Source organism: Myotis myotis, unplaced genomic scaffold, assembly GCF_014108235.1.
Source record: "Myotis myotis isolate mMyoMyo1 unplaced genomic scaffold, mMyoMyo1.p scaffold_m19_p_4, whole genome shotgun sequence".
Lineage (NCBI taxonomy): Eukaryota > Metazoa > Chordata > Mammalia > Chiroptera > Vespertilionidae > Myotis > Myotis myotis.
This window is the reverse complement of record NW_023416346.1, coordinates 119,310,608-119,371,555: the sequence shown is the minus strand read 5'-3', so window position 1 is coordinate 119,371,555 and position 60,948 is coordinate 119,310,608. Positions and strand designations below refer to the sequence as shown.

General features: G+C 39.0%; 1 long non-coding RNA gene across 1 annotated transcript; it reads left to right on the top strand.

Annotated features, from left to right (window-relative positions):
• The first annotated feature begins 14,926 nt into the window (after positions 1 to 14,926).
• LOC118653948 lies at positions 14,927 to 30,708 on the top strand. The gene is made up of 3 exons (XR_004966931.1): positions 14,927 to 14,978; positions 15,275 to 15,370; positions 30,649 to 30,708. It is a non-coding gene; the product is annotated as an uncharacterized LOC118653948 (long non-coding RNA).
• The last annotated feature ends 30,240 nt before the right edge of the window (positions 30,709 to 60,948 follow it).

The following is a 60,948-nucleotide window of genomic DNA, read 5'->3' as shown; positions in this document are numbered from 1 at the left end:
ACCGGAATTTTAGCTCGCAACTCAAAGCAAAAAATCGGCCGAGATACGGCTCGTATCTCGAAAAACTCGTTAGTCGGGACACTCGTAAGTCAAGGCCCCACGGTACTACTGAGCAGGCATTTTTGTTTGTTTACATAACCCATCAATGCACTAGATTACAGCTTGTGTGGACTAAGAAGCTTTATCCTGACAAATGTCCTCATGAGATTGCCACACTGTCTGCTCTCCTTTTAGGTTAAGATGTTTTGTTGTTTGTTTGTTTGGTTGGTCTTCTGTAAAAGGCAGTGCCTTTGAGATAGCTTCAAAACTTAAGTGATTATCAATCATCAGTGTTTTAGGGTGTGAGCACTTTGGGAAATCTGGTGGGGAAAGAGGCCCCAAGAATGGAAGATAAAGATGAAATTCAATATGACTTTACAGTTTTGCCCAAGAGGAGACCCTTAATCAGCGGTTCTCAACCTGTGGGTCGCGACCCCTTTGGGGATCGAATGACCCTTTCATAGGGGTCACTTAAGACCATCGGAAAACACATATATAATTACATATTGTTTTTGTGATTAATCACTATGCTTTAATGATGTTCAATTTGTAACAATGAAAATACATCCTGCATATTAGATATCCACATTATGATTCATAACAGTAGCAAAATTACAGTTATGAAGTAGCAACGAAAATAATTTTATGGTTGGGGGTCACCACAACATGAGGAACTGTATTAAAGGGTCACGGCATTAGGAAGGTTGAGAACCACTGCCCTTAATGGACCCAATCCAGCCCTGTTAGCCTTAGCCTCGTCCTTTTATAGAATTAAAGTTAAGAGAGTGGTTAAGATATTTAATGAGATAAATTGGATGGATGTGAGGGAGATTGGTGGAGAAAACATCATAGCTAGAAGGATCCTGAAAAAAAGCAGAGGTTTGTTAATGCCACAACTAGAGCACGAAGCTGTAGGAACACTTGCAGTTTTATTTCCTGTTCTCTTCCTTTGAAAGGGAATCGTATATTTAATGGGATAGACTTCAGTAGTATACAGAAAAAAGGAAACGGCTGCTTCTTATAACCTCCTACCAAACCCCTGTGATTATAATTTGGTTTCATAATTATATTAAATCAGGTTGTAATCCCTTAAAAACTCAGCACCCTTTACCTACTAATAGTGCAATCAGTCTAAATGCCATTTATAGTTAGTCTAGAGCAGAAAACAATATTTAAAACCAATTTTCAGTCTCAATTCATGAAAAAAAACCCCTCATCACTCTATCTTATTTATAATAAACTCATTCAAGTAGATCCAGGCACAATATAAACAAGTGATGGAAAATCCCTAGGAGGTTTTGGCTCATACATTCTGAGCAGACATGCTCGGGAAAACACAGACATTCTCAAAAAACTGCAGTCTGCTGAAAATGCCAGGAGATTCCAGGAGACTGCACTCTTCATTAGGAGTTGGCATCTTTCATTGCTTTTGCATAGGGAATGGGTCAACACTTTTTAGCTGATAGTATGTCCAACTCTTTTTTTTCTGATCCTGTTTTAAATGGACAAGGTCTTGGGACATAAGAGAAGATACATGCATGGGACCAAGGAATGTGGATCCTGCAAAGTGACCCAAATCATGACCCATGGGAACTCATTCTTGGTGAGTTGAAAAGGCAGGCTAAACTGTTGCCATGTAAGTCAGGCTGTATGTGAATGGCAGCTCGGTGTGATAGAGTGGAGTGGTGGAGAGGCTTTGGAGCCAAATGGACCTGTCTGAATTTGGTTCTTCTATTACAAGCTGTGTGACCTTAGGCAAATTACTTAACCATTCTGAGCTTCCTCTAAAATGAATAAAAACATAGCTTTCTGCAAAAATTGCCAAGATATTTAGCTCAAATATTACTAAGCACCTGGGACACATTATTATTTCTCCTTTCTTCTGTCTTTCTTTCCCTCCTCCCATCTTTCCCTCCCTTTCTTCCTCCCAATCCTTTTCCCCCTCTATTTCTTTCATTCAACAAATATGTGGTGAGCCACTGGACCAGATGCTGTCCATATTCCCTTGGATCCCTTCACGATTTTTTTTTTTTTGCACATGTCTCCCAGCATCCACAATCTGTATCTATTGGTCAAAGGGTTGTTTTCAAGCTCCAGTACCCACTTTGCTGAAGAACCAAAGAGCCCGGTAATTTACATCCCCTTGTGGGTATCCATTAACCAATAATTGATAGGTGGGAAGAAAGAAACGGTCCAGTTATCATGTCCCCTAACAGGGACAACTCTGAGGTGTGACCTAGACAATATCCAGAGCTCCCTTGTGGGATGGAGCCAAAGTTAACAGTCATCCTTGGGAATTAATGTCCTATCCTGGCTTGGTCTCCTCATCTTCCTAGTCTCATTTCCCAAGTCCCTACTAATTTCCTGGGAGTAGTTCCTAATAAACCATCATCACATGAATTCTTTTTTTAAAAAAAAATATATTTTATTGATTTTTTACAGAGAGGAAGGGAGAGAGACAGAGAGTTAGAAACATTGATGAGAGAGAAACATCGATCAGCTGCCTCCTGTGCATCTCCCACCGGGGATGTGCCCACAACCCAGGTACATGCCCTTGACCGGAATCGAACCCGGGACCCTTCAGTCCGCAGGCCGACGCTCTATCTATCCACTGAGCCAAACCAGTTTTGGTGTCACATGAATTCTTATCTCATGGTTTGCCTTTGGAAAACCAGCCCAAATCATGCACTTTCCACGTAGCCTACACAGTTCTGGCTTTTAGGAATGCAGCCTTGAACAGTGGTCAGACGTAGTCTTACTCTCGTGTTTTATTAACTGGCAATACTGTAACAAGAGCCTATGTTAATCAGGTCACACTGCATTTTAGACATTCTGCACAATTCTACCCTTCTTCTGTGGGGGGAAAGAGTATAGGCTTCAGGGTTAGAACTTCTAAATCTGTGTCCTGATTTGTTCATGTATTAGCAGTAGCTGCATTTGACTTACTGAACTTCACATTTTCCATTTACAATGAATTTACTATTGCCTTCCCTGCCAGACTCACAGAGTTGCTGATAAGCTGACTAAAGTAGAATATTTAAAAGCCTCTATGGCACATTACCCAAAACTTAGTTATTACCTGCAGATATTATCTGAACGATCAACAAGCAGGGACTTTGAATAATGTAGGTACGTCATGTAATTTCATAGAATATGTTACATATTTTATAAGGCACTGCTTTAAAAATTAACTTTAATGTTTTATCCTTACTGAATTGAACAAGTGTGATTTGGTAGGGTCAGTACAACATCATAAGCTTGGTGTACTTACAATGAAGAGCAGGCTGATGCATAAAGCAGGCAATGCTACAGGTGACAGCAAAATGTAAATACACCTCTTAGAGTTCTATTAAGTGTAATGTGTTGACAAAGAACAGAGTAATGAGGCAAGTGTTTAGAAGCCTTATCCCCGACATGCCCCTCCCCGCCCCCCGAAAACATTAACAGCTGCCACATGTAACTCCATCTTCTGTTGAAGGATTGCTAATCCTCTGGCCTCCTCTGATGCTACAGAAAGATTCCCTATGATGTCCTCCATCTTGGTCTTAGAGAGCCATGTTCCACACTTTTGTAGGAATCCCTGTAGGAAAGTATTGCTTCTGGAAGCCTCAGCTCTGAGATGCTTGATTCAAGTTTTCCAGAGTTCATTATGTCCACAGAAAATTTTGGTGGTAAAATTCAAAGTGGGCTAACCTAAAAGAGGACATTCCCTGAAGGCTTACAGGGGTGTGTTTAAGACCCTAAGGCAGCGGTTCTCAACCTGTGGATCGTGACCCCTTTGGTGGTTGAACGACCCTTTCACAGGGGTCGCCTAAGACCATCCTGCGTATCAGATATTTACATGAAGATTCATAACAGTAGCAGCATTACAGTTATGAAGTAGCAACGAAAATAATTTTATGGCTGGGTCACAACATGAGGAACTGTATTTAAAGGGCCAGAAGGTTGAGAACCACTGCCCTAAGGGCAAGACATGCATTCATACCTCACTAGGGATTGGAAACAGATCTTGGAAATTCAATATAAGTTAAGGCATACCCCTCCTTATCAGTTCTCTCCTGGGGACTACATAGTCTTTTATATCTGCTAATGTGTTATTAGCTTCATATTTTTCTTGTTCTTAGGGCATATTTTGCTGCTATATTTATATGTGGCATGTCATCAACGCCTCTAAATGGTGATGGCCTTCAGTTAAATTTACAAAATAACTGCCTTAGGACAATCAGTTGTCCTGACCTTTCTATGTCCCAATACTAACTGGGAAAGATTTTTTTTCTGCTAACCTAGACTCTGAATTGGTTTTCCTGAGTCAAGTGTCTACTTTTGGTCCAATCATCTGGGGTCCGTGTGTGGTGAGAACATAGCTCTGACATGGCTTCAGAGTCCTAGCTCTTAGGAGGAGGGTTGTCAAAGAAGTAAAGATCAGGGTGGGCACATGTTCTAAAACATTTTCTCCAGTAATTCAGATGTATTCCTAGGATGGCTTGCTGCATTCCTATCACCCACATCTAGTTAGCTCTCAGGAAAAAAAAATCAGCATGAACCAAGCAGCCAAAGACAACTCTGACAGAACCATCTGGACTCCATGAAATTTGACATCAATCTGGCTTGTCTTAAATCCATCCTTCTTTTGAAACCTACAGTCTTTTGACAGTTTGTTCCCAAGCAAGAAGGATATTTATATAGAAAAGGGTACTAGTTAGGCCTCTTAGTAATATAAAATCTGTGACTATTCTGGCATATTTTTTCAAAGGGAATAAAATGATTCCATTAGCTTCTTGGAAAGGGTAATTTCCCCGTGAATTCTGGTAGAGCATCCATTTCAGGGAAGAGTAAACAAGCGCACATTGCTGTCAAGTATTTCATCAGCACTGAAATTGGACTTCATTAAAGCTAAGATGGGGCTTTAATTTTTACAATCTGATTCATGTTTAATGGCCAAAGTAAAATGAGATGAAAAAGAGAACAGAAGGAGAGGGAGAGGGAAAGATTCTGCTTTTGTGTCCAACAGATCTTTCTAGTTTGTGTTTCCTCATAAAGTCCCAGAGGGAGGGCACTGTTTCTTTCAAGTGTGGGGTAATTGCTAGAAGCTGCAGGAAGTTACTCTTATCTAGCAGAATACTTCCTCTTAAAAAGATGAATCCAATCTGAGAAGATACCCAAGTTCTTTTTTTTAATCCCCCCCTTCTTATTGAATTGTATTGGGGTGACACTGACAAAATTAAAATTATACAGGTGTCAGATGCACAATTCCACAACACATCATATGTACACTGTATTGTGTGTTCACTACTATAAGTCGTCTCTCTTCTATCACCATTTATCTCCCCTGTGAATGCAATTTAAATTGGAGTTTTATTTCACATTAACAGACTTTAATCCATTACTTTTTTAAAGTTAAAAATATACGTTTTAAACATTGCATGTGCACAATTGCTTTAAAAATTCCATTACCATTCCATGAAAATGAAGATTTTAATAAGCTAAACAGGTACTTAATTTTTTAAAAGTTTTTTAGATTTAAAATTCTATTTAAGGATGAAAATCTGGTATATTGGGTTTTCTTTGGAACACCTCTGAATCACCTAGGGTAGGTTATGCACTCCTGGGATACAGTCTCTTTCTTTTTCTCATTGACTCTTATTTTATTTATTTATTTATTTTAAAAGATATTTTTATTGATTTCAGAGAGGAAGGGAGAGGGTGAAGGGGAGAGAGAGAGAGAGAGAGAGAGAGAGAGAGACTGATTGATTTGTTGTTCCACTTATTTATGCATTCATTGATTGCTTCTTGTATGTGCCCTGACCGGGGATCGAATCCACAATCTTGGCATATCCAGAGGATGCTCTAACCAAGCTACCCAGTCAGGGCTGTAATTGTGTCCTTTAAAAAAAATCTTTATTGCTCAGAGTATTACAGTTGTCCCTCTTTTCCCTCTATTGCCCCCTCCACCTGGTTCCTGCCCCACCCCAGGCCACACAGTGCTGGAGCTCAGAGTAAGAGGGACTGTGTAGATTTGTGCACCAGCCCTTTACGAGGAACTACCTGGAACTCCAGCAGCCTCTGAGTCACTCAGACACATCGCTGCTGGTTTTCATAACCCGTAGTTACAGGGACTTCTCTTCCCAGCACTGCAGCCCTGTGCTGGGGGTCTGGTGTGGGGCTAGGACCCCTTGATTCTCATGAGAGGCCTCCACAGTGGAGATATCCCTCGTGATTAGAAAACAAAAACACAAGTGGTTGGACCAGTCTGCTCTGCACCTCCACCCCTCCTACCAGTCTTAATGTGCTTTCTTGTTTACTTCTCTAGTTATAAGACTTCTGTTCAGCCAGATTTCAGGTGGTTCTGAATAATGGTTGTTCTGTATTTTAGTTGTAATTTTGATGTGTTTGTAGGAGGTAGCGAGTACTGGCATTTACCTTTGCCGCCATCTTGGTTCTCCAATCCCAAGATCTTTTGTTTTCACGAAAAGCTATAGATGTGGAACCCAGCAGATTTGGTCATTATAAAGAGCTTGAACCTTTTCAGATGGGCAAGACCACTGAATCAGACAACCACATAGCTCAGTTTAAGAGTGAACAATCTTTTTTCCTTGAAATTTATATATAACAAGCCTTAAAGTACAATATCTCTCATCTCAGACAATGCTTAAACATGGTAGAGGTGCTCCTTTGTGGCTTCAAAGGAAATGTTAAGCTCCTAGGCATGGGGATTCTTGATCTTACTCTAATGGGGCAAACCTGTGGAGAACAGAGATGCACACACGACTTTGTAAAACCGAGGTCATACCTGGGCTTTTTCAGCTATTGTTTGCGTGGATGGAAGTTGTCCTGCTTGTCAACAAACTTTGAGTAGCGGGCTAGATCTTTTCCATTTGCCATCTCAGGTCTACTTCTGCTCTTTTCCAAGGAGGGTAACTTTTATGGATTGTCTCAATGGGCCCCCTTGTGCTTTGGCTTCTAGTTGTTTTTGCCCAATGTGAGGCACCTGTAAGAGCAGATTGGGCAGGAAGAAAAGACCAGGAACTTTTTTTCACCTCACCTCCCACCCAGCCCAGTAATTGTGGATTGGCTTCCTCTGCCGAAGGCTGCAACTCCTGTTAGTTGGTCTGTGCCTTGCCTTTTCAGTTAAAAAATAATTTTATTGATTGTTTTAGAGAGGAAGGGAATGGGAAGGAGAGAGAGAAACATCAATGTGAGAGTGAAACATCTATCGGCTGCCTCCTTCATGCCTTCTACCAGGGATTGTGCCCATAACCCAGGCATGTGCCCTGATGAGAAATCTAATGGGCAACCTTTCATTGCATGGGGCAATGTCCAGTGAACTGAGCCATGCTGGGCCAGGACGCCTTTTCAGGTTTGAGTGTGATAATACCTCTCTGCTGTGCTATCCTCAGAGTACTGGATTATCCATTGTTGGATTCCCTTAAATAGTCCTTTGTTAAACTCACCCCCAGTTGAGTGTTTCTCTTTCCTTCCAGGATCCTGAATGATACAAATAGGGAGAGCCCTCACATTCTCTTGAGTTTCTTTCCCTAGATTTATTTCCTGCTCTATAACCTGCTTCAATGGTTAGACACACACAAAAATAAAAGGTCAACCAATTTTCAGGGATCCTGGAAAGATGCTCTGCAAAAAATATCCTCTATCCCCACTTCTTTCGTAATTTATTAGGATATGATATCTTTTTTAAATTTTCTTAAACCTGGTACCTAATGTTTTCCTTGAAAAATTGATATTTTGCTAAGAGAGTATGGGCAATTGAGTTAGACCCTTCTTTATTTTCTAAGGATATGATATCTCTCATTCTTTTTTTTTAAAAAATATATTTTATTGATTTTTTACAGAGAGGAAGGGAGAGAGATAGAGAGTTAGAAACACCGATGAGAGAGAAACATCGATCAGCTGACTCCTGCACATCTCCTACTGGGGATGTGTCCGCAATCCAGGTACATGCCCTTGACCGGAATCGAACCTGGGACCTTTCAGTCCGCAGGCCGACGCTCTATCCACTGAGCCAAACCGGTTTCGGCTCTCATTCTATTTAGATATAAAGTTTTATTGAAAAGATGCCTGAAAAAGGCATCACATTTAGTAGTTTAAGAATAATTAAGAGAGTTAGAGTTAGGTTATAGATATTGAGAACACAAATATTGTCTCTGGTTTGAATGAGTTCATTGTGTAGGACAATAATTGACAATTCTTTCTTGAGAGTATGTTTTGCTAGAGGAATAAGAAGGCTCTGGGCTTTTGATGACAGACAAGCTTAGGGTAAGATGAACAGTGGAAGGGAGGCAGCTTATAGCTCCAAAGACAGATAAGCCAATTATTTTTCTTTTTCTCCCTCCTTTCATCTAGCATTTTTGGATTATTTTTCAAACTTGAAGGAACCTTTATCATAATTAATTCTAGATTCCTCCTTAACAGATTGAAAAATTAAAGGCTTCAGAAATTAAGTAGTTTACCCAAGACATATAACTGGACCCTTGACCTCTAGCTTTTCAAAAGGCCTTCATGAAATTTCATAGCACAACTATTGCATGATTGGACTGTGGTAGGAGTTGGAATTGCCTGTGAAGGAAGGATCAATAATTTCTCATGTTAAAGAGGGAACTGAGTTAGAAAGAAAGGCACACACGGGTTAGTCTCTGGGAGAGTCAGGGTAAAGAGAGGCTTGCATGTGATTTATTTATGATAAATGATGAGGAGAAAGACAAAGCACTCATGTTTAATATCGTGAACAATATGCACTACGTCTTTTTGGAATTGGAAAAACTTGAACACAGGACTATGAGAACTTACTTGGTAGTTTCTCCAGAGCAGTCTTGCTGGCATGGAAGTGACAGAACTGTTATTCCAGATCCTTGCCAGGTAGCCCAGCTGTGTAGATATATACAAATTGAATTTTGGTATCTGGCTCTATTTAACCACATAGATATGGTCCTCATCAATTAAATATCTTCATAGCAAGCTCTCATGTTCAGTTATTCTTTCACTTGTTTATCTAACCTCAGTATTCATATAATTGGGGAAGGCTTTGGAGATAAAGGTGAGAAGCCAACAGCCTTGAGATGGGACTCCAGTGAAAGTCAAAAGCATGCAAAAGGAGCATTCCTAGATTGAGGCAACCCTACAGTGGATGGACAGAAGTCTGAGAGACAGGCCAGATGAGATAATGGCTTGGATTAAGGCCACAATGTTAAGAGAAGGATGAGGCATGACTTCCAGGTGGTGTGTTTATTACTCTTAATTTTGTTTAGAGAAGCTTCCTGTCCAAGAGAGGTGAACTTTGGGCGAAGAAGCCCTATATTACAGTTAGTATCTTGCAGTGTTGAGATCACAACAATACAATTGATGGATTTATGCCACACATGTGTGTAGATATACATGTATCTATGTCATTGCTTTAGAGTTTTGCCAGATAATGACAAGATATAGCGTTCATATGAAATTGTTTCAGTTATAGAACTGATAGGGGCATGAAAACTGATATCTGAGCTTTCTCCCATGCTTTTGGAGGCTACTTTTGTCAAGACAAAGCAATGAAACCTCACTCTCTATACCCCAGCACCCCAGAAAATACATTGGGAAGGAGTTAGTATGGAGGATGACCTAGAGAAAGATCAGGTATCTGGGCATTGATTTGACTCAGATGTTTTTCGAGGGCATCCATTCTGCAACTTATCAAAGGTTTATGAATCAAGGTACCTACTAGCAGGCAGGACTTCTGGTATTTCTATGATATCTATAGAAAACTATTAATACTTTCAGGCTGTCAGCTAACCCAGCCCTTAGCCTACTCCCACAGGGACCCCATGGGAGACTGACATACACATCCTCCTCCAACCCTGGTCTCCCAAACTTGAGAGATTCTGCTCAAAGACCAACAACACATAACCATTTTGTGCATTCGCGTGTCTCCTTAAGTGGGTTCTTAATTTCCATAGTCCTTGAATTGTGACAAGCTTTCAAAGGAAGAGATCCCCAAACCAATTGCTTCAGCACACTGACATTTTAAAGGAGTGCTTAGTTGCAGCCATTAGTTCCCTAGCAGGGAACTGGCAGGCAGCCATCTCACCCAGCCCCACATTCACAGCAAGTGTAGGTTGTCAGGGTGGAGACTGAGGAAACATTCTTCTCTGTAGTGGCTGGGATTGCTCTGTGCATTGTAAAGCCTAATAGAACCTGTGAAATGGATGATGAGTGGGTCTGAAATACTTGTCTTTAAAATGTCTTGAGAAACAGATGCTAATGAAGGCATTTACTTCTCTGAGTCATTTCACAGTCATTGCCATAATTTTCTTCTCTGCCATTACCATTTCATGGCTGTTCTAAGTTCCCATCTTTGGTCAAGTGATTCCATGGTTTCCTGCTACTTGCTGAAAACATAATTCTGGAGGCAGTGTTCCTTTCCCCTGACTAGATGTATCCTTTCCATTGAGCTGGATTTTTCTAACTCAGTGGTTCTCAATCTTCTGGCTCTTTAAATACAGTTCCTCATGTTGTGACCCAACCATAAAATTATTTTCGCTGCTACTTCATAACTGTAATGTTGCTACTGTTATGAATCGTAATGTAAATATCTGATATGCAGGATGGTCTTAGGCGACCCCTGTGAAAGGGTCGTTTGACCACTAAAGGGGTCGAGGCCCACAGGTTGAGAACCGCTGTTTTAACTTTTCTTTGTGCCCATTTGTCACCCCATCTCTGTTGACTCTGCCTTCTAAATTAATCCCTCTGTCCATGTGACAGTCTCTCATTGCTAACTCCTCTCCCTCATCTGTTTGAATTTCTTAGTGTCAGTCATTGCTTAGGGAACATAGGAAATGGAAATGGCTTCTTATATCTATGTCATTCCCTCTGAATACAAGGTTATTCTACCAAGGGGGCCTTTTGAGAAGCGGCTTTGGCCTATTTAATACACACAGTATTCACAGACATGTATAAAGTTTGTCCCCAATATTTAATCTTTGAAATTACTCTTTGCATTCAATTCTAGCCATTGACCTGGAGATTTGTTGGACCATTTAAAATGAGGACAGCTCATCCTTGGAATGTGGTCTTTCAAATGCTCAGAGTTGCTATTCCTGTTCAGTTGATTCAGTTTCTTACATTGAATTCTCAGCAGGAGCTGAAGTTGCCTTCCCAAACCTTCTTATGACTCATTGCATCCTCGGGGAAGTCACCACTGTGACATTCCCAAAGAGTGGGGCCCTGGAAAATGCAAAGTCACACAGCAGCCATTCCCCGCACCCTACCCTTCCACGTTACCAGATCTATTTTTTGGTTGTTGTTGAAAAGTCCCACTGCAACATGGAGCCCAACTCTTGTTCTCATCTTCTGCAAAGGAGGATGAGGAATGGGGAGATATGGGTTATAGTTTCCACATTGCCGCAGAGCAACTGGGCGAGCTTGAGCAAGTGGCTTCTCTATCCCTCAGTATCCTCATCTATGAAGTGAAGTGTTTGGATGAGCAATAAAATTCTATACAATTTGGAATCATTCCCCTCCTAAGTTTCTGTGTAGAATTTATTTTCCTAGTTATAACAGTATTTCAACTTTGGTCCTCATTTTATTATTGGGCACTCTTTTTCTTATTATCTTAATTTTCTTACTTTTTTTGATGTGATATCTTCCCTTTTAAACTTTTAAAACATTTCTATTTTTTATCTAAAATGTATTAATTTCATTTTGAATACAATAACATTCAAATTATTTTTAGTGTTGGTGAAAATTTTTCAAATTTTCTTCTGTTTTATTAGGAAATTTTTATTGCAGTGTAACATACATGTAGAAATATACACAACTAATTATCATAGAGCTCAATGAATTGGCACCAAGGTTACCCCATATAATCAGAACCTAGATCAAGAAACAATTTAACAAGCTTCTCAGAAACTTCCTTTATTCCTTATTCAATTCACTCAACCTTCTGTCCTACGTGGGTAACCACTATGCAGATTTCTAACACTATGTATTTGTGTCACCTGTATTAAAACTTTAAATAAATAGAATCAAACCATATGTACTGTTTGTGATCTGGCTTCTTTCATTCAATTATGGGATTCATGTATTTTGTGTAGAGAGAAGTGTAATTTGTTTATTCTCATTGCTGTACATCAGTTTAACTATTCAAATGATTTCCTTAGACTAGCATAGGAATTTCAGCCCTGTGTTCTTATACTAGGGGCCCAGTGCACGAATTCATGCACCTTGAAAGGAACTGTGGGCCGTGAGGCTGCAGTAGGCACAGGGGTGGGTCTCGGCACATCCTCTGCACCCGCACCCATCCACGGCCCCCAGTCCGTCTGCTGGCAGCCCCGCTTCTGCCACCGCTCCCAAACGCTGATTGTGCTGGCCCCACTCGCACCTGCTAATGGTGTGGAGCAATTGGGGCCAGTGCCAGCAGCGGGTGCAAGTGGCTGCTGCTGCCCCAATTGCCCCTCAGGAATAGGGGGAGGTAGAGAAGCCCTGAGAGGCCATTAGAGCTGGCAGCTGCCGCTCATACCCACTGACGGCGCCAAGTGATTGGGGCTGGCGCCGGGCGCTGGCAGTGGGTGCGAGTGGGGCCAGCACCAGCAGCAGATGCTAGTGCCAGGTGGGACTGTGGCATGCGGGAGCAAAGAATTTTCAGTAACTACCAGAGGCTCGCCCCGATGACAGCGACTGGTGCCCTGCCTTGGTCTGGCATCCCCACTCACCTGCTCCACCATCCCACTGTGACCAACGCCCACCATGTTCTGCACATGCCCCGTGGTGGTCAGCGCACATCATAGCAACCGGTTGTTCTGCCATTTGGTCTATTTGCATATTAGCCTTTTATTATATAGGGTAAATGCTGATAATCTGTCTCTATGGAGAAAGAGTATATATGCTAGAATTTATAACATTGGAGTGGTATCAGATTTTCTTTTTTCCACCTGTGCCCATGGCAACCATTGAAAATGTTGGAGAACTTGGTGCTTAAAAGGGACTAACAGACTGTTTTCTGATTATTTCAAAGGATCCCAGAATCTCTTCATAAATTAAGGCAAAGTAGAATCCAACAACCATTATTCCATTTCACTGAACAAGAACCTAATAACATATAAGCTCCTGTGCATATTATGTTGTCAATGTTGTTTAGAAAATAGACAGATTTGGAAGCACATAATCAACAGATAGCAATCAATAAATCAAGTAGCTCCTGGAGCTCCAGGGCTGGGACAGGAATACAATGAGAAGGAAATAATTGGTTCCTCTGGGAGTCAAAGGGCCAATAAGCAAAGAACCAGCTTAGGCTCAATGCATAACTCAAGGCATTCTGAATTCCCATCTGAAGTTGTCTACCATTGGCCTTTGAAAGAAAAGATAGTTGGTTAATACTTTTAGGGAAAGAGGTTTCAATATGATAAATACTTCCTATTTGTTAATATTATATATCCTAGTGAGAGATTAGATGCTATTTGGAGATGGTCAATAAAAATACTCATTTGGCGCCCTAGCTGGTTTGGCTCGGCGGATAGAGCGTTGGTCTGTGGACTGAAGGGTCCCAGGTTTGATTCTGGTCAAGGGCATGTACCTTGGTTGTGGGCACATCCCCAGAAGGAGGTGTACAGGAGGCAGCTGATCGATGTTTCTCTCTCATCAATGTTTCTAACTTTCTATCCCTCTCCCTTCCTCTCTGTAAAAAATCAATAAAATATACTAAAAATACTCATTTTTGGAATTACTCATGTGAAAAGAAAAATTTGAAATCCCTAAGTAGAGATATAATTATACCAATTTCTACCAATCCCTATTGTTAAACAAAAATGTTACCTTCCATGGCTGAAAATATATTTTAAAGAAAGATTTATTGAGCCCCAAATGCTAGTCAACCACTATGTTGTACACGTGAAACTAATACAAAATAATATTAAAAGTAAACTAGAATTGAAAAATAAAAAATAAATAAATTAAAGAAAAAATAAATGCTAGCCAAAAAGAAGTGGTTTGGGGCATGAAGTCTAAACCACTAATAGCATGGCTATGTAGAGAAGACATACATGTTCATCGTTCCAGAGTTTGCAACCATTTTTATTTATTATTAAAAAATATTTTATTATTAAAAAATATTTTGTTAAGCTGATGATATATTTTTATCCATTGATTTTTAGAGAGAGAGTAGAAGGGAGGGAGGGAGAGAGAGAAGGAAAGAGAAGGTGAGAGAGAGACACATTGATTGTCTTCTGCATGTGCCCTGATCGATCAGGGCTGGGACCGAAGCTGCAACCCAGTACGTGCCCTTGACCGAGAATCAATCCCAAGACCTTTTGGGGCCCAGGCCAGTGCTCTAACCATCTAGCATACTGGCCATGGCTACAAGCCTTTTGAAACATATAGTGGTGGTGGTGGGGGGAGTAAGATGTAAGCCATTTGAAAGAATTTACATATCAATAGACAAAGGTATGGGAGAAGCTGTAGCAGGGCCAGCTCTGGGATAGGCGCAGAGTCTCTAAAGAGAAATGTCCGGCCTGTGGATTGGATGTGGCAGCAGTCCAGAAATCTCTATTGTAAATAAGAAGTGGAGACTCCTGGAGATCAAGGATGTCTGGCTAGGATAATTGCAGAAATAGCTACCTGAAAATTAACCTGAATTTCCAACAGACACACAAGGAATGTGAGCAGTCTTTTTTGTTGGCTGGCCCTCAGCCATTAACAGGCTGAGTTCTGTTTCTTTATCTCACTCTCTGGCCACTGTAATTTAATTTAGAACATCTCGGAATTTTTTTTTGACAAAGTGAGACCCTAGAATTTTTTTAGTACTTTTTTACCTTTAATACTTTTGTACTTTTGGACAATTAGTTGTTACATTTTTCCTTTAGGATTTTCATCTCTCTCCAAAGTGAATCAACAAGACAGATGCCTTCCCTTTAGATAAAAGAGCCTGGATATTTTCTTCTTCTTTCTTGGTTATGGTAAAAAAAGTTTTCTTTTTGCTCATTTCATTCTACCCATCAGGATTTCGGATGGAGACAGCATACTTATCCGATGTGGAATAAGTGGATAACCAGAATCCTTTTAAAATGTCATATGCTTAAAAGAAATGTCAGCAGTTCCATGTCCTTCAGGGTTCATCTGTCTAGCACTTGAGGCAGTCATTTAATGAATCAGTGGAGGCTAATGTGCGTTGGCGCTGTCTATGTCATAGATAAGTTAATGCTGCAGGCTTAGAGGGGATTTCAACAAGCTGATCTTAATTTCTTTTAACAAGTGAATGCTGGAAACATGACTATGGCGTTGGTATTCTACAGTGGGACACTACCTGGAGCTGTGACAAAGGATATAAAGAGAATGATTGATTTACTGGGTAAGTACAAAAGTGGGACAGAGAAGGCAATACTAGGATTTTGAAAGTCAGTGTTTGGTTCAGTTTAAGGACTAAGTTTCAATCAAATCCTGTGCTTGTGATTATTACAAATAGTCACCTATTTCCCCCCTTTTCTATTTCTTAACATGCATTTATTCTTTCATTTTATTTATAATTTTTGAGATTTTTTTGGTAATAGGCATTTTCTACTACTATACTTATTACTGTTACTATTACTAACAAATGCATATTGAATACTTAGCACATGTCAGGTACTGCTATTTTTTAATCTTTATCATTGAAAGTATTATAGATGTCCCCCTTTTGCCCCAATTGACCCCCCTCAGGTCTTCACCACACTATATTCTGTGTCCATGGATTATGCATATAACTTCTTTGGTTATCTCTTCCCACCCACCTCTGCCTTCCCTCTGAGATTTGTCGCTCTGTTCGATGCTTCTATGTCTCTGGATCTATTTTGTTCATCAGTTAGTTTTGTTCATTAGATTCCACATATGAGTGAGATCATGTGATACTTGTCTTTCTCTGACTGGCTTATTTCGCTTAGCATTATACTCTCCAGGTCCCTCCATGCTGTCTCAAAGGGTAAGAGATCCTTATATTTATAGCTGCATAGTATTCCATGGTGTAAAACTTTTTTTTTTTTAATATATTCCATTGATTTTTTACAGAGAGGAAGGGAGAGAAATAGAGAGTTAGAAACATCGATGAGAGAGAAACATCGATCAGCTGCCTCCTGCACACCCCCCACTAGGGATGTGCCCGCAACTAAGGTACATGCCCTTGACCGGAATCGAACCTGGGACCCTTCAGTCCGCAGGCCAACGCTCTATCCACTGAGCCAAACCGGTCAGGGGGTGTAAAACTTTTTTATCCACTCATCTACTGATGGGCACTTGGGGCTGTTTCCAGATCTTAGCTGTTGGAAATTGTGTTGCTATGAACATAGGGATGCATTTATTCTTTCTGATTGGTGTTTTGGGTTTCTTAGGATATATTCCTAGAAGTGGGATCACTGGGTCAAATGCCAGTTCCATATTAATTTTTTGAGGAAACTCCATACTATTTCCCACAGTGGCTGCACCAGTCTGCATTCCCACCAGCAGTGTACTAGGGTTCCCTTTTCTCCACATCCTCCCAGCACTTGTCATTTGTTGATGGCAGCCATTCTCACAAGTGTGAGGTGGTACCTCATTGTCATTTTAATTCGCATGTCTCTAATGATCAGTGACTGTTGAGTATTTTTTCATATGTCTCTTGGCCTTCTATATGTCCACTCTGGCCCATGGGCCAAAACCAGCAGTCACCTGTTTTTGTTCAGCATGTAAGCAAATAATATTTGTTATATTTCAAATAGTTGAGAAAAATTGGGAAGGAATATGTCATGATGTGAAAATTTTATGAAAATAAAATTTTGTCTATGAATGAGAGAGAGAGAGAGAGAGAGAGAGAGAGAGAGAGAGAGAGAGAGAGAGAAGAGGTTGGAAAGATTGTTGAAAGTAGTGTTTGAATTCCAGCCTAAGGTATATAGACATTATTCAGGTAAATAAGAGTGGTTATGAAGGAACATCTAGCAAGATATCAGAGTAAATATTGAGGAGAATAGTAATACTCAGATGTGATTCATTTACTCTTAGGAACTCAGGTATGAAAGAGACTTTAATGTTCAAAATACTCATTTAATGTTAGAATTGTGACTCTCCTTTCATTTTTCCTGAATTCTATAAGTTCTCCAATTAGTCGATGGTTTTTAAAATATTTCAGTATATGAATATGTATGCATTTTCTTTGCATATAGGTATTTTGTTTAGGCTAGATGATGAAAACTAGTTTGAGAACTAATTTTACACTAATTGTAAGCAATGAGGTACAACTGTCTTGCCAACATTGGTGCCATCTTTCTGACTGCAGATGATTCTAGATTACAAAACAGACTCATATTTTAAAAAGAATGGAATTTGTTTCTCTTCTGAAAAACTCAATACAAGAAAATCAACTATCAAAATAAATCATTGGATTATTATCATTTAAAAATAATTTCTTTAGCTGTGCAGAAGCTTTTTAGTTTGATGTAGTCCCATTCATTTGTTTTTATTTCCCTTGCCTTTGGTATCAAGTTCACAAAAACCTCTCTGAGACCAAAGTTAATAAATTTAGTGCCTATATTTTATTAGTTTCAGGTATTCACAAGTATTTTTTTTTTTTAGTTTTGTTTTTTTTTTAACATTTTATTGATTTCAGAGAGGAAGGGAGAGGGAGAGAGATAGAAACGTCAATGATGAGAATCATTGATCTGCTGCCTCCTGTACGCCCCACCCTGGGGATCAAAGCTTCATGTGCCCTGACTGGGACCCAAACCCTGACCTCTTGGTTCATGAGTCGATGCTCAACCAGGAATCAAACTTTGACCTTCTGGTTCATAAATTGACGCTCAACCACTGAACAATGTACAGGATCAGATTTTTTCATATCTATAGTATCAACAAGATTTACATATGTTTAGCATAACTTGCTTCTTCCTGAACCAAGTATATAAATATGCTTTAGAACAATTTTTAGCTGGATTTTTAAAAAAGTGGTTTGGGTTAATTCTTGGCTAATCAAAATGTTATATGGTATATTGAAAAGGTGAAGTAATTTGTAGTTAGAAGATCTATTTATCATTTCCTGGTTGTGTAATCTTTGATAAGTAACTGAGTCAGTCTCTCTAAGCCTTCGTTTTGTCATTTGTGAAATTGGGATAATAGTTACATCTGGCTTGCTTTCCTGAGTAGTTCTGAGGATCAAATAAAGAACATATGAACTCTTTAAAAATGTACAAAGTCTAGTTATTATTAACCAGGAATGTAAATTATGTGGTAGATCTCATTCCAGAAACATTTTATTTAACTGGTGTTTGATTCCACTCATCTTCTTGTCTCTGCTTTCTGGTAAAATTTTCCCATGTCATCATATCTCTGAACAAACCTAACCCTTAGATTTGGAATCGTATATAATTTCTTATTCACACAAAATTTATATTTCCATATGCTGTATTCTACTCTGCTCCTACATATCTTATGGTTGTAGTCAGAGAGTTAGTTCTTTCATGCTGTATCTAAATTTATATGAGTATGTGAGGAAAAGATAGTTATAAAAGAAAATGAGAGAGGGAAAACCTCTACATGGATAAGAAAATAGAAACAGTAGATGCATGCTACACTAAGCATTTTTTTTTTTTCTGGAAGGTAATATATGCTTGTATATGTCAGGCACTAGATTAGTTACAAGTAAGGTGTTAGATTTAGCTTGAGTGGATTTCTAAATTTTCTTCTATTTAGATCTTGGGGCTTGAGAAGATGCTATCATCTTAAAGGCTACATTAGAGTTTATTTGTTTAAGCTAGTAATTGAGATTGTCCAAGGTCTGTGAGTTGTTAAAACACCATGCTGGTAAGGCCAATGATAGAATTAAAATTCTCTGAGGCTTTATTTTATACTAGAGGCCCAGTGCACAAAATTCATGCACTGGAGGGGGTGGGGGCGCATCCCTCAGCCGAACCTGCACCCTCTTGCAGTCCAGGACCCCTCGCTCCTTACCGCTCAGCTCACTGCTCCTTAGCCCGGCATCTGGCTGAGTGGTGCTCCCCCTGTGGGAGCACACTGACCACCAGAGGACAGCTCTTGCATTAAGCGTCTGCCCCCTGGTGGTCAGTGCTCATCATAGCAACCGGTCGTTCTGCTGTAATGGTCACTTAGGCTTTTATTATATAGATATCATCACAGACTTTGGTCATTCTTGGGAAGCTGGCTTGAAAGTTAGTTTCATTGCTAGGAAGAGAAGCTAAAATATGGCAAAAAGGGGAAAAATGTATGTAGCCTACTTGAGGCTGTATTATAACCTAACTAGGATGGTTCAAGACTCTTATTTTTGTATGTAAAGGACAGTTAAAATAGAACAAGAAGAAATCTTCAAGAAAGCCAGTGTAGTAGCTTGAGCCTGGGAGAGGAAACTGACAAGAAAACACGTCAGTTGTCTCAAATAAGTTTTGGCCCATAGGCAAAGCTGAAAGGTGTAGAGGAAGAAACCCAGAAAGAATTGTACTGTAGACCTAGAACATTCTCATTTTTCAAATAAGGGGATTAAGAAAAGTTAAATGATTTACCAGCACCTGGTGCCATTGGTGATACCTTTCCAATTTTAGTTGATAACTTTTCTATAGAAGGTTAGAATTGGTTTCCTTTGTTATTCTCACTCATGGTTTGCATTAATGTAGTCTATCTCCATTTTGGTGTCTCCAGGATAACTTCTTAAAATCCAAGGCAACTATAGTTTATTTCTTTCCCATGTGTTTATTGGAGGCCTTCTTTATGCTAGGTCCTGTGCTAGCCACAAGTGGCATAACAGCGGACATAACATTGTAATACAAAATAGTGCAGTGATGACCAATCATCACAGACAGACCATTTTTCACTGAGAGTTTATTCAATTTGTGTAAACTCAATGGAAACAAATTTTGGGAATACAAGATGACCCAATCATCTGCAATGTACCATTTCTCCAATTCAAATCATCCAAAGAGAAAAAGCATATTCTGCTCAGTGATGGAGAAGGTCCATTGTTTCCCTTTTTAATTCTTACTGAGGTTTCCTAAGAGGGCAAAAGAGATATTCAATTTTATGAATTTATGTGCTTGAGGTTTAGATGCAAAATGAATTCATTTTCTGTAACACTTCCCTAGATATTTGGTTGGTTCAAGCTTAGGTTTCAAGTAGATTTATCTAAGAACCTAAAAACATAATGAAACTGTCCTATTCATGGCCATGCCACCTGACTTCCTGGCAAAGGTAGAACAAAATGATACAAACATTTTCCACCCCCAAAGACAATGAACAGAAGTAGAATCTGATCTCCACAAGTGTGTATTATAATTTCTACTGAAACCTATTTTCCCCTATAGTCACCACCACCCATTCTTTCAGAGATAATCATAGCAAGACTACTTTTTTTGCAAAATAAGTCTAGTCTCAATAACCTTAGCCTGGTTATTGACATAAGTGAAGCAAGAATAGTGATTGATCACATAGGCTAGTTTTCATAAAGAATCTCACATTGAACTTTTAAAAGCCACTCAAGGCCAGGAAGCTAAGCCGAGGATTCACCATCAGAGTTTTCCTGAAATACACACAGATTTGGGTAAATTCCTCTCTTTTCAGGATCCCCCAAATATCCTGAGGTTCCTCTGCCTGTCAGGAAGTGAACTTCCTTACTTCTCTGGATAGGCTGTTGGGAACCCTGTCAGTCCAGCACCACATGGTTTTTCTGAGGGGCTTAATTGGCTCCATAAAGTAAACTTTAGTTCTGTAAAGCTGCCTGGTCATATCTGAGTCTATGCATATACTAGTAATTCTCAAATATGAAATTCCAGTCAAAGCCTTGATAATTTAACCAATGTTTCCAATGATGTTCTGTTACCATTCTTATTGAATTTATGCAAATAGTCATAAGTATGTATTTTGCCAGGTGGGACTTGTAAAGCATATAATTGCCTAGCTACTATGCTGTACACCTGAAACTAATACAAAATAATATTGAATTTAAAAAGTAATTGAAACATTTAAAAAATAATATTGCCATGAAAATAAGAGTACTTATTAACAGTTTCCAAATCCTGACAGGATCAGGTAGGGAGAAAAAGTAATTGCTTTATCTTTGTTCACAGAATTATAATTTACCATGTTGCTATAAGTCATAGATAGCTCAAGAGAAAAGACTGCCTCAAATCCAGAAAAACAAAATATTAACCAACATGCTTTAAAGAAAAAGGCACAAAATTTTTATAATTATACTTATCAGTTCATTCAGTCACATGTCATTAATACTTGTCAGAATCCTTTCCATGAATGTCTCTGAAGATGAAGCACTTTTGCAAAAGCATCAGAGTAAAATAATAACTATCTGGAAGGACATAAGGCTTTCCTATGGCCTGGTTAAAGATCCAATGAGAGATCATGATTGACAGGAAATTTGGTTATTTCTGTGACATAATTTTTTGTGGTTATAATAAAATTTGCTACTTTTGTCTTTGACCTTCCTAGTAGATTTTATTTTCTTATTTTTCAGTTACAGTTGACATACAATATTTTATTAGTTTTAGGTGTACAGCACAGTGATTAGACATTTATATACCTTATGAAGTGATCATCCCAATAAGTCTAGTACACATATGACATATACATAGTTATTACAGTATTAGTGACTGTATATCCTATTCTGTACTTTACAGCCCCATGACTATTTTATCTGGACATTTATACTTCTTAATCCATTTCACCTTTTTCACCTTTCCCACCAACCCTGCTCCTATCTGGTGACTGTCTATTTGTTCTCTATATCTATGTTTGTTCATTTATTTTGTTCTTTAGATTCCACATATAAGTGAAAACATATGGTATTGGTCTTTCTCTCTCTGACATTTCACTTAGCATAATGCCCTTTAGGCCCATTCATGCTGTCACAAATGACAAGATTACATTCTTTTTTATGGCTGAGTCATTTTCCATTTATATATTTACCACATCTTTTTTATCCATTCACCTATCAATGGACACTCGTTGCTGCAACATTCCAGATCAAGTCTGGTTGCTGCTTATGCCAGACTTCGGACCACCTAATGGGAGCTACAGTGCAAGTTGAGAGCAGTCAACATTTGTGCTTGAGGCCACTCAGCAAGAGCCACAAGGCATTCTGAGGCTCGCTGCTACTTGTTTAGGGTTTGTGGAACTTGATGAGATTTTACAAAGGTCCACAGCATAAGCCCAGGCAGGCCACTGTGTGGAGGAGACACTGGAAGGGGCTCAGGCAGTGCTAGCAAGTCAGTGTCTCAATCACCAGGGCTAGGTGAATGGTGTTCGCCAGGTTAATGAAAAGCGCATATTTGGCACCTACCAGAGCTGACCAGCTGGGTGGAGGAGGGCTCAACAAAGGAACAATGGTACCTGCCAGCACTTCAAGCTATACCTAAGGAATTAGTTCACGAAAATATTTTCTCCTTGTAATCTGATTTTGGAAAGAAAGGGAGAAGGTGATTTTTACCTTCCTCCCTTGACTGGGTTACATAGAGAGAAATTCAGGAGAGCTGATTTAGGTAAGAAATCTTACCCTTCACCAGCTTCTGCCAGTTTTCAAGGATCCCATTTGCAGGAGATGAAGGGAACATGGTGTCTCAGTAAGTCACCAAACTGTGGGGGAGAAAACATAATTTTCCCTCTACTGTTCTAGGTTCCTGACTGGGCCTCCCATGTAATAAAAATATTAAGAGAATAAAAAAGAACTTTCTTGACATGTATACCTCCTGTATTCATGGGAGAGATGCAGGAAAACTGAGTAACTCTGCATTTTTACATACAACTATAAAAGCACATTTCCTTATTCTTTGCATATAAATTTAATGGCTGCACAATCCTTCGTCTTGTAGGTGTACCATAATTTAAGATATTCCTTTTATTATTGGATATATATGGTGTGGTTTAAAATTGTTTTTAGTGAAACTGTATAAATATCTTTTTTCACAAGTAATTTTTGGTCAGCAAAAGACAGATGATAGTTTGAGGACACATGAATGTTAAATAAATTTCTAGTGGCTATAATCATACTGCTACCCATTGCACCATCTCCATTCAACTGATTAGTGTTAACTTACTGAATTGATATTGAGGAATAGAAAAAAAGAAATAAAATTGAGTCACTATAGTCAAGCTGCTAAATTACTAAAATCAAGTAGGTTAAGTTATGAGGAAATAATTCTTTTCTAGATTTAACTAGCCTGGTAACTAAAACTTTTTAAAAATTTTTCCCTTTATTGATTAAGATATTACAAATATGACCTTATCCCCCCAATGTCCCCTCATCCCCCCAATCCTGCCCTTACCCTCACCCCCTGTTATCCACATCCATCGCTTATGCTTATATTCATGCATACAAGTCCTTTGGTTGATCTCTCCCCCTCACCCCCTAGCCCTGCAGCAAATCCTTGGATATACACCAAACCTCCAGATAGACTAAGGAAAGAATGTTAGAGTATCCAGACCACCAGTGATTTAGAACAACACCATCTCAGACCAATCCAGAGGTTAAGAATACAGAACTGATTCTTCTCAAGGAGGTACTTTTTACTCTAAGAAACCTCAGCTTTTCTCTACTTTGAACACTGTAGGTATTGCCTAATTGTTTTATAGTTTGCGAACCCTAAGACCCTTGAATAAATTTGTATTACCTTTTTTTTCTAGCCAAAGCCTCCTGAATCATTTATGCTTAGTTGTCAATATATAAGACATACATAAAGCTACAACCAAGTTATAATAAAACTAGAATATTAGATCAAATATTTATTGAGTTTTCATTTGTCTTCTGGGTAATTTTACAGCTTTGTCTCCTATCTTTGAAGGTCATTTTGGCTCAAAGGCAAAGAACTGCCAACATTGGTGAATGCCTAGCAATGTCTTTATTCATGACGCTGCTTCCTGACTGACATCCTTTGCTTTCTCATTTTCATGTGTAAGATGTTATTTTTTAAGATGACATTAAAAAAATAATTCTAAAAGCTGCCTGCTCAGTTTGACAGACTGGAAATTTGTGGTTATCATGGGGCCCTAAAAATAGAATCAAGTGTCATATTTTCTACTTGAATTATTGTTTTTACTACGTCTAAGCTTAGTTATGAATTTTTATGAGGATGATCAAAAGCTGAGGTGCTCAGTAAGGACCTAAAAACAGCTTCTTAAGTATTTGCAGCTCTGGTAAGCTCAATTTCATTTTCTCTGATTGACCAATTTGACATAAAATAAATGAGATTTGTCTTGGAGACATTGCTCTTCTTTACATATGTCTTTCTTTTCCCTGTAGCCATATAGCTCTTTGAAAACCATCTGGGAAAGGAACTTAAAACAGAAGAACTTCCACTGAGCTTTTAATTGAAACCTTTAACATGGTTTTAATCCAATTCATTGTTAACATAATTAGATTTTGGGAGAAAACCCCTGTCTTTCCAGTTAAAATACACTCATGTCCAAAAATCCAAAAAAAAAAAAAATTAATCTCAGAGTCCATGGAAAAAAACCGACAACAATACACTTAGCCAATTTGATGACCTCATGGTTAAGTAGGCAAGAGACCACCTTCAGAATTTGTTGGGGTGAACAAAAGTGAGGGGGGAATAAAAAATAACAGGGAAGATAAAATTTGTCAGTCAAGTTTATTTATTATAAATATAATACTATATGCTTATATTTAAGAATACTGTAGGATGCTTATATTTAAGAATACTGTAGGCATTTTTGTTGTACTACATAACTATAAAAAAAATCCTGCTATAAAGCACTTAGACATGTTGAAAAGGGGGGAGGCAATATCTTTACAAAATGGATAGTTGAGTTTGTAACAAATGAGAGGAAATCCTCAAGAGGAAAAAATCCAAAAGAAAACTGAAAATAAGAATTTAAGTACCTGAACTGAGTTTGAAGGTGCCTGGATGAAGATGAGATGGATGCTGGTCTTAGTAACCTAGAAAATTAGGTTTTAGTGCCTTCTTGGGGATAGGAGACAAGGAGGTAGGCTTTTATGTCATCGCAGTTGAGTAAAATACACATACATAAAGTTGGGACTCTCAAAGGACTACATCCTAAGTTAAAGGGTGGGGAAAAGGGAGACACAAAATAAGCTTGCTTTCCTGGCCTGGGTAGGAAAATATCTCCCATGGTATCTTGTAAATTTTATGGGCATCACCAAATTCTCCTTCATAGTGGTTGTTCTATATTGCGTTTACACCACCAATATATCAGAATTAGTTTTAAATTTCATGTTACTCCACTAATAAAGGAGCCACTAAACTATAAAATCCTTCTACAGTTACAGCAACTGAGAGGATATGGAGGTAGCTATGAAAAAAAGGACCCCGATTTGTGATTATAGTCAAGATTCAGAGACCTAAATATACAGTTCTGCAGCACCTCCTTAAATGGGCTTATTAATTTCATGGAATGGAAGATTTAAAATTTTTCAGATGGAAACATTACCCAGATTGAGTTACATATTCAATACCTATTAAAATTCCAACTGCCATATTTTTTTTTTCAGAAATTGGGAAGCTGATCCTAAAATTTATGGTGAAATATAAGAGACCTAGATAAGCTAAAAAAGAATCTTCAAAGAAAGTAATATTGGAAGACTCCCAATTTCAAATCTTACTACAAACCTAAGACAAAGACAATACAGTTCTGTCAAAAGGATAGACATAAATAAATACAACCCAAAAATAAAACCATACATCTAGGGTCAATTTTTTTTAAACGTCACCTAAGGATATGCTTTTCATTGGTTTTCGAGAGAGGAAGGGGGGCAGAGAGAGAGAGAAACATTGATCAGTTGCCTCCCATATGTGCCTCAAGCGGGGATTGAACCTGCCACATTTTGGTGTATGGAGTGATGCTCCAACCAACTGAGCCACATTGGCCAGGGCAGAGGGTTGACTTTTGACAAGGGCAACAACACCATTCAGTGGGGGGAAAGAATAGTCTTTTCAGCAAATGGTGATGGAATAACTGGATGTCTACAGGCAAAATAATGAAGTTAGATAACCTACTTCATACCATATAAAAATTAACTCAGCTAGATCACAGATTTAAATATAAGAACTAAAACTTCAAAAATATTTATAAGAAAACACAATTTTCATGACCTTAGATTAGGCAACCATTTCTTAGATATGACATCCAAACTCAAGAAGAAAAATAGTCAATTTTAACTTCATTGATATTAAAAGCTTTTGTTCTTCAAAGGAGATGATCAAGAAAGTGAAAAGGCATCAAAAACAATAAAATACTTAGGAATAAATTTAACCAACGAGGTAAAAGATCTATATTCTGAAGTAAGACATGGATTTAAAAATGTAAAAGATATCTTCTCTTGATGGATAAAAATTAGTATTGTTAAAATGTGTATACTATTCAAAGCATCTATAGATTCAATGTAAGTCTTACCAAAATTCCAATGGCATATTTTACAGAAATAGAAAAAAATACTAAGATTTGTATGGAATCACAAAAGATCCTGAATGGCCAAAGTAATCCTGAGAAAGAACAAAGCTGGAGGCATCACACATTTCAAACTATATTACTCATCTGTAGTAATCAAAACAGAATGGTATTAGCATAAAAAAGACACATAGATCCAAGGAACAGAATTGAGAGCACAGAAATCTATGCTTACATGGTCAACTAATATTTGACAAGGGAGCCAAGAACTGGATATGCACATACAAAATAATGAAACTGGACTTCTGTCTTAGACCACTCACAAAAATGAACTCAAAATGGATTAAATAAGGTGTGAAACCACAAAAATAGGGAAAAAAGCTCCTTGATATTTGTCTTGACAATCACGTATTAGATATAACACATAAAGCACAAGCAACAAAATAAAGAAGTAGGCCTACATCAAACTAAAAAGCTTCTGCACATTAAAAGAAAGAATTACAATGAGAAGTCAACCTATGGAATGGGAGAAAATAATTTGCAAACCTTCTGTCTGATAAAGGGTGAATATTAAAAATATATATAAAAAAACATACAACTCAGCAGATAAACTAAATAATCCAGTTAAAATGGGCAAAGGACCTGAATAGACATTTTTTTTTTTTTTTTGCAAAGAAGACAGTCAAATGCTCAATAATACATGAAAAGTTGTTTAACATCTCTAATCATCAGGGAAATGCAAATCAGAACCACAATAAGCTCTGAGGTCACATCCTTTAGAATGGCTATTATAAAAAAGGGGAAAACAAATGCTGGTGAGGATGTGGAGAGGAGGGAGCCCTCGTGCACTGTTGGTGGGATTGTAAATTGGTACAGCCACTATGGAACTGTAAGATGGTTACTCAAAAAAATAAAAATAGAATTATCATATTATCCAGCAATTCTACTTCTGGGTGTATATCCAAAGGCAGCAAAATCACTATGATGAAGAGATATCTGCACTCCCATGCTCATTGTAGCATTATTTACAGTAGCCAAGGTATGGAAACAATCTAAGTGTCCATCAACAGATGAGTGGATAAAGAAAATGGATGAAAATAGTCAAAGAGTACAAACTTCCAGTTATAACATAAATGAGTTCTGATATATAATGTACAGTATGATGACTATACTTAACAATACTGTGCTTTAGACTTAAGAGTTGCTAAGAGTAAATTTAAAAAGTTTTTTTGTCACAAAAATGGGAACTATGTGAGGTGACAGATGTGTTAACTGACTTTATTGTGGTGCTCATTTTGAAATGTATACATGTATCAAATCATCACATTGTACACCTTACACTTACACAATGTTATATGTCAAATATATCTCCATAAAACTGGAAGAAAAGAAAGCAAAAGACAACCCATAGAGTGAGAGAAAATATTTGCAAGAAATTTGTCGGCTAAGGGTCCAGGATTAAGAATATATAAAAACTCTTATAAATCAACAATAAAAAGTTAAATAACCCAATTAAAAAATAACAGAGGACTCAAATAGACCTTTTCACCCCCTAAATGACATACTGATGGCAAATAAGTACATAAAAAGATGCTCAACATCATTAGTCATTAGGGAAACACAAATCCCAACTACAATGGGATGCCACTTCACAACCATGAGGATTGCTATAATAATAACGAAAAAACACCAGACCATACCTGTGTTGGTGAGGATTTGGAGAAATTTGAACTCTCATACATTGTTGGTGGGACTGGGGGCCGCGGAACCAGCCATGCATGTCTGGACACTTGACCTACAAAATAGCAAAATAATAAACTTGTGTTGTTAATCCACTACATTTGATATGGTTGTAATAGAAAATGACCCAGAAATCGCACTTCTAGGAATATATCCCAAGACACCAAAAACACCAATCAGAAAGGATATATGCACCCCTATGTTCATAGTAGCACAATTTACAATAGCTAAGATTTGGAAACAGCCTAAGTGCCCATCAGCAGATGAGTGGATTAAAAAGCGGTGGTACATCTACACAATGGAATACTATGTTGCTATAAAAAAGAAGGAGCTTTTACCATTTGCAACAGCATGGATGGAACTGGAGAGCATTATGCTAAGCGAAATAAGCCAGTTGGAGAAAGATAAATATCACATGATCTCACTCATATGTGAAATATGATCAACATAATTTGAGGAACAAGAATAGATCCAGAGACAAATGGCAGGGGAGGGGACAGGGTTAGAGAGCAACCAAAGGACTTGTAAGCATGCATATTAGCATAACCAGTGGACACAGACACTGGGGCAGCGGGGGCTTGCCTGGGGTGGGAATGACTAGGGGGGGAAGGTCAAGCGGGGGAAAAGGAGACATATGTAAAACTTTAGGGAAAAATTATTTACACACATAGTTTATAAATAAAGTAAAAGTTATAGAAAAAAAGGAAAATTAACAATATGATTATCAAGGCTAGGTTATAGGCCAAAGGGCACTACAATTTCCACCTGGCATGCTCTCTCTCTCTCTAGACTTGTACCTTTGGAACATGGAGAAACCATGAAAGACGCAGGGCTAACCAGAAGACGCCATGCTGAAGAGAGCACACGGAGATAGAGAAGTCCCAAGTGTTCTGTTCCTAAGCTGTTTAAGTCTTCCAGTTTAGGTGCCAGACATCTCAGAGGATGCTTTTGATATGGATTTAGGTCTCATCAGATGGAGAGACTCCTAGTAAGAATCCCCTAGCTTAGCCTAATCACCCTCCATAAGTATGAGATAATGATAATGATAAGAATGACTATTGTTTTATGAAATTAAATTTGTAATGATTCATTACACAGCCATAAGATTTCCAAATACTTCCTCCCCCCCACCCCACCCCACATAGAGAGATTAAAAGCTTTTTCTGTATGAAGCTGAAGGAGCTGCATCATAAAGAAGCATATAGAAAATCATAGAGAGGGGACTGATATGAGCCTTTATTTTTCATTTTTCTGGTAAGGCTGAAAGCAAAACAGCAAGTGCCTGTGGTTCACTTTTCATCTAGGAAAAGGATTGGCAAACTTTTACTTAAAGGCCAAGATAATAAATATAATAAATATTATAGGCTTCTCAGGCTAAGAAGCAAAAGCAAGGCTGCAACATAGTAACTTATATAACCACATAACATATAGCCATTTATTTTTATTAGCTAAATATCTGGACTAAACTTCATATTTTGTTGAAAACAATCATGCCTCTTTGCTTCCTAATATCCTGCTGCAGGCAGGCTGCTCTTCAATGCAGGCTGCTTCTCTAAGCTCTGAAATGTGCAAGGATTTTATTATCTAGACAAGGATGGGGTGGGTTGTGATTTTAGCCATTCTGTGTGAGGCCAGCTTCTCTTTGCAGGGGTTTTTCACTTGAAAGTTTCCAGATACCTTGTCTCAAACTGAGCAGGAAAATGCTAAATTAAATTTGAGACGAAATGGTCGATTTTTCCAGAGCTTTCACAATTCTTTTGCACATGATGTCATATCAAGTGTGGCGGAAAGAAAACTAGGTTTCAAGTCACAAGATTTGAATATGAGCTACTTTCTAGTTGCCAGTACCAAGAGCATGACAGTTAACATCTTTGAGCTTCAGTTTCTGTACAGCATAATATCCGCCTGCTCACTTAATAAGAGTGCTCAAAGTTTAAATGAGAAAAAATATATAAAGGTGAATTGCCGCTAGAAAGTGCATGACACATGCTTATTGTTATTGATGTGCCTATCACAAAGCATTTGGTCTCATTCTGACTCCCTCTTCCTTTTCCCCTCTTTCCTTCCCTCCCTCTTGTGTTTTGAAATCTTCACTATTTTTTGTTCTGTGCGGGTCTATTCTGCTATTGGCTTAACTGATAAATTCATTTTGGTGGCCTCTCATTCAGTATTCTATATTTTTATCTAATGTCTCCCAGTAGTGATTTTCTGGAAATAACATGCAAAATACGATGACCTCCAGTAGTGAGGAATGTGGATATGTGGCATGTGATTGTGGAAGGTATCTTATCTTAGAAGGACCTTTTGGAGTGTATATTAGCTTTTTTTCCATACACTTATTAGTTCTCAAATAATTAGATGTAACTGCTAATCATTGCTTAGTGCTGTAGATTTAATAGTGAATGAAACAGACAAGGTCACTCCTGCATAGATCTTACATGTTAATGGAGAATGGATTATTTTCTCAATGCTGCTGTATGAAATAACCACAAACTTATTATCTCTCAGTTTCAGAGGTCAGATGTCTAAAATGGCTTCACAGGGCTGCGTTCCTTCTGGAGGCTCCAGGTAAGAATCTGTTTCCTTGCCCTTTCTAGAAGCTTCCTACATGCTATGGCTCATGTCCCTTTCTGTCTATCTTCATAGCCAGGAATTGTTCATTTTCAAATCTCTTTCTCTCTGTCTCGCTGCTTCTGTTATCCATTATCACATAACCTTCTGTCTGACTCTGAGCCTTCTGCCTGCTTCTTATAGGGATCTTTGTGATTACTGTGGGTTATCTAGGTGGACCCATAATCTCCCCAACTCAAGATTATTAATCACATCTGGAAAGTACCTTTTTTCATATAAAGTAACATTTACAAGTTCTGGGAATTAGTATGTGTACATCTTTCTAAGGGGTCAACATTCAGTCTACCACAAGAGAAAGTAAACAGGGTTACAAATACATAGATGATTTTAAAGTGTGATTTGTGCTATGAAGGCAATTACTGGGGTAATAAGATAGAGCTGCACTGTGTGGTAGCCACAGCCACACATGACTACTGAGTTCTTTAAATGTGGCTACTATAATTGAGAAGCTCCAATTTAAATTTTACTTAATTTTAAATGAATATTATTTCATGTATTTTTATAAGTATTTTTTCCTTTTTATTGAATTTATTGGGGTTACACTGATTAGCAAAATTATATAGGTTTCAGGTGCACAATTCCACACCACATCATCTATACACTGTATTGTGTGTTCACCACCCCAAGTCCATCACCATTTATCCCCCTTTACCCTCCTCCACCTCCCTTACTCCCCTCCCCCCAGCAATCACCACACTGTTGTCCATGTGACTTTTCTCTTTCTTTTCTTTTTTGTTCAATCCCTCTACCTCCCCCTCCAGCCCCCCCCCCCCAACAGCTGTCGGCCCACTCTCTATCTATGAGTCTGTCACTATTTTGCTTGTTAGTTCATTTTTGTCCATTAGATTCCACATATGTGTGAAATCATATGCTAGTTGTCTTTCTCTGACAGGCTTATTTCAATTAGCATAAATTCAGATGCCTAGTGGCTACCGTATCAGACAGCACAGCTCTTGGCTTTTTAGAAGACACCGAAGAAAATGTTCCCTCTCTCTTTAACTTAGATGAATTGTATGAAGATCCATGAAAGCAGTCAATCGCCATTGACCTTAAAAGATGGAATGAGGCTGGTCAGGTGAGCAACTAGATATTTTTCCCTAAATAAGCAAAAGAGAATCACTCCCTATTACCATTTGGCAGGTAATGACAAGCACCGATCATAATATAGTTGGCCCTTAATATCCACAGATGTGGAACCCGTAGATATGGAGGTCTAAAGGATTTGAGCACCAGGTATCTACAGGCAGTCCTGGAAACCAACACCAAGGGATGATTGTTGTTCATTTCCTTCTTTATCCACATACTTGCCCTGGCTTTGTGGTGAGCTGAGTGTATTTATTCACGTCTTGGATTTGGGCTTAGCCATGTGACTAGTTTTAGTCAATGAAGTGCGACATAAGCACAGGCTTTACTAGTTAATGTGATTGCATGGCTTATTTTAGCCTCTTGCTTTCTTGTGATGACCATGAGAGCAATCTACTCTGGGTAGCCACTGGTCCAAGGAGAGAGTGGAGACATGTGGAAAGAGAACTCAATGCAATTTAGAGACTAAAATCTTGAACCTGGAGTCCATCCTAGCCCAGTTGAAGGTATAGCCAATCTGCAGGTTTGTTTTAAGACACAGAATTTTAGATCAATTTGTTACTAACCATCATTATAGCACAGATGACTAAATATAAGGGGAACTATAAGGAGGAGTTCTCTTTTCTTGGAGGACTTTGTACATTACTGAGGGAGGCTGAATTAGCCTCCCTAATTCTTCTGAGCTTGCTCCGGATTTACATTTAACACGGAGAGACCAGAGAGAGATTTTTTGCTTTCAAGTTAGTTTTGTTTAGTAGTTTTAACAAAAAGGATACCTTCAAAGTCAAGGATTTGTTGTAATAGAAATTGCACAGCTCAGTAGACAAGGTAGATGAGTGAAACTCTTCACTTCAACAAGGTCTATTTCTGGCTTAAATGACACAACTTTCTCTTTCAAGAACTCACCATCTCTCAAGCTTTGTTACCAGGAAAGCAAGGAAAACATCACTAGCTAGCCTTCCTTCCAAAGAAAGTGTGATAAAAACAAAGATGGCAAAGATTTTTAAAATCCCACAGTACTTTAAATACATGGTTTTTCTTTCAATAGCTGTAGTAAACCTGGCTATGCCTCTCAAATGGACATTATCTTTTTAGTGTCTGAGGGCAGGATTAGCCACCTCTCCTGTTGTTTCTTTACATGGCCAAAAATGAGTGGATTTTTCTCCCTGTGATTTTTGTTGCCTCCTGAGAATTAATGGTGCTGGAATAGTATTATACTCTCCCCCCCAGGTGCATTGATTTTCCTGCTTGAATTGATGTAGTGCCACAAAGAGAACACGTCATTGTTATTATCCTTTTGGATGCTCTATTCGCTGGCTCGGCTACTCCACTCAACTTAATCAAAAGTAGGCTGTGTCTATGGAAGGAAACACAGCTTTTCAGTAGTGGGAAACTTCCTGAGCTTGAAGGATGAGAATAGGCATCTACTCAAATATTAAGGGCATCAGATTTCAAAACTTCAATGTAGCAATTGATGAAGTTATCAATGGAACAGCAAACTATAGACTACAAGATTTTGAACTCTACTTGCTTATGTATGTACAAGAAAAATCACTTCCTATATGTTTGAATCTGGAAACAGAGGCCAAAAATCATGACTATTGTCTCTATTTTCTCTGTTTTGGATGAAGACATTTATTCACTGAGAAAGCCATTAAGTTGGGACAATTACCAATATCCACAAGGGAAATTTGGCTTATTCCCCTGTGTTTTGGTGGAGTTGTCATTGTCAACTGAATTGTATTATCCCTACTTGTGGTATATGTTCAAAACCTTCTCCCCAGGCCAGACAGCCAGGCGATCATAGTCCTTTGTGTTGAGAACTAATGAAGCAATGCTTTTCCCTGATGCTTCAACAGAGCTTAAACCAAGGCGGGTGCATAGCTGAGTTAAACTGGAAGTTGAATGTAGTAAGCCAGGGAGGTGTATAAGCAGATGGTTAAAACCAAAAGGCCAGAAGAAGAGAGTGGCAGGGATTTGGTGCCAGGGAGAAGAGAAATCCACTTCAAGAAAGCAGGGCATCATCCCAGGCCATTCTTGGAACAGGCCCCATTTTTAAGCAGCTAGCACCTGTGTGCTTGTAGGAGTGTATGATAGAAGGAGACAACTATAAAGGACTAAGTTGGGACCTATCCTCCAAATCTGTCTCTCCCACAGGGCTGTGAGCTCTCTGAGGAAGGTCTAATTCTTCCTCTCTCCCTTAGTGCTTATTATATATGAACTAAATAGATTTTGGCAGCATGGTAAAATAATTATCCCGATTAAGCAGATACACAATATTTTTGTTAATGTAACTATGTAAGTAATTCCAGTTTTACAATGAGACTGTTGGGTTAGATGAATAAAGCTTCAATTATATATTAGCTGCAATTTGTGCAATGGAAGAGCAGAAAAGACAGAATTTAAAAGGTGAACTTCACAGTTTTTGAAGAAAAATGCTGTTTACAGCCAGGATTGTCTGTGACCAAGCTAAGTACATGTTTTCAAAAAGGCTACTGTAATTCTCTGGAGTTAGTAAAAATTGTAGCTCCTACTGCGTTGAAAAGAAGATGGACTTAAAACATACCCTTAAGTTTTTTTGTTTTGTTTTTTGAGAGAAAAGCACTTTAAAAAAAGAAAATGCCATATAAATGCCAAGTCTTATTACCATCACTGTCATGAATACCTTCAAGCCACAGAGAAACAGGTTCATAAAAAAAGTCTGCTTTGGAGACGGGCCAGTGAGAAAAGTTTACTTTAGATATTCTATACACAAGCTGCCTGCATTTAGTGCCATTTTCCTGAAATCCCAAATTATTACTCTCACCACTGTGTGCAGGAAAATTATCAGGTAAATAAAGAGCACAGCAGGGAGAAAAATGTTAAATGCATACAGAGTGGTCTAATGATAACATTCCCAGTGCAATATTACTTTCAAGTAAATCATAGTGTGACAATAACAATATACATTCCTGTTACTGACCACTGTCACCAATCAGCATGCAGCACTGACTCGTTTTATCTTTCCCTACAACTACAGAAAGCCCGAAAGAAATCTTCCACACATGAATGAATGTCACGTCTATTTGGCCTGCAGCTTTTCCAGAACTGCTACCCACATTCATTTATACATTTCTAGTATTTCTCTCTCTCTCTCTCACACACACACCCTTAGGGTAGAGGTTGGCAAACTACAACCTGCAGTCCAAATGTAGTGCCAAATGCCCAAATTTCCATTGCCTAGTTTTGTATCATGAGCTAAGAATGGCTTTTACATTTTAAATGGTTGGGAAAAAACATTCAAAGAAGAATAATATTTCATGACAAGTAGAAATTAGATGAAACTTAAATGCTGATGTCCATAAATAAAGTTTTATTGGAACATAGTCATGGTCACGAGTTTATGTATCATGCATGGCTTCTCTCATTCCACAACAGAGGTGAATAGCTGTGACAGAGACCCTATGACCCACAAAGCTAAAAGTATTTACCTTCTGGCTCTTTAAGAAAAAAAAAGTGCTAAAAATGTCCTGATACAGAGCATACTTGTTGCTCCTTTTAACAAATTGCTTTTTAAATGGAAGTATAATTTAATACTTCAATAAAGGGTACAAATTTTATGAAATTTTATATATTTGTTCATCTGTATGACCACTATTCAGATAAAAGCAAAAAAGATTTTCAGTACCCAGAGGCTTCCTCCCAGCAAACTTTCCCTCCCAAACTTACCCATTTTTGCTAAAGACTATCACCATGAGTTGATTCTTCCTATTTTTGAAATTTATATAAGTAGAGTAATATAGTATGTATTTTTTGTTTGGTTAATTTTATTCAGCATCATGTCAGTGAAATTCACTTACATTGCCCATGACTGTAGTTTGTTATATTGTATGAATATACTATACTTTAGTTATATAACTATTCTACTCCTGTTGGATATTGGGTCATCCTCATTTATTTTTACTATTGTGAATACAGCTGCTGTGAACATTCTTGTACATGTATTTTGGTGACCATTTACATCCAATGTCCTTGAGTATATGCCTAGAATGGAACTTCTGGGAGGCTAGTCCTATTTCAAAAAAGTATAACCCAGTTTTAAATGAGCAAGATACATTTGGTAGAACCTTTTAAAAGTATAAAGCAAAAGTGTTTTTACTTTTGGAGCTGGATACTGGAGTTTTTAGGAACTTCTTCAAAAGACTATAGTGAGAGAGATTATACAACATATTTTTAAAATTACAGTATATGGTGATTTAAACTATGTGATAGATCCACTAGGGTTCATTTATACTCTATTCTGTAGTGCATTTAAAAATGTTTCCAATAAAAAATAGAAGAAAAAAAAGGAGAAACGGGTTGAAGAAAATAATGAAGCAGGCCAACTATTATCCAATCTGAACACCAGGCATTGAGCACAGTTTCAACTTCTAGAATTGTGATTAGAGCTGAATTTTCTACAAGGGAGTGCCTCTAGGACTGTCAGCTGATTTCTCAACAGAAACTTTGCAGGCCACAAGGGAGTGGCAAGAATATTTAAAGTGATGAAGGGCAAAGACCTACAACCAAGATTACTCTACCCAGCAAAGCTCTCATTTAGAATTGAGGGTCAGATAAAGAGCTTCACAGACAAGAAAAAGCTAAAGGAGTTCACCACCACCAAACCAGTATTACATGAAATGTTGGAGGAGGAGGAGAGGAAGGAAGGAGGAGAAAGAGGAAGAAGAGGAGGAAGAAGAAGAGATAAAATATAAAGGACAACAAATACATATCTATCAACAGTTTTATCTAAAAATCAAAATAAATGATCAAGAAATCTAATGAACAAAATAAACTGGGAATGAAACAGAAGCAGAGGCATGGAACCATGGAACAGACTGACGAATCTCAGAGGGAAGCAGGGAGGGAGGGAGGGAGGGAAAGGATTAATTGAAGATCACACAGACAGTAGAGTGGTAAAGGCCTGGGGTGGGGCAGGAACCAGGTGGAGGGGAGGCAAAGAGGGGGAAAAAAGGAGGACATCTGTAATACTCTCAACAATAATGATTTTTTTTAAGAAAATGAGCAGATTTGAATGGACACGTCACCAATGAAAGTATACCAATGCAAATCAGCATATAAGATGCTCAACATCATAATTTATTGGGAAAATGGTAATTAAAACTGCAGTGTAATACCACTACATCTCCATTAGTATGACTAAGATTGAAAGGACTGCCTGGGGTGTGGCTCAGTGGTTGGGCGTCGACCCATGAACCAGGAAGTTACAGTTTGATTCCAGGTCAGGGCACATACCCTGATTGCGGGTTCGATCCGCAGTAAGGGGCATGTGGGAGGCAGCCAGTGATGATTCTCACCATTGATGTTTCTATCTCTCTCTCCTTCTCCCTTCCTCTCTGAAATCAATAAAAATATACTTAAAAAAAAAAGGACTGATCACCTCCTCTGTTGACAGGGATGTAATTAAACTGGAATTCTTTTTCAAAAACTTTTATCTTTATTGTTGAAAGTATTACAGATGTCCCCTGAGTTTATATTAATAAATTTGGAAATAAATGAGATACATTATTAGGATTAATAAAAGTTTATGTATTTCTGAATACAAAGTCAGCATACAAAATCAATTATATTTCAGTATGTGTAAGTAAATAATTAAAATGAAATGAAAATAATGTAATTTACAGTAACAGATGAATAAAATATCTAGGAACAAATCTAAATAGTGTAAGACCAGTACATATAAAATTTTAAAATATAATTTCTTTCCATAAATAAAGTAACAAGTGAATCAACAAACTGAAGATACAACACCATTCACAGATTGAAAGAAAATACTACAATGATTCAATAACCTCAAAATTGACATAAAATTAAACTAAATCCCAATGAACATCTTAGAACATTTTTCTGTTAAAATTGACACATTATAATTTTGAATTATAAATTCAAAAGACAAAAACAGCCAAGACATACTTGAGAAATAATAAATTTAGAGTACTTGCTTTATAAAATATCACACATTAAGCTTGGTGTTTGTATCAGAATATAAACTATCTGAATAGAATAGAGAATGTGTAATTGATTAATATATAAAAATACTTGATATAAAACAGTGGCAATCCAGAAAAATGAGGAAAGAATTGTCTTTTCAATAGATTATCCTGAAACAATTAGCTATTCATATATACAAATAGCCATCTATTCAAGATGAAACTTTGCCACTACTTCAAACCAAAACTAAAAATCAATTCCAGATACAACATAGCTCTGAAACTGAAAGGTAAAACAAAGTTTCTAGAAGAAAGTGTAGGAGAATATTTTCATGGCATTTGACTTGGCAAAGGTTTTATAAACAAGATATAAAACCCATTAACCATAAAAAGGGATAGATAAATTGAACCACATTAAAAGCAGAGTTCTTTTTATAAAAAGAAAACATTAAAAGAGTAAAAAAAGCTATCCATTGAGAAAACATTTACATGTATTTCCAACTAAAGGCTTTTATACAAAGTACAAAAATAAGTACTTATAGATTAATAATAAAAAAGACAATATAACAGAAAAACAAGCAAGAGACTCAACCAAGCACTTCATAATCTATGATATCCAAATGGTAAATGGCAAACTAAATATCTAAACCCCTACCAGAATTGCTAGAAATTTAAAAACCCTTAAAATGTCTGATAGCTGCAGCAATCCTGAAAAAGAACAAAGTAGGTGGGATCTCAATACCAGATATCAAGATGTATTACAAAGCCACTGTTCTCAAAACTGCCTGGTACTGGCACAAGAACAGGCATATAGATCAATGGAATAGATTAGAGAGCCCAGAAATCGGCCCGAACCAATATGCTCAATTAATATTTGACAAAGGAGGCAAGAACATACAATGGAGCCAAGATAGTCTCTTCAATAAATGATGTTGGGAAAATTGGACAGATATATGCAAGAAAATGAAACTAGACCACCAACTTATACCATACACAAAAATAAACTCAAAATGGATAAAGGACTTAAATGTACGACAGGAAACCATAAAAATTCTAGAAGAATCCAAAGGCAGCAAAATCTCAGACATATGCCGAAGCAATTTCTTCACTGATACAGCTCCTAGGGCACTTGAAACTAAAGAGAAAATGAACAAATGGGACTACATCAAAATAAAAAACTTCTGCACAGCAAAAGAAACCATCAACAAAACAACGAGAAAACCCAGTGTGGGAAAACATATTTGCCAATGTAATATCTGATAAGGGCCTAATCTCCAAAATTTATAGGGAACTCATACAACTTAACAAAAGGAAGATAAACAATCCAATCAAAAAATGGGCAAAGGACCTAAATAGACACCTTTCAAAAGAGGACATTCAGAAAGCCAGGAGACATATGAAAACATGCTCAAAGTCACTAATCATCCAAGAGATGCAAATCAAAACAACAATGAGGTACCATCTCACACCTGTCAGACTGGCTATCATCAACAAATCAACAAACGACAAGTGCTGGAGAGGATGTGGAGAAAAAGGAACACTTGTGCACTGCTGGTGGGAATGCAGACTGGTGCAGCCACTATGGAAGACAGTATGGAGTTTCCTCAAAAAACTAAAAATGGAACTCCCATTTGACCCATTGATCCCACTTCTAGGAATATATCCCAAGAAACCAGAAACACCAATCAGAAAGGATATATGCACCTCTATGTTCATAGCAGCACAATTCACCATAGCTAAGATCTGGAAACAGCCTAAGTGCCCATCTATAGATGAATGGATTAGAAAACTGTGGTACACCTACATGATGGAATACTATGCTGCTGTAAAAAGGAAGGAACTCTTACCATTTGCAACTGCATGGATGGAACTGGAGAGCATTATGCTAAGTGAAATAAGCCAGTCAATGAAGGAAAAATACCACATGATCTCACTCTTTCATGGATAATAGAGACCATTATAAACTTTTGAACAATAATAGATACAGAGGCAGAGCTGCCTAAACAGATTGTCAAACTGCAGTGGGAAGGCCGGGGAGGGTTGGGGGGCAGGAGGGAGGGGTGTGAGAGATCAACCGAAGGACTTGTATGCATGCATATAAGCATAACCAATGGACATAAGACACTGGGGGGTAGGGGAGGCTAGGGGACTGTCCGGGGGGGGGGGGGGGAGGACACATATGTAATACCCTTTGTAATACTTTAAGCAATAAAAAAAATAGATGTATTTTACAAAGTAAAAAAAAATGTCTGATAAAGGCAAGAATGTGGAGCAAGGGGAATATTTGTACACAATTAGTGGGAGATTAAGTTGGTTAAATAACTTGGGAAAACTTCATTAGTGTTTATCAAAGTTGAACACATGCATATACTATGGCCCAGAATTTCCACTCTTAGGCACATAACCAATAGAAATATATATATATATATATATATATACACTAGAGGCCCAGTGCACAAAATTTGTGCACTCACGGGGGTACCTCAGGCTGGCCTGCACCCTCCCACAGTCAAGGAGCCCTCGGGGGTTGTCCGACTAACAGCTTATCTTGCGGGAGAGGCTCCCGCAACAGCCACTGTGCTTGCTAGCCATGAGCCTGTCTCAGGGCTTCTGGCTGAGCGGTGCTCCCCTTGTGGGAGTGTACTGACCACCAGGGGGAAGCTCCTGTGTTGAGTGTCTTCCCCCTGGTGGTCAGTGCGCATCATAGCAACCGGTCTTTCTGTTTGGTCAATTTGCATATTAGCCTTTTATTATATAGGAGATATATATATATATATATATATATATATATATATATATATATATACTAGAGGCCCAGTGCACAAAATTTGTGCACAGGTAGGGGTCCCTAGGCCTGGCCGGCTATCAGGGCCAATCTGTGCGGTGACCAGAGGGGCATTTGGGGCTCCTGCTTGCACCCACCTTGGCCTGGTGGCGCCCACTCATGTGCTCCACCATCCCGCTGCTGTCCCACTTTTGTTGGGTTCCATTGGGGCCGGCAGTGCCTCCACTGCTGCTAGCTGCAAACACCACGTTGCTGACGCCCCCCATGTTCTGCGCCGCCCCCTGGTGGTCAGTGCATGTCTAACCCCTGGTTGGTCAAACTCCTATCCATGGGGGCAATTTGCATGTTAACCTTTTATTATATAGGATATGTGCCTAAGCGACTGAACTACTGGTCGTTATGACATTCACTGACCATCAGGGGCCAGACGTTCAACACAGGAGCTGCCCCCTGGTGGTCTGTCTGTTCCCACAGTGGGAGTGCCGCTCAGCTGACCTATGGGTGCCAGGTGCAGGGCTCACGGCTGGTAGCCGCAGCCCAGAGACCACAGTGGTGCAGCCTATCAAGCAGCGGCGGTGGCAGGCACAGTGGGGCCGGGATGAGCAGGAGCGGCAGGCGATGTTGGACTGCTAGTTTTGGCCCAATCCCTGCAGGCCACACTGAGGGACCCCATCAGTGCATGAATCCTTGCACCGGGCCTCTAGTGTATACATATTTGGACCAAACATGTTCAGAATGTTTATAGCAGCTGTATTTCAAATGACTAAGAGCTTGAAAATAAACTCTACCAAATGGGCAACCATAGAATGGGCAAACGATGTCTGAAAGAAGCCAGTCACTAAAGAATAGATATTGTTTGATTACATTTTCTTAAAGTTCAAGAATAAGCAAAATGAATCTATGTTCTTCGAATTCAGGATGGTGGTTACATTTGGGGGATAAATGGGTCCCATTAAGAAGAGGCATGCTGGTGGCTTTTTATAGGCTAGATATTTGCTTTTTTGATCTGAGCGGTAGTTACTTAGGTGTGTTCACTCTGTGATAATTCATTAAATGGTACATTGATTTTGCATATATGTTATAGTTCAAAAAAATTAAAAATAACTTGGTTTCCTATCAAATGAAGAGGGCAAACTAAATAATCATGTATATTCTATCATGCTTTCTTTTTTGGCATTCACAGTGATATTCATATGTTTTCTATGTTCGTGTGCCAGTAAGCTGATATGCTCTAGTGACAAAAGATTTCAAAATAGATCGATATGAACTGACTTAAAAATGATATTTCATTGTGGTGAAAAAACAAGACTTAGTCTCTTAAATTTTTAAGCGTGGTGTTAACTATAGGCACAATGTTGTAAAGATGATCTCTAGAACTTATTCAGCTTGAGTAACTGAAACTTTATACCTGAACAGCCACTCCCCCTTTTCCCTTTCCCTAGCTCCTAGCAGCCACTATTCTATTTTCTGCTTCCATGAGCTTGACTATTTTAGGTAGCTCATATAACTGGAATCATGTAGTATTTATCTTTCTGTGACTAGCTCATTCCACTTATGTGTCTTCAAGGTTCATCCATGTTGCATCACGATAGGATTTCCTTCATTTTAATGCTGAATTATATTCCATTGTATGTATATAACACATTTTCTTTATTCATTCATCTGCTGATAGCCATTTAGGTTGCTTTTACCTCTTTGGCTATTGTGAATAATGCTGCAAAAGACATGTAAGTACCAATATTTCTTTAAGATACTGATTTCAATTCTTCTGGGTAAGTACCCAGAAGTGGGATTGCTGGATCATATAGTTCTATTTTTTTAGGACCCCCCCCCATCCTGTTTTTCATAGTGGTTGCACCATTTTGCATTCCCACCAATAATACGCAAGGTTTCCAATTTCCCCACATCCTTTCCAACACTTATTTTTTGTTTGTTTGTTTTGATAATGACCCTCCTAACAGGTGTGAGGTGATATCTCATTGTGGTTTTTATTTGAATTTTCCTAAGGATTAGCACCTTTTCATATACCTGCTGGCCATTTGTATGTCTTCTTTGGAGAAATGTTTATACAGTTCCTTTACCCATTTTTTAATTGAGATGTTTATATAATTTTGCTATTGAGTTGATGGAGAGCTTTATATACTTTGGATATTAACCACTTATCAGGTATGTGGTTTGCAAGTATTCTTCCCATTCCACAGGTTGTCTTTTCTCTCTGTTGATTGTTTCCTTAACAGTATTTGTTTAATGTGTAAAAATGACAATGCTAAATTAGTTTAATTTAGATTTCATTTTCTTGCTGTTAAACAAAGAACTAATTTTAATTTTATGATTCATAGCTGTCTAAGAGTTCCTTTCACAGAATGGATGTGTAATTTAGTTTTTCTATTTTCTCTGGATGCATTTGACTGCTTTATCTTCTTTAGAAGTTCCAGCTCAGATGTGTTTGGACATTTCAATGCATTTCTGGCTGAGACACAACACAGCCTAATTCCACAAAGCATTCTATAACTCAGAAACAGCAAAAACTGATCTATAATATCCACCACCATCATAGAATCTTGTATGCGTTCTGGGCCAAATCACTGAACATTGTCTGAACTTCAGATTTCCAATTTCTAATGGAGATTTGATAATAGTTTTTTGACTCTTTCATTTTCTCATTCTTTGTGGTCTATTTCAGATAAAGCAATTTCTTCTGGTAGTTTTGATATATTTTCCCTTTTTAATGCTGGAGACTTACATTACTCTATTTTCACTTTTGGTTATAGAGTTTAATTATAAATATTAAGTAGTATTAATGTTTCTGTGCTTGAATGGTAACATATTTTCTTGAATTATTTAAATACTAGAGGCCCGGTGCACTAAAATTTGTGCACTCGGGGGGGTCCCTCAGCCTGGCCTGTGCCCTCTCGCAGTCTGAGACCCCTTGGGGGATGACCACCTGCTGGTTTAGGCCCGCTTCATGTAAAATTGGGCCTAAGTTGGCAGTCAGACATCACTCTGGCAGCCCAGGAGCCCTCGGGGGATGTCCACTTGCCAGCGGGGAGCAGGCCTAAGCTGCAGTCAGACATCCTTAGTGCTGCTGAGGAGGCAGAAGAGGCTCCTACTACCACCTCTGTACTGGCAGCCATCAGCCTGGCTTGTGGCTGAGCAGAGCTCCCCCTGTGGAGGTGCACTGACCACCAGGGGGCAACTCCTGCATTGAGCATCTGCCCCCTGGTGCTCAATGTGTGTCATAGTGACCAGTCATTCCCAGTCATTCTGCTGTTAGGGTCAATTTGCAAATTACCCTTTTATTATATAGGATAGAGGCCTGGTGCATTGGTGGGGGCCAGTTGGTTTGCCCTGAAGGGTGTCCCAGATCAGGTGGGGGTCCTGCTGGGGTGCCTGGCCAGCCTGGGTGAGGGGCTGATGGTTGTTTGAAGGCTGGTCAAGCCCCCCCCAGTGGGGACCCTCACCCCATGGAGGTTTGGCCAGCCTGGGTGAGGGGCTGATGGCTGTTTTCAGGCTGGCCACACCCCATTTAGGGTGGGGCATCCCCACTGGGGTGCCTGGCCAGTCTGGGTGAGGGGCTGAGGGCAGTTTTCAGGCTTGCCAAGCCCCCCGGCGATGGAAGCTCCCAGCCTCTCCTGTTTTTCTTCTTTTTATTCTGGGATGTATTAACCTTCTATAATTGAAACTTTGTTGCCTTCAGTGGAGCTCAGAGCCGGCTCCTGCTTGCTCCAGCTCTGTGGCCATGGCTGGCTGAAAGCAGGTATCTGGGGTTTATTTATCTTCTATAATTGAAACTTTGTTGCCTTCAATGGAGCTCAGAGCTGGCCGGGAAGCTTGGCTTCCTCTATCACTGGAGCGAGCAAGCAAGCCTCCTGCTCGCTTCAGCTCCGTGGTTGCCGGGCGCCATCTTGGTTGGGTTAATTTGCATATAGTCGCTCTGATCGGCTGGTGGGCGTGGCTTAAGGCGTAGCGAAGGTATGGTCAATTTGCATGTTTGTCTTTTGTTAGATTAGGTAATCACAATGATTTTGAGAAAAATTAGAGATGTAATTGGTGAAGCTGTTAAAATGACTATAATTAAATACATGAGAAAAGGATCCAATTTGTGGAGAGTTGTTTATTCTGTATTTTACCTTTCAAAACAATTAAATTGTTTTTATACATTTATATGCTCACAGGGAATATTTGCAACATACTTTTAAACTGGGGCTAATTCGTATTTTATATCAGCCTATTAGAGAAACAAGCAAAGTGTCTAATCCCCCTCCATTAGGTTGAGGCAAATGCTGGTCTTAGGATATGGCTATCCTATTAGTTTTCTCTAATATCTAAGAAAATATGGGAGAACTTACTACAATCATTCTCAGGTCCATGAGGCTAGTAGGATTGCTAGTTAAAGGGCTATACTTTGCTTTAGCCTCTCTTATTGAGGTACCTATTATTAATGGCTTAAGCCAGGGTGGGCAAACTTTTTGACTCCAGGGCCACAATGGGTTCTTAACCTGGACTGGAGGGCCAGAACAAAAGCATGGATGGAGTGTTTGTGTGAACTAATATAAATTCAAAGTAAACATCATTACATAAAAGGGTACGGTCTTTTTTTTTTTAGTTTTATTCATTTCAAACGGGCCGGATCCGGCCTGCAGGCCATAGTTTGCCCACGGCTGGCTTAAGCTATACTGTAGCCATGCTCTAATCTCAATCGATTCCCCATTCCTCCTTGATTTTAGGAAATTGACTTGCCATGGAGGCATGTGTATTTGGGTATCTGGGTAGACTTGATACGTCTGCCATTTTTCAATTTAATGAAAATCCACAGTGAAATTACATTCTAAATGTCTTTCAAAAAGTTTGGATAATTATTCATTCTATTTGAGCAGCTCAGTAGCCTTTAGTTTTCATCTAATTGGTAATGACCTTCATCCAACTTCCTTGTTTCTCAAATTCCCTAATCACATCGCACAGCAGTACCATCAGACAAGCCTGAAAAAGGCACATGCCGAGGCACCAAGGAAATACATGCAGGCTTGAAATACTTAAGAGAACTGGAGGGGACCAAAAAAATGAAAAAACATCAACCTCTTCAAGTTTATAAAATGTAGTATCTGGCACTGAATCTCATTAGATGGTCCAAGAGAGTTTTTAAAATTATTTTCTGAAAAGAACAGACTTTATATTTACAGAAAACCCAAGTTTGGCACGACTTTTGCATTGTTTAATATCATTTCAGAATAGTCAGAAATCTGTTTTAAACATTTATTCATCTTTAAATGAGCCTGACATTATTTTGCAATGATTAATTAATTAATGTAGCAATGTAACATAGCCAAAGTCTATGCCAATCATTATGAAAATCTTAGAAGAATAACTTGAAGAGATTGTTGTTCCTCAGAAATAAATGCACCATTTTGAGAGAATCAGTGGAGTTCCAGGGCTTTACTACCATGAAGCCAAGTCACCAGATCAAATGTGAAACAATGTAATCAAGAACCTAAATGATTTATCTGAACATTGCAGGCTTGGTTTAATGGAGCTGGAACAACCTGCCTAACCACATGAGTGTTTCTTATGTCATAGGCTGTTTTGGGATTGTGGAGGCACTAACCATATGACTCTAAGATCTATTTGATTCAATAAGAATTTGTCATAATATTGTACTTGAATTATATAAGGTTCTCTATCATGACATTTAAACAGGGCTGTTGGATAGGCTATTCAGCTTTTCATGTGCTCTGGTAAATTCCCCGGATTGAGTGGGCTGAATGCTGTATTCAGCAATAAATAGGACTATGAATCAGTTTCTCCACCTGGGCATAAGCAGGAGGAGAAGCTCCAGGCCACAAAGGCTCTTTGTGGTCTTGACTCAAGCCAACCCATGCCTTAAGTTTCCTGGTCAAACAAAGGCTACTGGCTTTGCTATGATGGTGATCAGCTCTGTCTACCCACCTCTCAGCTTCCACTTGCTGGGTTATGCAACTTCTAGGTTATCTTTTCAGCCCTTCATGTCAGATAGGGCTGAGGGACCATGTTTTAAAGTGGGTGGGGTTATGACTCAGCTCTTCTGCCTAGGTGGGGTCACACCAGGCTCCAGGCACCACAGAAGTCCTCTGAGGGCCTGAATCAGGCAGACCTGTGCCCTGCCAAGTTTGTGGTCAGATTGCACCACCAAATTGGTGCTGCACCTGACCAAAGCCACTGGTTGGGACTAACAACTACTTGGGTACTGAAGTTATGAACTTTGTCTGCCAATATCCAAATACTGGTTATTGTAAGAATCTTTTCACTTCTCTGTCATTATCAGATTCCTAGTAGTTGAGCCCTGCAGATGCCTCTGTAATCCTCATGGAGCAAAACCAGAGTAGGAGCGCCTATGAAGTGACCACAGTGCTGGGGTGGGGGCTGGATGACACCCCTAAGCTCTCTTTTCCCACTGTAGGAACCATAGGTTCAGGAGGGACGTCTTCACATTATATTATGCTGGCCGCGGGAGGGACAGCACAGTCAGCATGTAGCCATTCCTCTTATCCTTCAAGTGCAGTCTGTCTTGGTCTCCGTGGTGAAGAGGGCTGCTTTGACCTTACTCCGTGTTCTAGAATTCTTTTCCATGAATAGTTGATATCTTGTCCATGAATATTTGATAGTTGTTCTTCTTGCGAGGGAGAGCAAAGTCAGGAACAACCTATGTCACCAACTTGGTAATATCACTCTCTAAAGTATTTTCTTAAAAAAAACAACCACCAAAAAACAAACCCATACACATCAAAAGAGATTTAAAAATAATTTCCTAGGTTTGGCTCCAGAGTCCACACAATACTTCTATAACAAGCAGTCCTCTCAAAACTACTGAAAAAAAAAAAGTCACTGTAAATTCAGCATAGCTCACATTTTGGTTTGAAGGAAATATTGATTTTCTGTATTCCCCAAAATGACCTTGCCTTTGTGATAACCATGGCAACTGCCTAAGTTGTGAGGCCTTGGTAAAGCCAACATGGCAGATTCATATTATATTATCTGGAGGAAATGACAAGGGGGATATAATCAGTGTAACTACTTGACCATCTAGTATTTAATAATCTGAGGTCTTCCTAGACATCTTTCCTCTGATCAGAGGTTCTCAAAGTTGACTGCATATTAGAATCTCCTGGGTAACATTTAAAATACCAAATGCTAAAATCCCACCTACAAAGATACTGTTTTAATTTATAGTGAGCCAGGGCATCAGTACTTTTAACAATCTTCCAGATGATTCTAAAGTGCATCTGAAGTCGAGAACTACTTTATACCTTTGGTTATATTTTTAACCAACTATATAGTTCCTCGGTTGTCATATTCTAACTATATATAAACTGTCCAAAGGTCATTCCAACAATCCCTTCAATCAGTACAACTGCATCATATAACCTAACAATATTTGAAATAGAAACCACAGAGAAAGCCAAAGGGGCATTAGAAAGAGTAGGAGTAGTGGTAAACATGTCAAAATAAAGTTAGGTTGAACTTATGGCTTGGAAACACAGGCAGTGTGCTATTCTAGAAAGTGAATTTTACAAGGACTCGGACCCTCAGCTCCGGCCCTAACTCAAGCACAAATAACTACATGACCTGGGGCCACTGACTGCCCTCTCTGCACCTCACTTTCCTCATCTACAAAATAAGAGGACTTGGTTTGTTGATTTCTAATTCCCCTCCTCTTCTAAATTCTTGTGGTTTCTAAAATACAGGAAGATTAAAACATGCTATGGAGGGCTTCTCCCTAAACCACTTAAATCAGAAATTTCAAGAGTGGAGTGCGGATATCAGTAGAGGCATACCTCAAAGACATTGGGAGTTCAGTTCCAGACCAATGCAATAAAGTGAGTATCATAATAAGTCTAGTATCGCAATAAGCAAGTCAATCTTTTTGCTTGTGAAGGGTCTTGCCTTCATTTGAAAAAACAAACAAAAAACAACATCTGTGAAGTGCAATAAAAAGAGCAATAAAATGAGGTATGCCTGTATTTTTTAAAAGCTCCAAGGTGTTTCTAATATTCAGCCAGGGTTGCTAACAGTTGGACTTGAAGAACCTACTACATAGTGTAACTTTATGTGAAATGGAAAAGGAGAAAATAAAGACTAAAGTGTTTTGAGCAAAAAAAGTGATAAAATCAGTACCATCTTTATAAGTTAATGAAAAGCTCACACTACCTTTTTCCATTTCTTTTTGACTTTTTCATTTTTACAATATTCTTAGATCATGGTTCAGCATCTCTTTTCTTTCTTCTCTGTTAAACCTGCCTTACTAAGACATTTCATTACCAATGAATATTTCATTGAAAGAATTAAGAAAGTGATCAAAAGCAGTATTACTTGGGAAATGGAACTTATAATATCTACTGCTCAGAGAGATGTCACTAAAACTGTAATGAAATATATTTTATTTTAATTTTCACATCTGTGAGGATGTGTGCTTTCAGTAAGTGTATATTGAAGATAATTCACTGCAAAAATGTCAGCATCTGTAAAAAAAAAAGAGTACACAGGAAAACAGACTAAATTTAGTCAGAGAAAAGTTAAAGGCATCTGTTCTATTACATAAGGTTGTTGAGAATGGACAGTGGCTTAGCCCAACGGGGCCAATGGCCAGTGTCTGGTGGGCAAAAAAAGAAACCTTTTCAGATGCACTACATTCACCCTCATCATATTCTAAATATATTCACCATTATTCCCATTGTCTCAGAAACAATTCTAAGAGTTTACTTCCAGCAACTGCTCTTCCCACAAATCCTGTCTAGAGCTGTGATGCCCCAAACAGTAGCCACTAGGCACATGTGCCTATATAATTTTTATATATTTTTTTTATTTCAGAGAGGAAGGGAGAGGTAGAGAGAGACAGAAACATTAATGATGAGAGAGAATCATTGATGGGCTACCTCTTGCACACCCCCTACTGGGGATCCAGCCTGCAACTCAGGCATGTGCCCTTGACTGGAATCAAACCTGGAACCCTTCAGTACACAGGCCGACGCTCTATCCACTGAGCCAAACCAGCAAGGACGTGCCTATATAAATTTAACTTAACTAAAATTAGAAGTTGTGTTCTGTTACGGCAGCCACATTTCACATGCTTGATAACTACATGTGACTATTGGTTGCCAGATTGGATAGCTACGAGTATGTCCATCATCACAAAATCCACTATTTGGTTAGGGCTTTACTAGAGTCCTAGCACTACAAAAGCCAAACTTACTTATTAATCAGAGGTGATTATGTGTTCCTTTGGGCCCTATTGAACATAGAGATCAATACTATGTCTCAGTTTTCTCCTTTAAAAATGGATATAAAATAATAACTCCAATGGAAGAGTTTGGATTTATGTTTAAGTGTCCTAAGGAGCATAATTCAAAAATTTAAAAAAAAAACAACCCACACATGGGAAACATGCATGTTATAACTCATAATCTGGGGGAAACTAAAATGTAAGGTGCAGAAGGATTATCTGTTTCTCAAAATATAGTCTATGTGCCACTTGCTTTGGACTCCTCTCCCACTGTTTGTTGGAAATATAGATTCTTGTGCCTTATCCCAGAGTTACTGAATCAGAATATTTGGAATAGAACCCATGACAGGTCATTTTAACAAATATATATACTATCTGAAAAATTGCCCCTTTGGAAAAAAAAAATCATTTCTAGCCCTCCCTAGCATCTCCCGTGTTGTGTTTACCTTTTAATTCGGTGGATTGAATTTATCACTCCTTTGGTCATTCGGTAATTTGCAAACCTTTTAAAAAAAGTCAGCAGTCTCTCCAACAGTGAGATTACTCCCATGATCCTGCAGAGAGAACTAAATCGCGGTGTATTCCACACTCGCCTTTCCTGTGGCTGGGCAGCACCATTGAGTTTCAGCAATGTTATTTTGTATATTTTGCATAAATTGCTCATTCGGGGCTAGCCCAATAGGTACCCAGGAAATATTTCACACAGTTTCTGAAAGAAGCTGTTTCAATTGCAAACAGCAGGAAAACACAGCCATTAAAAGAGAAAGAATGCCTATGTTTTTACAACAAAATAATTAGGTGCCATTACTGGTGCTGTTTAGATTTCAGTACCCCATCTATCTTACTTTCAATTAGAAAGAATGTGCCCAAATAGCAAAAGTCTGGCTAAACCTGAGTGCATTTTGACTGCATTGTTTTTGATAAATTGTGACCCCACTGATAACATAGTCAATGCAATTTTCATTAAGAACAACTTTTGTTGGCTGGGACTAGTTTTTGAGGTAAAGAGCTGGATAGCAATTTCAAGAATTTTATATCTATTTTTCCATCATGATAATAGAATCTCAAAGGTGGAATTTTTTAGTTTAAGCCCCATTTCTATTCAATGTCTGGATTTTTAAAAAGTATTTTTTACTGGATTTTAGAGAGGAAGGGAGATGGAGAGAGAGAGATAGAAACATCAATGATGAGAGAGAATCATTGATTGGCTGCCTCCTGCACACCCCACACTGGGGGTAGAGCCCACAACCCGGGCATGTGCCCTGACCGGGAATAGAACTATGACCTCCTGGTTCATAGGTTGACGCTCAACCACTGAGTCATCGCTCAACCGCTGGCCTGGCAATGTCTGGATTTTTGCACAGCTTTCCCAGTGAGTGATTGTCCATCTCCATTTGAACACTCCAAAAATGAGAGGATAATTTCTTCTGAAGGAAGCCATTTACACTTTGGGATGACAGCCTCCACTCATACGAATTCCCTGTATCTTTTAGCAATTGGCTCTACTTCTGCTCTTATGGACTACATATAGTAAACCTAACACCCCTTTACATGACAACTTTCCCAACAGTGGAAAATTACTAAGGTGTCCCTCATCATCTCCACTGGGTATTTAGGAATATTTCCTTTAACTAACATATTCTGGCTTTCAGTATATGGTGATGAAAATGGAACAAATCAGTATACATTTGTTCTACTTCAAGACCTTTTTTCATATTATAACTCAATTTAGACAATTAAGGGTTGACAATTCATAGTTGATAACTCAGAGAGACCTAACCTGTTATAGAGATTGCTTTGACTAATAGAAATTCTTAAGAAACTATGTCAATTTCATCTAAATTTCAATGGCGTATCTATTAAATATCTTGGTAAAAGCTCAAACTTTATTCATTAATTCAGCATATCCATTAAATGCCCAACTGCTACATGCAGGAACACAGTCATGAACTAGAATCCTAAGATCTAGAGAAACAAACATTTAGATGGCTGTATAATACAAACCATTGCCCTTTCATGAGTAATCATTTGAAAGTGTGTCTGGGGGTTGGGGCGGGGGGGTCAAAGCAACAGAAAGGGCACTAATCCAGTTGTCAGAGAGGCAAAATCTAATTTTGTCAATCTAGTTCTTGTAAACATATCAAGCGGCCTTCATCATGTCATTTAGTTTGACTCAGCTGCATTTCCTATGTTCTGCCTACCTCAGGAATTTGTGTACATTTTGTTTGGTTTAATCAGTTGAAATGATGCTTGTCAAATGACTTTCTTATTAAAGAGAATACAGCATAATTTACTAAATACAGACATAGTCTGTATGTGCTGTATTACTTTACAGTTTATAAACTGCTTCTAAAACATATGCTTCAACATTTCCAAAGATTTGGGAGCTCTTATTCCATTTCTGAGGTACAAAAATCACTACCCTGCAACTAGGACTAGACATTCAATTTAAAAACTTATAATGAATTTATCATTATCTTCTATGTAATCATTTCCATGTTGTTTTGATAATGTCTGAAGAATTTTTTTCCCCAAGTTCGCTGTAAACTTCACAGATACTAAAGCTAATTTGATAGATTATGGTATCTTTTCCTCTTTAATAGCCTTGTGTGTGTTTTTTTTTCAATAGATAAGCTTCTGCCAATTTCCATGATCTTTGCCAAATGGATCAAGTAACTGATATGATGGTTTGATCCCAAGAAGTTTGTTTTCAACTTGACATTTTGCCTCCTACCAATTTAAAAGTAACTGCTGAAACACAATTATCAGAAGGGAAGGAAAAAACCTCTTGAATTAGTAGACCTCTTTGTGTTAGTTCCCTTTTCCCAGAAATATACTTTGTAATGTTTTGTTAGTTGAGTTTTAAGTGTCTCAGAGGTGGTGGATCTGGCACTTCCTTGGTAGCATATTTCACAGTCTGATAATCTTAATAGCTTTAATACCCTGCAATGTGTTTAATACAGTCTCATTTGTTTGTATAGGTGAAATTTTTCTAAGGGCTTCTCATCACCCTAGCAAGATAAATTTGTTAATGGTCTCATCCCTTTTTAATTGCTTAAACTTTACCTGTTCTTTTTAGTGTTTAAAATAAAAAGTTTAGAAGGAGCATTTTAGTTTGTACCACAAAGGCCTTCAATGGTCATACCCAGGATCACTTTCAGCATGCTTCTCAATCCTACAATTTTCTTTCTTTATCTTTTCCCATAAAGTTTAGTTCTCTATATTCTTATTGAGGTAGCAATAATTAAAGTAGTACCTATAATTTGCTCCATGCTCACTACATATCTGGTGGTGGGCTATATACTTATCCAGGGTTTCTTTCTTTTTTTAAATTTCTTTATTGGTTAAGGTATTACAAATGTGTCTTCATCCCCCCATTAACCCCCAACCTCCCACCCCCCGCACTCATCCTCTCATCCCCCCGTTGTCCGTGTCCATTGAAGTTGGCACTATTGACATTATGTGTCAGATACTTTTTTGTTATGGGGGCTTTCTTGTGCAGTGTAGGAGGTTGAGCAGCATCCCTGGCCTCTACACACAAGATGCCAATGGTACCCCAAGTGTAACAACCAAAATATCTCCAAGCATTGCCAGATGTTCCCAGAGGAGCAAAACTGCCCCTGTCTGAGAACCACTGACTTACATGATCTCATTTAACCTGTACAAAATCCTTATAAAAATGGCTTTATTCCAGTTTTATCGCTGAAGAAGATAAGGCTAAAGAAGGATAATAATTTATCTACAGTCACACAGCTAGCAAATGGAGAAGCCAAGATTTGAAACCCTATTCTGACTTCAAAACTAATGACTTTACTGCTATCAATACAAAGTTACTTCAATAATAGTAGGATCACAATGTTAATTTCACTTTTTTAATATATTTCATCACATTTGAGTTAAGTGGTATAAAAATGGTGGCAGAGTAAATATAAGCTCTGAGACACGTTCCCAGGACCAAGATGGAATTACAACTAAAATACAGAAAAATCAACTGAAGACCAGCTGGAGAGAACACTGATAACCAAGGACGGAAAGTGGAGACCACACAGAGACTGGGAGAAAAGGCAGAGGCACAAAGGCCTGGCTGGGCTCCCACAGACAGCAGCTGAAGGTCTGGAGGGATTTCTCAGCTGTGGGGGGTTCCCATTGAGAACTCTGGGGTCTAAACCCCAAGCTGGGCTCTCTAGCCTAGAGCACCAGAACTGAGAAAGGTGCTCACATAACACCTGGCTGTGAAAAGCAAGGTTGCTGTCTGCCAGGGAGAGGCAGCTGGAAATGCAGGCACCCTCTTAAAGGCCCAACACAAAATTTTGTGTGCAGCTACTCACCTTGGGCTCCAGCAGAAAGAGGGCATAGCTGACTAGAGCTGTGTGAGCAGAAGCCAGGGTTGGGAGATCTGGGGTTGGAGCTCAGAAGGCAGACACCCCAGTTTCCTGTGCTGAATCGTTCCCTCATGCTGGGCAGGTCAACTTTCTCAGGCAAACTTTGCTATCAAGGTGGTTTTTGTCTGGGGGCAAAACCCTAACCCTATTGGAAGATCTTGTAGAACAGTGGTTCTCAACCTTGGCTGCACATTAGAATCTCCTGGGAATCTTTTTTAAATCCTGATTTCTGGGCCTCATCCTCTGGAAATTCTGTTTCTTTGTTATGGGGTGGGGCCACAACATTAGTAACAAAGAAACAATTTCTGGAGGATGAGGCCCAGAAATCAGGATTTTAAAAAGATTCCCAGGAGACTCTAATGTGCAGCCAAGGTTGAGAACCACTGCTCTGGAGGCTTTGAGTCTTTGCCTGGTCTAATGATCAGAAATAGCAGTTTGGGTCCCACTGCAGATACCATCCTGGACTGCTCAGTGAGGCAAAAGCCAGCAGGACCCCAACCACCTGCAGCTGACACTTACGGCATTGGGGTTGAACCTCACTGGCAGCAAGTCGGAAGGGAGATCCCCCCCAGGAACATGACATCAACAATCAAGTCCCAATTACAACAGGAGAGCCCAAACAATGCACACAAGGGGCATTCCTAGAGCATTCAGCTCAGATGAACAAAGAGACTACACCACTGGACCCCTTAAGACACTTTCTACATAAGGCCATCCCACAAAGACTGGGAGGCATAGCAGTTCTATCTAATATATAAAAGCAAATACAAAGAGACAGTAAAATGGGGAGACAAAGAACTCCCAAATGAGAGAAAAGAAGGAATCTCCAGAAAAAAGAACTAAATGAGATAGAGGCAAGCAACCTTTCCTTCACATTTTTAATTTTACCTGAATTTGTAAATCTTCCTTAGAGGAAAACTCCCTCAACTTCCATGTGAAGACCTTTTTTTGTATTATTGTTATTTAGCACTTTATCATTTTATTTTTTGGTGTGTTTTTGTTAATCCTTACCTGAGGATATTTTCCATTGACTTTTAGAGAGAGTGGAAGAGAGAGGGAAAGATAGAAACATTGATGTGAGAGAGACAAATTGATTGGTTGCCTCCTGCAGAAGCCCCAACCAGAGCCCGGGCTGGGGAGGAGCCTGCAACCAAGGTATATGTCCTTGACTGGAATCAAACCTGGGGCCCTCGGATCCACAGGCTAGTGCTCTATTCACTGAGCCAACTGGCAAGGGCTATCATTTCATTTTTTTGAAGTCAGGATGACTTCTGATCTATGAAGTTCTTATTTTACCACAATCTTGACTTCTAAAGAATTTGGCATCTTTCTTAGCTTTGCCTAATTCACAAATTTTATTAGTCTTCCTTCTATTACATCAATGAATTAGGTCTATTTGGATTCTTGCTAGTTTTGCATTGATTCTGCTGCATTGATTCTACCTAATTCATAGCATCCCTATTTTCCAGAAAGATAGGAATAGGTGCTGAAGGGAAGCAGAGGAATAATTTGCAGGTAAGCAGTCAGACAGTAGCAGCATCAGGCACAGAAGGATCCTGTATTCCTTCATCTCCTAGAGGCATATGACTTAGAAGAAGCCTCAAAACATCACAAAATGCAATTTGAACTCAGTATTAGTCAACAAAATAAAGAATATGAATATATGGTTTATACTTAGGCTTGAGATCCTTTAGATTCCAGGAGTTGAGCAATGGTCAAATGCTTTCAGAGGAAAAGTAGGGCAAAATTTGATATTTTCTTTCTGGTTTCCCTTTTCTTAGTCCATCTTTTTAAATCTAGCATCCCAGGCCACCCAGAACAAGCTAAGCAGACAAAAAAATAGACTCACTCTCATTTTTCCCTTTGGTGACTACAATCACTCTGTCGTAGGTCAACACTCCAGATGTGACAGAATGAGACTCAAAGGGTTTTAGAGGATATCAAATAAGCCAAAGAACAAAACTAACTATAGACCATAAAGTATTGAGAAGCATCTACTGAATTGCTTCAGGAGTGTAAGGTTTTCTCAAAATAATGCATTTTTAACATGTTTGGCTACATGGAGTATGAAATCTGCAACTATGGCATGGAACAAACTCATTCAAATACTGGTGGTTTGAGTCTATGGCATCAGTTTCATCAACACTTTTCTCTGACCAGTTATAATGATTTAATAATTGAATTATTAATCAGATATTTTGTAAATAGCCTGTGAGTTGATTGAATTCAGTCAATATCCTTTACCTGGTTTGCATGTGAGGGCAGCTTAAAGTAACTTGAACAATTGAGTGGTGTTGATTGAATGGGCACCTTTTCTTGTGGCTTCCAGATAATCAGAAAATACCTTAGGAAATGAGAGAAGCAGTTTGACATTGCACCCTTAAAAGTTTCTGTTTACCACTTTACTATGCTTGTCAATAGAACATATGTGTGTTTAAAAGACTTGGGAGGATTGAGGGAAAAGCCTTGCAAACATTGTTTAATATTATAACAAAGCCCAATGTTGAAAATTTCATGACAAATGTCTGAAACTGGAAAAAAGTGATTCTCCAAATAGTTAAATATATATAAAATGGGGGCTTAGTATACTAAATATCCTGGTTTTAAACTCAATTTTTTTTTTCATTTTTAACTGAAAGATGTCATGGAGACATTGACTTGAGCTATGCTTAGTGTCCAATTGTTACATGGAGTTCAGGAGTGGGTTCTTGGCCTACAAAGTTTGAAGAATAAAATTCACAGACTAAAAGATTTTAAATAAAAATGTGGAAGTTTATTACAAGCATATAAAAACTCCCCCTGGGAAGTTTTCCCAGGGAAGGGGTCCAAATGTGAAAAATCTGTGTGCGTTTTCTCTCTCTCTCTCTCTCTCTCTCTCTCTCTCTCTCTCTCTCTCTCTCAAAAAAAAAAAAAAATCAGTTCCGAGGCTCTTGGTCTCCAGGTTTATAAATGCTGGGAGCTCTTTGTCTCTTCATGAACCTTTCTAATTGGATCCTTCCTTAATTTATGTCCCCTGTGCTCTCCTAATTGGTCACTCTCCAGCATGGTATTAGTTTCAAAGTTCAAAGCCCACCTGGTGCCTCCCTCTTCCTCTTTCCCTTCTCTTGTAACATTCTTTTATCTTCTGTGAATGTTAAGTAATTCTGGCGTCTTGGAGCTATCTCTGCACTTCATATATGTATTCCTCTCCCATGGATCCCCCTTGTCCCTAAAACTGCCTGTCCTGTCTCTAAAATTCCTTTCACAATGATATGATCACATTTTCAATTAATAGGTATCTAACATAACTTCCAGAAAATTCCTATGACTATATCAAAATATCACAAGTGAAATGAAATGCTTAGAAGTTTTTGTTTGTTTGTTTGTTTGTTTTTTTAATTTAGGCTGGTTTAACAATTTTCATGAACATCTACACAAGCGGCTCTCAACCTATGGGTCGTGACCCCTTTGGTGGTCAAACAGCTCTTTCACAGGGGTCGCCTAAGACCATCCTGCATATTGGATATTTACATTACGATTCATAACAGTAGCAACATTACAGTTATAAAGTAGCAACGAAAATAATTTTATGGTTGGGTCACAACATGAGGAACTGTATTTAAAGGGCCAGAAGGAGAAACTAAGATGGTGGCATAGGTAAACACCGGGAAATTGCTGCCTCCCACAACAACTTCAAAAATACAACGAAAAGACAAAACGGACATCATCCAGAACTACAGGAAGGCTGGCGGAGTGGAAATTCTACAACTAGAAGGAAAGAGAAAAACACACTGAGAGCCAGAGGAGCTGCGGAAGTAAAGTGCAGAGGTATGGAGGCTCTCGCGCACGTGCACAGAAAGGGGCTGGCACCTGAGGACGCGGCTGTCTTTTTGAATTGGGAGGGAGTCACAAGCTCCCGACTGCTCTGAACTCCGGTTCCGGGAAGTCTCTGGGGACCCAGGACTCATACGGGGAGAAACTGGACTGTCTGGCAGCAGGCAGAACTCTGAACTTGAGGGTGGCTTTCCCTCAGAGGTGCTTGCAGCAATTATAGGGACACTGAGACGAGTGGCCCCTTAGGGCAGGGCTGAGGACCAGCCATAGCTGCTTGCTCCGCCCTTTGATTCCCTGAGACCCCGCCCCACCCAGGCTGTCACAGAGGCTTTTGCATATGAATGCCCTGGCCCTTTGCAACCTGAAAATTACCTAACAAACTGCAGCTGGGCCAGACAGACCCAGAACTTCCAAGAGAAGGCCCAAGGCCCCACAGCAGCTTGCATTGCTTCACAGCTGGGCCTCATCAGGGCACCTCCAAACTCCAAAAAAGGAAGGGGAATCTGCAGTTCTCTTCGTAGCTCCTGCTGGGTAACCTCAGGCAGAGACTAAATTAGCACCTCCTTAGATCCAAGAGCCAGTGTACCCAGTGGTCAGAGGGGGACCATCCAGATTACAACTCCTCAGATCCATAAGGGACACACTCAGGGGGCAGACTCAGTGAGCACCAAAGCCCCACTGAAGCAAGTCTTTCCCCAGAAGGGTGTCTTCAGCACAGAAGTTCTCCCACTGCAGACACAGCTGATTCTCACTGCCAATTGGCCTGGAGGTCAATTCCTCCCAGTGATACCTACAACAATCAAGGCATAACTACAACAAGACTGAGCACAAAGCCCACAAGGGGATACACCAAGAGTGTCCACCTCAGGTAACTGGGGAGGCTGAGCCACTGGGCCCTACAGGACACCTAGCACACAAAGCCACTCTATCAACACAGGGAAGCATAAAAAATGTGGAGACAAAGAAACAGGTCACAAATGACAAAAATGGAGGAAAGCAAACTACTGGATATAGAGTTCAAAACCACACTTATAAGGTTTTTCAAGAATTTTATGGAAACCGCCAATAAATTTATTGAGACCCTGGAGGATATGAAAAAAGACCAACTAGAAATTAAGCATACACTGTCTGAAATAAAGAATAATATACAGAGATCCAACAGCAGACAAGAGGATTCCAAGAATCAAGTCAAAGATTTGAAATATGAAGAAACAAAAAATACCCAACCGAAAAAGAAAAAAGAAAAAAGATTCCAAAAATATGAAGATAGTGTAAGGAGCCTCTGGGACAACTTCAAGCGTACCAACATCAGAATTATAGGGGTGCCAGAAGAAGAGAGGGCAAGATATTGAAAACCTATTTGAAGAAATAATGACAGAAAACTTCCCCCACCTGGTGAAAGAAATGGACTTACAAGTCCAGGAAGCGCAGAGAACCCCAAACAAAAGGAATCCAAAGAGGACCACACCAAGACACATCATAATTAAAATGCCAAGAGCAAAAGACAAAGAGAAAATCCTAAAAGCAGCAAGAGAAAGACAGTCAGTTACCTACAAGGGAATACCCATACGACTGTCAGCTGATTTCTCAACAGAAACCATGCAAGCCAGAAGAGAGTGGTAAGAAATATTCAAAGTGATGAATGCCAAGAACCTACAACCAAGATTACTTTATCCAGCAAAGCTATCATTCAGAATAGAAGGTCAGATAAAGAGCTTCACGGATAAGAAAAAGCTAAAGGAGTTCATCACCACCAAACCAGCATTATATGAAATGCTGAAAGGTATTCTTTAAGAAGAGGAAGAAGAAAAAGAAACTCTTACCATCTGCCACAGCATGGATGGAACTGGAGAGCGGATAAATACCACATGATCTCACTCATTTGTGGAATATAATGAACAACATAAACTGATGAACAAGGACTGATCCAGAGATGGAGAGGCACTGATTGGACTGTCGGGCCTTGGAGGGAAGGTAGGGGAGGGTGGGGGTAAGGGGGAAAGATCAACCAAAGGACTTATATGCAAGCATATAGGCCTAACCAATGGACACGGACAACGGGGGGGGGGGGGGTGAGGGCATGAGTGAGGGGGGGGGAGAGGGTAACGTGGGGATAAGGACACATATGTAATATCTTAATCAATAAAATATATATTAAAAAAAAATAAAGGGCCAGAAGGTTGAGAACCACTGATCTACACTAATAAAAGAGAAACATGCAAACTGGTGTCACTCCGCTATACCCACCAGCCAATCAGGATGAGTATGCAAATTAACCCAAAAAAGTTGGCGATTAATTTGCATATGCAGGCATGGAGCAAAGACTGAAGACTGAAGACGACTGAAGACTGAAGAGGCTTGGCTTCTCCGCTGCAGCCAGAGCGAAGGCCTGGGTCCTGGGTGCTGGAGGAAAACCAGTGCCGACAGCCCGGGGAAGGAAGGCCTATTGCACGAATCTCTTTGTGCAACGGGCCTCTAGTTTATTAATATTTAGGCATCAGAGATGTGATAATTCTATGCATTATTTAGCTATTTCCAAAGTTCTCAAATTTTATTGGGACTCCTTTTTGGGTTATGATTAAGGAAGGTAAGAACATAAATAACATCAAAGATGACTTACTTGGCTCCATACAAACTGGAATATCTCAACACTTTTATTTTAACAATAGCACTTATCTTAGATTGGGTCCTTCCAAAAGCAAACCCTGAGACAAGAATTAAAGTGCAAATAGTTCACTTGGAAAGTGGTCGCAGCAACCGAGAGATAAATGAGGAAATAGGATAGACTAGGAAAGAAAGCAAGTATAGGCTGCATAATGAACAGGGTTCCACTGGGAACTTCCAGGAGACAGTGGGGATCAGGCCTCAGAACTGTCTCACCAGAGCCACGGA